The sequence below is a fragment of the Ooceraea biroi genome, chromosome 10 (assembly GCF_003672135.1).
Source record: "Ooceraea biroi isolate clonal line C1 chromosome 10, Obir_v5.4, whole genome shotgun sequence".
Lineage (NCBI taxonomy): Eukaryota > Metazoa > Arthropoda > Insecta > Hymenoptera > Formicidae > Ooceraea > Ooceraea biroi.
In genome coordinates, this window is record NC_039515.1 from 11,924,405 (window position 1) to 11,991,499 (window position 67,095).

General features: G+C 37.5%; 1 protein-coding gene across 2 annotated transcripts; it reads left to right on the plus strand.

The window, feature by feature from the left end:
* The first annotated feature begins 364 nt into the window (after window positions 1-364).
* LOC105282174 (homeobox protein abdominal-A homolog) lies at window positions 365-27,995 on the plus strand. Of its 2 annotated transcripts, XM_011343945.3 has the most exons (4): window positions 436-1,727; window positions 5,523-5,555; window positions 23,293-23,630; window positions 23,729-27,995. In XM_011343945.3, the coding sequence occupies exons 1-4, from the start codon at window positions 986-988 to the stop codon at window positions 23,777-23,779; spliced, it is 1,164 nt and encodes a 387-aa protein (XP_011342247.1). In that variant the 5' UTR covers window positions 436-985; the 3' UTR covers window positions 23,780-27,995. The 2 variants fall into 2 exon arrangements, with proteins under 2 accessions (XP_011342246.1, XP_011342247.1); XM_011343944.3 differs by having other exon boundaries at window positions 365-1,727; window positions 23,293-27,995.
* Window positions 27,996-67,095: the final 39,100 nt, after the last annotated feature.

The window sequence follows — 67,095 nt, forward strand, 5'->3', positions numbered from 1 at the left end:
CGACGGAGAAAGAGACCCATTCATCTTGGCGCGCCTAGCGCGCTCGTGATTGGTCCATCTTGGGTAAGGCTGCGCCACGATTGGACAGCTCTGTTTACCAGCTGGTACCCCGGCGCGCTCCAGACTCGTAGAAGAGAGGGGGGAACAGAACGGAGAGACAAGCGGCGCCATTATTGTAAGGGGTTACATTTAGCTGGCCGTGGGTTGTAGTACGCGGCGTTCGGGATAGGGGGCTATAGTACCTTCATGCATGGCCCATAAAGGATTCGTCGACTATCCGAGAAGTACGCAAGAAACGGCTTCTAACACCTGACAGGGGCCACGCTCTTCTCTTCTCTCTCCTCGTGCCGTCGCCGGGTTCGCCGTCGCAGCCCAATTTCCAAGCTGGGACCACAGCTGGGTCTTCCGGGGTGGGCCTGATCGAAGAAGGACCCACTGCTTTATCGCCGATTCTTATCCTGATTTGGATGGATTTGTAATCAGAAAGCACGATTACTTCGAGTTGCGGACCAAAATTCGAACGTAAAGATCTGCGTCTCGTGGCTTCTAGTATCGAGTTCAAGAGGAGGGACATGTCATTTGCCATCGCGGCCCACAGTCGGTGATCCGTGGTCAATCGTCCTCAGCGGCCGCATCCCGCCGCGTACTATATTGTTGTTGTGATAATGTGCTGAGTTGCGTAAGTGGCAATAAAAGTGGACGCTGATTGCTGATAGGGAAGAAGATAGTGAACGGGGAGCGATAGAGCACGTAGAAAAGATTCTCCAGCAAGCTGCAAGAAAAGTGTGCGTGTTTCCCAAGCAAGAAACGTTCTCCCGTCGATCGGAAAAACGTCAGTGTTATTGTAATCCGTGCTGTACGGATTACGCGATGAGGCAGCAGCCGGTGGACGTCTCGCCACGGTGTCGGTGTTGAGACACTCGTCCCGGTCATTTGGTCCGGGCGTGTCTTCGGCATCAAGTCCACATCGGCACCGACAGGCGATATGAGTACGAAATTCATAATTGATAGTATGCTACCTGCTAAGTACCAACAATTCCACCCTCAACAGTTGTTCTCAAGCGCGAATCCAGGTACTATTCAGGCGTGCACGACGAGTCCGGCCACCGCAAGCCTAGAATCGAGTTTATCCGCGGCTGCAGTGGCGGCCGCGGCAGTCAATTACGCACAACAGCACAATTCACCGAGTCCGACGGGTTCGAGTCCTCAGCACTCAGGAAGCTCCGCGTCGACATCACCGGCGGCACGTACATCCACCATGTATCCCTACGTGTCCGCCGCGGCGGCGCATCATCATCATCAGCAACAGCAAGCAGTTGCGGCCGCCGCGTTCGGCGCCACGTCCAGCATGGTCCCCGGTTTTGGGTCCACATCCAGCGCAGCCTTGGCTGCTGCCGCCGCCGTGGACGCCGCAACCGGCGACAAGTCCTGTCGTTATACGGCCAGCCTGACTGGCAATGTGGCACCTACATCGGCTGATCCTATGGTTAATTATACCCTCGGTCACCATCATCAGAATGGTGCTACACCCGGTAGTCTCGTCTCATCTGCATCAGCATCCTCGGCCGTGTCGGCTGCTTCGGCGTCCATGGCAGCGGCGGCACAATTCTACCATCAAGCGGCTGCTGCATCGGCCGTCGTTGATCCCTTGACGTCCTGCCAACAACCTACTACGGGTCAACCTGGGATCTCGGACATACCTCGGTATCCATGGATGTCTATTACTGGTAAGTCTTTCTTCGATGTTGTTGGACATATCAACTTTTCTTCTTTTTATCATTAATAATTGTTATTGATTAACAATGCGTGTATATGAGAAGCAACGTGTCATCATGAGAATCACGGCCGCAATTGTTCGATTATTATGGGTAATACAAATAACTTTTGAAGCAATAGCTTATACAGAAATAAAATTATGACGTGAAATATTTCACATTTTTGTGGCGAGTGTTTTGTGAGAAGCTTATTTTGCATTGTATCAGTTTTTTTTAAATATCTTATTATCATATTCGTCGAATGGAAATAACGACAGATGATGTAAATATAGAAGTCGAGAAATATCGGAATTGACTGTTTTCGCGCATTGATTTATTTACAGTATACAAAGCTATTTATTATACATGTTATTGATTTTGACGGTTCAGCGACGATTCTTTTTGCTGTCAGGATAATCGCTTCTTAGAGAATAACATACATATACGCATGTATACACAGATGTATTTGTTTCAAGTCTCGAAAGAACTTACAAAAGTCGCCTTATTAGAACTGCAACCGCAATATTTTTATAAATTAAGTATAATTGTTATATTTAATTTATATTGAATCAAATATTTTATCACATAATTAATTATTCAAATGTAGTTATTTGATTAGCTACAATACAAGACTATTTTTGCGCATTAATAATATGTAGATTATAAATACTGTTATACTCAATCTACATATTGTTCTTCTATACTGCATGATTAATGAATATATGTTAATGACCATGACTTGCATGAAATTTTCAGTATAATGATAACAGAAAAACTAAACTGATCTCTATCAATTTAATTAATTACATAATTAATATTAGAATCAAAAAAGATATGAAATGTAAGTAAGGGGTAGTTATATATACAATAAATATAATAATTTAGTAATAAAAAATATATTATTAAATTATTATTTATTAGTCATATACTAATATGAGAGATTAACAAATGATCTTTTGATTTTATATATTAATGACTAACATATAATTTACCTAATGTAAATTTTCATAAGCATATCATTATGACGATGTTACAAAACCAAAAAGAAGAGAGAATATTTATATATATAATTAGCAAATTATATATATTTATACATATAATTGATTATTTTTATAATAAACCTATTTATGAAATAGTAAATTCGTCAAGTATTACATATGTTACAAAATGCTCTATTTTTAGTACACACACATACACACATTTAGTATATTTACGAGATGCTTTCTGCTACATAATTTTCTTTGAACAATTTAAAGCTGTTTTCAACGAAAATGTCAAGATTACAGTATAACGAACAATGTATAACTGAAGATAAAAGAAGTATATAGATATAAAAGATATATCAGTTACACCCACATGCGCGCGCGCGCGCACATACACTCGTATACATGCAGCGTACACATACACACACACGCACACACGTACACAATAAGTATGCATATATAAAACATAGAGACACGTTTTCATAAATTATTTCAGAATATCGCTTCCAGTTCCATGAGGATGAAGTTATTTATATTATTTGCACCATTTTTAAACATACACATCAGCATACTAGATTTTTGTTACCTACGTCGTTACCGCTGCAGATGTAACAATATATCCAACAATTCCGAACAGCTAAATTAGGCGGAAAAGAACGAGTAGTTTTCGAAAAAGTACACGGACATCGCAGGCGGCCATTAAAGAAAATACACGTCGCATGGCGGATTAGATTTCCAGACGCTGTTGTGTTGCACGAAACTCGAAGTTACTCCGATGTCGCGTGTAATACATTGTATTATTCGTACGTCTACATACGTGCGTCTTGTCCAACTCTTTGTCTGCCGACGTGTTAGCTAGGACAAAGCGCCGACGGTATTTATCGCGTGTATTTGCGGCGAACGGCGCAACGGCCGCAAAAGCCGGGCTCGTTGTTGTTGCGTTCTTGACGGTGACGCGCGCGAAAACTGCATATTTTCGCGGCACCGCGAAACGACACGTTTTGCCGCGTTTCTCGCGTTTGATATTGTTGTGACACCGTACCAATGGCGCGCGAAATAACTCTGAGAAGTTCGCGAGAAAAGAGTGAAAAAGGGAGGAGAAGGGAAGAGGGAGTCTCGTTAACTTCGCTGAAAGCGCGGAAGAAATCAGCTAACTTGGCACTCCACGATTCTCCTTGTCTCGCGAATAGCATGACAATTCTGCCGGCCGCGAATTTGATTTATTTCTTGAGCCGTTCCGTTGAAACCTCAGGCATAAGGCGCGATTGCAACAATCGCTGTTTAGTCACATTCGGACGCGATTCACCGGCTACGCTCAACTCACGCGATGAACGAATTAACGCGCATGCTGCCTCTCAACCGGCTTTAAGTTATTTATCGTGGTACCACATTTTACAAGAAAATTCCTCGGCAGCTGGCCGTGCGATCTCTCGTTTCTGCCAATGCACTCGTGTTAACACACGTAGTAATATAACGTACACTCAGGCGCACTTACAAGGCGGGGAATCACGGAATATATCGCGATTAAGTTGTAATCTTCGAATATGCAAATTATTTTTCGAAGCCCGTTTTGCTATCAACACGTTATAATAATACTTGGCATTGACTTGTTAACTTTCCACTCCACCAACTCGTGCGGTCCTGCATTATGCCCGTCGCGAATCATAAACGCGCTCATGTAATTCCTAATGCGCGTGACGATACTGCTGATTAGCGATATATAATTCAGTTGTATATTTTCTGCTTATTTTATAATCGCTTACTAAGCAATTTCTGCAAAGAATACACGATCAACAAAACGGCTAATCGTGCATCAATCTTCGTTACGTTAAGTGGCGCGTTTGCGCCGGTATTATCTAGAAAGCTAAATCGTTTTCATAAATTATACGGCAATTATCTTCTTGGCGTAATTGATTTTCTTGATCATGACTCACAGGATAATTTAATCTTATATTCTGATTATTCGGTCGCATCACTCCATTCAATCTTGTCGGCTCGGTTATCAATTTACACGTAATGCTCGCATTTTATTTTATGTCGGAACGCCTTCCTATTATTTATAACACTATCCTTTATTTTTATATTGCTTTGGCAGGTTCTAAATAACACGAAACAATCTCATATTATTGTTATTCTTGTCGTGATAATCTTGATTTTATTTATTTTTGCTTTTACATTTGCTTTTACGTGTTTCTCTGAAGAATTTACGATTTTTTTGAGCACTTTTATTGTCCTATGTCTATTCATGCGTCAATAAGTTTCTTATCTATTTTATAGGTGCATAAGAATAATTTTATGGTTTAGCGGTGAAGCTAGTGATTCAACTGACAACACAGCTTATCAATTCTATTTTGCGAGGTTGTGTCAATGCAAAAGCTGTGACCAAAATCACGTTGACGATCTATAAATCTCTTTTAAATTAATCGATATAATGCTTTGAATAAAGATCAATGAAAAAGAATGGAAAACTTATCGTAACTTGATTGTAACTTTTCTTCGCGCTTTCTGTCTTCGCAGCTGTATCTTAATGCACATGCTATGCATTTGAAATATTATGATTCTGTGATTTGTCATAATATGCGTGAGAGATCTTGCGACGTGTCGTGTTATAAGCTTCTCTTAAATGCATGCGTAGTTTTCATAGCTTTAAACTGCGCATGATGCTGATTTTCGTTGTGCATTATCTCATTCGATATTGTAAGAAAAAAGACAGAGGATGACTTCATTCATTGAATGTGTTTCATTGAATCGTTCAGATGTCTTAACGGATCCTTTTATTTTCCAGATTGGATGAGTCCATTTGACAGAGTGGTGTGCGGTGAGTACGAATCACTGTTGATAATTCAAATATTTTTATCAATTACTGTCATTATTAGCATTCTCTTTCACACCTACCTGTTGTATTATATATATATATATATATATATATATATATTCCATATTTCTGCGAATAGACGAAATATTTAAATTTTAAGTATTTTCTCGTATATAAATAAAAACACATTTTCTTATAAATGAAATACTCATTACAAAATATATTAAAAACTTGTAGTATTTCAAATTGAGTACATATATGTTCTATGTCTGTTAGTTACACTTTTGCTACTTACAAACATAACGTTGGCCAGCGAGTTTGAACGTGTGCCATTGTACATCACGCTTTTAGAATTGGAAGTATGAGATGAATACATTTCCAAAAATGTGTTTTCTGTCTGATTGAGCAATTACGATGCTGTCAACCATTCGCAGGCCTACACACGGGCTGTTAGTTCAATCGATCAACGATAAAAATTATGCAATTTCAAGCGTCCAAGAGGAAAGTCAAGGTCATCGTTTTCGGTCATTTATGTGAATCGTGCTACCAGGCTGCACGCTCTAAGTTCTTAACCTATTCATTTATGTTAGTTGCGCATGCAAGAAGGACATGTATATGGGCAACTACACCTGTCGTCACCGTGATAATGTTAGTCGCGAATAATCTCCGTGACTATCTTTTATACGGCCACTTACGGACTCACAATAGCGCAGTAAATACCGATTAGATAAAATTAAAACTTCAGTCGCTGGCTTTTATCGCGATGGTTTGTTTACACCGAACGGATCATAATTTCAAATAGGCATCAGCGTGATCGCTATACGAAATTTGTAACTGCGAAAGGAATGCTTAGTCGACTAGACAACTACATGCCTACAGAATAATATGTTTCCATATACAATCGTTTGACGAATAAGAATACTCGTCCGTCACTATTCGAACTTGCTGTTTTTTTATTTAGAGTTTCCACTCCATTCATATTTTACTCATACTTTAGTTCATATTTTATTTTTATAACGTCATTTATCGTGGACAACATATAATTATTTCTTGAATTGAATGAATAATTTCTATGATAAATATTAGGTTGTTCGAAAAGTTTGTGCGGTTGTTTAGAAGTAAAATTCAAAGACAAATTTGAAAGATGTTGTGTAATAGTCGAATTAAATGTGTGGAGTATCTCCGCGATGTCTCGCGTCGTGTAGCCTCATAGACACATATGTCTATGGGTAGCATGGATTACTTTCAATTAATGCTGCAATTTGATCATCATTTACCGCTGAAGGCCTACCTGAGCATTTTTAGTTTTTGACGTTAAAATCACCACGTTTAAAGCGAGCAAACCACTTCTTAACAGTTCTTTCAGTTACTGCACTACTTTCGTAAACGGCACAAATCGTTTTTGTTATCTGAACGGCATTCTTGCCTTTTTTGAAATACAATAGCATAATGTGTCGAAAATGCATCTTATTTTCTTCCATTTTTCCATTGATGTAAAATTAACAAACCTCAATCGATCCAATTGTTCTTATTCGTAAATGACGCGTTGAAATGTCCTCTTTCAGAATATGTATGTATGTTATAGATTAAAGTCACTCACGACATAGATTAGAGACCCTCTAACATAGATAATGTTTTAACGCCATCTCTTAAAAAAACCGCACGAACTTTCCGACCAACCCAATATATAAACTAAAGTTATTTCATCGATAATGAAATACTAACTTTAAACAAATTATATAAATAATGATGTAAAATGCGAAATCTTAAAGATTATAAATTAAAGTGATATTAGATATATTAGAAGTTATATATCAGTAAAAGAATTGTATAATTTATTTTAATTAGTCGATTAGAATAAAGGGCAAAGACATTTTAAGACACGTAAAACGGCGTGTTTTTTCACTGTACTGGCTATAGATGATTTCTCATGAAAAGAAATAATTAAGGAATCAGACGCTTTTACTGTGCTATTTCCTAGAGAAAAGTATTATAAAAAAATAGTTTCATTCAGTCATATATTGTATGCGGTTATTAGTGGGACACTTGTTGAGCATGACTTTAAAATTCGCGTACATAATACACTATATATTTATTATTATATGATACTAGATATACTTGATCTCGACATATCACAGTTTTCATCTTCTCTCATTTCAAAAATAGCTTCGCCAAGACACGTAAAGATTTTTACGTGTTCAGCCGAAGATAAAATCATACATTGCTTAACGCGGTCCAGAATGTGATGACTAAGCGAAATTGTCAGCTACAGGACGATGTACGAATTTCTAATCTATCTTTGGTACGCTATATATTCTGACATTGGAGTTCCGACATTGGGGTTCAGAGGCCAGCGAACGCCTAGCTAGATTACGGTGTGTACACGGGGACTAGCAGGAGATAATGTATAATTTATAATCAGGCCGATCCGCCGGCAACAGCGCACCACTCTACGGACAGAGTCCACTGCCCCAAAAGCCGCCAACCCCTCATTAGCATTCGATGATGGCTGCCGCGTCCTGCAGCGTCGGTATTATCCCATTTCATCGCCCCTGCCTCCCCTACCTGGATCTCTCTCCGTATTCCCCCGCCTCCGATCTCATTGGTTCTCCTCGTCTCTCACACGTAAATGCTTCCTCCCTCGCCTCAGTTCGCATCAGCATCCAGCAGGTATTCGGCATTGGCTAGAAAAAGGCACAGCCGTCTCGTCGAAGCTTCACCCGGGAAATTTTATTCAAAACTGTGCTTTATGCCGTAAACAGATGCTTTTTATTTCTGTATTTTTCTCTATTATGATCTTGATTGATTGATTGATCATTAATCCAAACCCAGCTTTCTTCGATAAACGCCAAATTCGACACGAGACATTGTTGCGAGGAAGACCTAGTCCTCGTGCGATGATAAAACGCGACATTTGTATCTCGACGTACGGAAGGTATCGAGGGTTGATTATAAAGCGGGCCATAAAAGCTAGACTTTGGGGGACGCGGCCGATCGAAAAATTTGAGAGAGGGGAGAGGGAGACAACGATCGAAAGTTTTACAGTCATCGGTGCAGCATGACCACTTTTGACGTCTCCCGAGGGAAGCCACACTTCCGGAGACAGGTCAGAATCGTGTTGTCACAGAGATTATTGAAACTGCAGTTTTATGGGCCTTAAAAGCAGTTTAATTGCCGTTATATAAGTGTTTATACGCTGCCAGGTTTGGCCTCCGCCTGCGCCACCCCAAACATTTATTTTATGGTCATACGGCGGCGGCGCGTACCCCGTTATGTCGCGTGCCGAAGCCATCACACCAGTCAAATCCTCAGACCGGCCGGTCGATTTCGAATATCGGCGCACATTTACGCGATGACCACTCCGAAGCGATATCCTGCGATGTAACGCATTTCAAACGATCAACCTAGCGATTTGACTGGTGTAATAGTCAAAACCCTTAGAAAGGGAGGGGGAGAAACTTAAAATATTATACAGCTTCACAAATTTCGATAGATCTCTTTCACAATTGCTTAATTTTTAACACATTCTTGCCTTCTTGTAACATTAGTTGTAACGCGCGTCTTGAAAGATTTATTCTTAAAAAGATTTAATTTAGAAGATTCTTTACTTTTATCATAAATATTCAGGATTGCAGGCACGACGATTGCATTTAGCATATCTTGCGTTGTTATTTTGGATAATTATGTGGCACAATGCAGTTCTTGTTAATAACATCAACCCTTCTCCAGAAGTCCCTTCTTTCCACGCGTAAACTTTCACCGCACCCTTTGTCGCGCGTTACGCGTTCTTTCTCGCCATCGTAAAAAGCAGCAAACTTTACCTGATTCACGAAAAGAGAAAAGCAGAGCTAGCGCAAGAGTCGAAGAGTTTTTTCAAACGCGTGTAAATCATGGTGCCGTTTTGTGCTGAGCCAAGTGAAAGTAAAGGCTTTGACGATCGTATCTTACACGAAAATCAACCTCGTCACGTTCACAGTAAAGGGTGTCACGTGCATCCATATTCTTTTTTTCTTGCTGATTTCATTCTCCTTCTATCCTTGAAAACCAACCTTGATTTTACATGTCCCGAAATACAAATGTTATGTATAAAGGTAAACAGGATTTCGTTATTCTTCAATTTCTAGATAATAAAGTATTAGATATATAAACATTATTCTAAATAATTGTCACACAGATACAGTCTAAAAACTTATGTTATGCGTTTTATGTTTAAGATTGACGCAAATGCTAATATGAAGTCAATAGGATTATAATTCTATCTAGAATTTAAAGACTGAGAAAAGACACAGTTACTATTTCGTATTATGTGTATTAATGCCTATATTAGTTTGTGCACTCAAGACTTTTGACATCTAAGTTGCATCATCACTTAATCTACTTGTCTATAACAAGTAGTCATTTATATCGTGCAAACTTTATCACATATAGATGTTGCACATCTCTAATATCTAAATTCAAGCTTCTAAGGATTAAATTTTGTTTTTTGGGATAACTATATAAAGTAACAAGAAGCAGTTGTACTTAAAGATGTACGCTTATGCTACTCCTCAAATTCCAATAAAGTTTATATAAATATATATAGTATATAAATAGTATAAAAATATTAATATATGTTGTATATGCTTTTGTTCTTTAATAACTAAAAGCGATAGATAAAATCAAGTTTTTATTTGGAATTCACAATTACAACAAAATAGAGTATAAGTAAAATGAAATGAGTGTAATTTTTATTTTATTGAAACTTTTCAAAAAATGTGCAATCATTAAAATAATTTCCTGCATCGTGTTTTAACGTGTACTATTAATCGGATTACAATAACTCTACAAAGACTGCTTTATAGTATGGGCAAACTGCTAATAATTGCAAATTTATTCGAATCGATGAATATATCTGAGATCGTTGTGCCAGAATCGTATTGCTTAACAAGTGACTAATTTGCCTAATTATAAGTACTTGTCTGTGACGATAAAACAGAGGATTACAATCGCACAATAAAAGTCTGCATTTCTGTAAAACAAATTACATGAACAAGATACTTCCAAAATATTTCTTAATATTTAGGATAATTGATAATTCAATTAGAGCACACAATGTTATATTCGTAAAGTTTCATAAAGATAAAGAAGAAATGCCTGAAGATGAACAATGTACGGAAATTGTCCAAATGCAAAAATATGAGGTTCCGATAAAGCTTTATTTTTTTGTTTATGTATTTGTCCATTTAATACATAGCTTAAAAACGCACGTGTAGGTAGTAGTAAGTAAAGATTCTCATTAACGATCTTCAGACAGTTACATTTCTGTGTCATTGATGAAAGAAGAATGAACTATCGTTTTAATGGAGTGTTATGGCGTCAAATGAAACTCTAAATAATGATATCATTATCTTGACACGACTGCCGTTGTAATCTCATTAAATTATTTCAAACAAACAGTCTACAGTGTACGCTTATCGCTCAGCGATGCCAAATGAAACATTTTCCATATATATATGTGCATATGATTAATTAATATACAATAAAAATGTTTTAATAAATTAAAGAAATATTAACCAAGTCGTGGTTAACAAAAATATCTTATATTTTTTAATCTTCTCGCAATGATGGCAATGCAGAATTAGATTAACATTTAGATGAATACATTTTTTATTATATTCTTATTCAATTCAGAGCACTACATAAATTATTTGTGTATTTGTCACATTACATAAATTAATACATTAATAAACTAATACATTTATCTATACAAATTGATAAGGAAGAAGAATTTACGACATGAAAAATTTTATTACCTGACAAATTATCAACAAATCACTATAATAGCTTTTCAAATATAATAAATATTGAAGTCGACTACAGCCATTCTTAATAGCGACAACATTATTAAGTCAACAAGGACAACATTTTTTAATTTTCGTAATATGCAATGATGCATAATAAATTGTTATTATTGCAATAAAACGTTAAATATACTTGATACCATCACCGAGTGAATTTTCTCAAATATTTCATTCATCCCCGTAATGTTGCGACGTGTGGGAATCAAGATGACGTTGTTTCGACGCCATTATTTGCATCACTATTCACTGACTGTTCCATTATACGAGCGGAGAAGCGGCGGATAAAGGAGTCGACGGGTCTTAAGGTGTTTCATATTTTCGCGGGAGTGCCCGTGCTCGACGCTGGGGGAAACGTCGTCCGCGTAGTTACGGAAATGTACAGCGCTGACACACGGAACGATGTTGTCCAGGCGAGAAAACGTGCTCGACGATCCCCGGGCGCGGCGTAAGCCGTACAGCCATATAGCGACAGGGCAAACCGTGCACCTCTTCGCCAAGAGCGTGCTCTTCAGCGTCTCTACGCTGCGTCGAAGCATAACACGGTAGTGGAGAACGACCCCCGGCAGGCACTATCGTAACAAATGTGACCATTTGCATAACACGACGACGAGCAATTCGGGCAGGTTTGACGGTGCGCGATATAGACCTTTAGCCATGGATATTCAGGGGGAAGGATCGGCAAGTTCGTCCGGGCAAAGGAGACCGGGGAAACCGGAAGTAGCGAGAGGAGGTTAGGGTGAGTCGCGAAACGCGGAGTTTTGATGGTAGGACGACGTGGTGTCTCGAAGTGCCTTCTGGGAAATTGATGTCGCGAGATGGTCGATACTGGAGACCCTGAACCAGAGATCGGCCAATGGATGATCGATTTTTGATTGGCTCGCGTGCGTGGGGTACAACCAGAAGAAAGGGAAGACCAGGAAAAAAAAATATATATCTAACAAAGAAATCCTAACCGACCTAACCATACTGTTCATCGAAACTAGTTAACGTTAAAACGCAGAATAAGATATGTATTTTACTTCATAATATCAATAATTTAATGTAACTTATTAGTCAAATAATAAGTTAGTATCGCCAGGATGAATCAATAAAAGTATTCCTTTTTTTCCTTCCGACCGAACTGGCAAATTTATTACTATATCACAAAACGTTTCGACCAAGCTTCTGGTCCTTTTCAAGTGTACATGTCAATTTAACAAATTATTTTTTACTAGAAACGACTGTCAAACAAATCGATACAATATTCGATAATCGATAAAATATCGTGGCAAGAACAATCCCGAGTGGAAAGCACGTCAGCACTCAACGGCGTCCAGCAAGCAAAATACTTCGTAACTTATTAGCTAATGTAAAATCTCAAAAGTAAGTCCAATAATTGTTTTGTTTCAAATCAAATAGATACAAAATGCCCAACAAAAACATCATATCCGGTTTTACCCCATGGCGGAATATTGGCCGATCTCTGGTTCAGGATCTCTAGTCAACACCAAATAATAAACCGATAGCAAACGGTACCAAATATCTTTTCTCTGGCGTTGCGATCATATATAACGTTATAATTATTGGAAAGCAATACTTTGTGCGTCCCAAGTAGCAGAATAATGTCAGAAGACGACATGATGGAGTCATTATGTTTTCTGACGTTACTTTGCTACTTGGATGGCTAAACGTATATAATACGAGTGGTTTATAATAATCTCGATCATTGATTGCACGTGTGTATACATGTGTGACGTGACGTATGACGTGTAGATTAAACGCTTGACTGCCGAATGTATTTATGCAACATGTAATAGGCAACTCTTTGAAGAGTTCGTGCATCTCAACGAGATAGAGTTACTGTTTCGAGACGCCAGACTTCAATCGTCTGTAAGACGACCCGTTCCCCAAACGACTTCAATATCATCTGTGTAATCTACTCATTGAATGTGGGAACGCACTAAGTTGCTATGCAATAAAATATGTCTTATTGCCGTTATTATGTAATTGTGCAAAAAGATATCTCTAAAGGAATAAGTATGTACGCGGATCTTTTCCATTCATTAGTCTTATTTCAACGTAAATCAATTGCATTCGTAAATTATATGCATTGTTGAATGCATATTTCCACTCCCGTTGTATAGTTATACTTTGAAAACTGTTGCGTTTTCAACTGATGATCTAATAAGTATGTAGACATTTCATGAGAATATTTTTCGGAGACCCATAGGAGTTGCATAGAAGACAGATTCGGTTTAGTTATCGCACAAAGTATGTCAGCATACTGTTTTACAGTGCATCCTTGATATAACTTATCACGACCGTTGTCCTCTGATAAAAACTAAAGGTACCATTCCCAATTTTTGTACCTCGCGTTAGCGTTGGGTAATAATTTGGTTCAATTTTCCTTTTTCTTGTCCTTCATATCTTGCAGTATTTGTATAAGCGTTATGTATTTGATTATTATCGATATAAATTCGTACATGTTGTGTATCTACATCTTCGTCAGTAGTCAGTTCATACGTGCTTGAACGTGCGCGCATACACATTAGATTTCTTTGTGCAATATGCACCTCCGTACGCACATACTATGCACATTCTGATATGACTCTCAAACACCGAGATATGCACGTTCTGCCTCCGGTGTTCGGCGCTCGTGTACACGTTCACACATTCGCGCACTGTTTTTCTGCTGTGTATGGAAGCTGCTCCCGTAGCCTGTGCCGAGTTAGTGGATGGCGAAAGAGAAGAGAAAGAGAGAGGGAGAACTGGAGGGTGTGCTAGGATATAACAGGAGCTAGAATCGTTACCACTGCTAGAAATCGAGTGCGCATGTGCGCGGAATCCCCTTTGTTCGCGTGATGTGTCCAAGTTGAGGCGGAGAGCCCAAGAGAGGCAGCAAGGAAGCATGTATGAAAGTGTGCGCCGGATGGGAGGAGGACTGCCTGATGCTCTCCGAGTTCTTTTATCTTACAGCTGTTATTGTACGTATGTTTACCTAGCGAGAGTTTTCTAAGTTATAGATTAGTCGTGGACACACAACTAAGCACACTGTGATTTCGCGTGAACTAAGAATTAAGTCCCTTACGAAAGTACGTGATGTCTTATAGGCAATCTAAGCGCAGTGTGAAATTTTTGTCTGAATTGACGGTAATTCGCCAATGGGTACGTTCTTACACGAGGATCTTGGCGCACTGCATAAATATAAATTTAATATTTATTGTTTTGGGGAGATGAACACCTATAAGAATTGTAAAGTTTGAACTGATTAGGGATTTGGAAGATACCGCGATGCGATGGATTCATCAGACGTTTTATTAGGTTTTACCAAGCATTTCGGATATTTAGGTCGAATGACGTCAATGAAGAAAGGAGAAAAAGGATGAAGGAGGGTGCGTAACACCGGCTAATATCGTAAAACCGCAACGTGCTTTGATTAAATATTATGTGAATTCTAATATCTCTCAGCGCATAATGGTAATCATACATATACGTAAATATTCTTAATATTATAATTTTTCAGTCAGTAACATGTATTAATGTCTAATTTGGTAATTAACAATACATGCATTCAGTTTTATTGCTAACATAAATGTTTTTCTACCGATGAATAAGTAGACATATTTTGAGATTAACGAAAGTTATGAACAGATCTAAAATAGTTCCGCAATTTTTAATTACTTTTATTGTATTTGACAAAATAATATATACTGTGTGTATATATAATTTAAAAAAGACATTTAATTTGTTCATCAGATTTGTACAAAGACTATTTTTAACTGTGCTAATAAGTAATAATCTCCTCGACGTTGGTGTCTCTCCGGACTTATTCTGCATCTCGTTTCGTATCTTTCGGAAGCCATAGTGACGCGACGTCGGATGTTCTAAATTGCACAGGCACGACTTTTATTAGCGGAAAGAGACAACCGTGGCATTTGCATGTAATAGCATAGGGGGTGGGTTGTAGTGGAGTGTGGTGGCATGGGGAGTGTCGGAAAATATGACAATGGTCGGAAAGGGTGCTGCAGGGCGTGAGAGAGGCAGAGAAAGACAGAAAGAGATGGTGGGGGATGTAAGGCCGTAATTAGAGTCTTAGGGATTTCTATGGGGGTAGCTGTTCGCGCTGTTGCCTCGTCAGAGATGGGGGTGGGTACCGTTAGTCAGAATATAGAGGATAGCAAGACTCAGCTACGAGCCTTAAGAGGGGAAGAAATGTTTGCCAACGGCATTCTAATACTTCATTCTTTATTGTAAAATTAAAATTTAATCTTGTATCACAGAGCCCTCCCGCTTTCTCCGGATAAGATTATACATATTTCGAGTCTGGCGCTTTGCCGACTGGTTTATTTTTGAGAGATACCGCCACTAACACTTTCGAAGATTTTTTGTTGAACCAACTTAAATAAATATATATAAACTGTGTAACATAATCAAAGCGTCACAAAAAAAACGGACATAGTCACATTTTGCATTCTCATTTGAGACGGTACAAATTGCGCGATCAGTCACGCTATATAAATTAGTAAAATGTAAGTTATATACTGTATTTGATAAGGTACAAAACTGTGATTTTACATTTACTTCCGTCAACTATGTGACATTACGTGTGCACGAGAAATGGACAGTTGCCGGAATTCCTTCGGTCTACGGATGAATTATTGATTTTATAGAAGTTGCTGTGACGTTTACACCTCGTTCACGAGCACTCAATTATATTTACGCGCTATCTGCGTGTTCATGTTGCTCACGCGACAGTAGATGTCATATGAAATTTAGTACTTTCAATAGTCTCTCAACAAGAACAGCGATTTGCAATGCATTCTAATACAGGCTTAAGTATCAATTTAATAGAGTAAGGAAATCTCAATACATTTCTCTGAGAGAAGATTAATAAAAAAGATTTGCTCAAATTATGTATATTATTATTTTTTTCTTTCCTTGTTTCTTTAATTAAACAGCAATTAAACGGATATTAGTCACAAACGTTTTGCATTCTTCAGAGATTCTTTTGTCACCTATATTTCACCTTATCTGTTTACCTGTATCTTTTCCGAAACTCCGAAATATGCAGAGAACGGTTTGCATGGCTCTCCTCCCAAGACGCTTTCTATCAGTGCATGGCATGGTCGTTTTTGATCCCTCTTATAAATTTTCCTCTCGACATTACAATTTCGAGATTAGAGTTCTTATACGTTGTGGCGGCACAGTTGGCCGCCATACAAACACGGCTACACACCATGAAAAGGTACCGCCGCGCCACGCATCTGGGTACCCTCGATCTTTGGGGGCGGGTGAGCCTAGGTATCCTCCGTGTACAAGCGCGAGCGCGGTAAGGCGTGTGCGTGTGGTAGATACATGCCGGATAATGGGAGGCACCCTTATGGATGGCGTTTGGGTTCCACCGGGAACAATGGAACGAACTTCCCCCTCTTACCATCCATCCTTGTCGGAATCCTTTATTGCCGCTCGGTATATGTATGGACGCTGTACCCCTCAACGTGCGTCCGTGTGCGTTTGCTCCCGCCCTTACAAACGTCTCCCTCGGCATACCTGTATACTTTGCACACGAGTCTCCAACTAGCTGTCCAACCAATCAGGATTTAAGTCTATTGCTGGTCGTGATGAACGCTACGCGTGCGCGCACACCTGTGTGTCCAACTTGAAAACGGTCTGTTGATATCATTTTCGCAACTCTCGCATCATCTTGTGCGTACTCGTGGACCTCCAGATGAGGTAGACTTGCACTTCTCCTCGATTATGAATTTCTGGACAAGCTTGGAATTAATTTCTTTTGGTCTGAGTAACAGTCAAATGTCTAGCTTTTTCTATCAAACATCTTTAGCAGTTACAAGTGAAAATTTGTCACAATAAAATAAAATCCATTTGACTCAGATTATTCCGATCGGTTATTCATAAACAGATAAAAATCTGTTCACGAAAGTAGTTGATGAAACTAGAAATTTTTATCCTTGGAATTAATGACTTATTTTGCAAGTTTAGATTGCTAAATACTGCACAATGTGTGTATTGAGAAAGTTGGCTATGTGACTCTTTCGCGAACTACTCCTGGTGCTCGTGCCGCCCTCCTGTATGTGATAACTGGGGAAGCGATAAATCGTTTTCGCGGTGGTTAATGTCAGTGTCAGGTTTGCCGCCATAGCCACCGCCATGTCCCTCAAAGCATGAAGATGCTCCAGTTCCTAAATCAGTGGAAACTCTTGAGCTTGTTCTCGTGATATTAACATAAAGTTTTTGTTAGATAAATAACGATATGTGTTTTGATATGAGTACGGAAGTGAATATTCCCGCGTAAGTTACTGTGGGAGTGGCTCTTTATTTTAATATTCTGTTCTTCATTAGAAACTTCTGAAACTCTAATGAGCTTCTAATATCAGTAAATGTTTTATGTTTACGAGTCTATATGTATACATAATTATTGCAGACATTAGTTTTGTATATAATTAGCCTAAATTCTACACTAAATTCGCTATAATCAGCCACATATTATACATGTGGCTTATTGGCAGTGTATTATTAGAAAAACGGGTACTGTTCTCTGATAAGACTGCGTGAAGATTTCAGAAATGGGCTACGAGAAGCGGCAGTCATTTCAAATGGACTGGACAGTCATTTATTCCGACTGGGACAAAATAGCTGGTAGACTGCTGTGTCATAATAGCGGCAATAGGGCCAGATCGTCGTAAATCTAAAGAGACGATTAAATGTCAACCACGCGCCTCGTGAGTGCCTCCATGTGGGTTTGGTTCACGCCAAGTAGCGATACGCGGTCAAAAACAATAATTGTCCCAAATCTGCTAAAATTATTCATATTTTTCTTTACATTCCGGAGAGATTGTTCCAACAGTTTTTATAAATTTAAAAAAGAATTTCAGGTTGATTATGTTTTTGTCTATTTTTTAAGACTGATACTTTCTTCACACACATACTATATATTTGGAATTTTGCTTTAAAAGTGAGAGATTTATATATTTCAAAAATATAAATATTTTATTAGTTATTGATAGTTAAAATAATTAGATTTGTCTAATATTCTGATATAATCATACATACAAACGTGCACACCTTTCCATTTTGGTTCCAAGATTAATCCTTTAAATCTTTTCATGTATTCCATAACAATGCATTGGTAATTATCATATCGAGAAGGAATATGTATTATTGTGATATGCTCGATTATATCGCTCGAGCATTTTAGCAAAATTCGCACAGACTTTCCGGTGAACCCAATAACATGCTAATTTACAGAATATGTGTATTTGGATTATAAAATTATCTAATTATAAGTATTATAGCTCCTTGGCATAATTGCACATCTTATTTGAATTAGCTTTAAATTAAAGTAGATTTAATCAGAGCCCCTTTCGTGTAACGCTTTACAATAATTACCTGCGAACAGCAGCCCGCATAAAATTTACATAATGCATTTCCCGCGGTGGTATCGGATACGTACTGGCTGCTGGCAATAAACATTGGGAATATAAGCTTTTCCTGGGGCCGCGGCAGAAAAGCTGTACGTTATCGATTACGGAACGCGAATTATAACATAGCCCGCGAATTCCCGCGCGCAACATTTTTGCAAACATTCACGCGAGCTCTCTGCAACCTCGATCTCGGTCCAGATTCCAGCCGTCGAATTTTTTCATGCGACTTATGTTCCTGATAACTGCAGCTGCAGCAACACAGGGGCAACAAACAGGGTGCGCAAACTGGGTGTGCCTGAGAAGGATCCAGAATCCAGAATGTCGCAGAAAGATGCCCCAAATTTAAGGAACGCTAGATAGAACAACGGCGTTTCCTGCATCCAGCTAAGCTTCGAGAATTGGCGAGTGGCCTTGAATTAACAGCTAAACCGGATATCTGACGACGGGGCAAGATGTGGGCAAGAAAAGTGCGCGGATTAGCCGCATAAATCGCGCTCGGAGTTGGAATCGAGACGGAACCGACGGCGGAGTTATCGTGGGCATTTTTCCTCCTTGGCACTCTCCATCCTTCGCATTTCTTTACATATCTCTTTCACTTTCTCTCTCCCTCCCTCCCCCCCCCTCTCTCTCTCTCTCTCTCTGTTTCTCTCCTTTGCTTGCTGTTTCTTTCAGAGTCGCATTCCACCTCTATTCCCTTCTCTTCCCTTAGCATGCCTCCTATCCGGTCCTCCAACTCTATCGTTCTGGCAGAGGCTGCAGTGACCCGAGACGGCGATCAAGCGAGTCGTGGGTCGTGGCTACGCCGTATCTCTCCTCTCATCCCCTTCGCCTCTCGTCCACTATTCCCCTCCATCTGGCAAACTGTCTACATTTTTCACCGGCTCGAGATTTTATTTGCCCGCAGCGTCGCGAAATTAAGCCGTTTTGAGATATTTATGAATGGATCGCTGAGGGGCTCATGCGTGGTCCCTCCATCGGCCGAACAAAGAGGAGTTGCATCGTAACGCGACGCATCTAAATGCGAGAGCTGCGATTTGCGGGTGCTGTCAAAGCTGGACGTCGCACTGGCGATGTTGTCGCGATGCTGCCATCATGAACTCTATCTAATACCACGTGTCGACTCGCGTATGTACAGCGTTCTCGGATGATGAGCTGTTGCGTGTTACTATGCTGTAATCTCTGAAATTGTCCATAGTGTTATCCACGAGAAGTACCTGAGAAGTTAATTGAAGATATCGTGTACCACGTGGTGCTACACATGCTTTAAAATTTCTGAAGCGCGATTTTTAATTGGATTATCAGTGTGAAGCATTTTCAAAGCTTGTTGTTTCATTTGGTAGAAGTGAAGAGTCATTTTTTCGGTAGCCAGGTAGAAAAATGGGTGGAACAGTTAGAATTGTTCGAAAGATCAAGTTCGGGTACGTAGTGATAAATTGTGAACGCATGTATTGGCAGACGCAGGCTGTGACAAACTTCCGCAATATCCACAATTGTTCCCCAAGTCCCGAGCTGCGTGCTAAAGCGGATATTAAACTTAGTATATGACCCTAATTAGACACAGGCCTGTGCCGTCTATAATGGCGTATTTCTGAGTGCACATCCTATCGTGTCACCCTTGTGGGGTGGCAATGGACCACCAGTAGTTAACTATAATTTATTTGTTTCATTGAAGCATTTATATGACAAAATGCTAATTAACACTGCAAGATTTTGGATAAACGACGTCTATTATTTCATATCTTACATGTATAAGTCTTCATCCTTTAACGATATGCTCGATTATATGAAGAATCTTTAAATTTTGATAATAAAAAGTAAAATCTAATTAATTACGTCTCTCTTTCTCAACAATTGCTTAAAATTATATAATTCTTCGAAATATTTCGTAAAATTTCAGAAAAGTTGACTATCAATCTTATTAGACGAATATCGGCATCATGGTGCGGACAAGCCTCCGCATCGGTGGTTTTATTCTGGCTAAATAAATTCTGGCACACTGGTATTACTTCTCTTCGTCAAAATTATTGATAATGCTCGCGCCAGCACTTCGCCGATGGGGCATATTTATGGCGAATGGAGTGGGCGCAATCAAGTTCACCCGTCCTTCCAAGACCGACGTGGCGGGCTCTCCTAGGGTCGGTAGAGAGGATGCAACCGAGAGTTTTCTGGCTGCTAGGCTTGCTCTCGCGTGATATGCCGCCAGGAGGATGGAATGGTCTCCCCTCTGGTTGCCAAGGTAACCTATGTCCCACCCTTCGGGTGGCTTCGGTAACCACCCCGTGGCTGCAGCGGGCGTAGTGTGCCAAACTGACGCGCACACACGGCCACGCTAAAAACCGTGTTGATTCGCACTAATACAGACTAGCGGGCTAGCTTCTACACATACGCAAAAAGCGGAATTTGTGAATGTGGTCGCTGATTCAGGTACACGCGTACACTGACGCAAAAGCCTGGACCGCACTGGCGAGAACGGCCATGCTGAATTCAATATCAGCATTCTCTGCATTCTCCAAGAGTTTTCTGCTCGGTTCCGAGCGATACGTATTTGATGGGTCATCCTGCATTGGGAATTGCGCACGTGCGCGTATCATTCGACCGCTCGATCACAACAGCATGACTGTGTTGTGACAGCAGATAGGAAATATGGCACTGCTACCTTCAATCTGTCAAAGGGCTAATACTCATCTTGCTGTTTACTAATTTTATTTCTCGACATTATTATTCCGCGAAGTATAAGCGACTTGGATGTACATTCTCCATAATTTCAGTCTACGTTATTACGTTATCAACTAACTAAGTATCCGGATCACGTTTAGACGGTGATACAAATATTGTAGCGATGTTTTGAAAATTTTGTTTCTTGTTTCTTGCCTGTTTTGTTACTAATATAAAAGTAATATATGATAAGTTGTGTTGTCATAAGTATGTATTTAGTTTGATTAATCGGCATTTAAACGTGGTCTGGATTAATTAATGACCTATACGATTACTTGCTGATTGCTCTCGATGAGCAGCAACTAGAGATTCGTATCATTATTTTCTCATGATTTTTTAGCTTCTTAATGCAGAGAAAGATCTGTCTCACACCAAGCAAAGCATAAAATATTATTACGACATACGTTCTTTTTAATGTATTCAAAATTAATTGTCATAAATGCATTCTTTCTCAGTTTCGCCTAACATAATAATTAATTTTCTCACTTTTTAGCGTGCCGATATAATCCTCGTATTCTCATAAAATAACGTGGAACGGAAAGTCTTGCTATCTTTTATTGGTCAGTAGCACGCATTTGCTTCATCACGAGGCAATAATATGGCCACTCAGCGTCGCTTCGGGAATGATGGTATTATGGCTATCCACTCTTTGCACTAAGGAACCGGTTTCTTAGCAATCCTCGGAAGAGACGCGCCATGCCCGTGGCGACAACTGAAAGTGAAGTTACCTTCGAATTGATTGCGAAAATACGTTGTTCGAAATTCAGCAATGCTATTATTGTAGCATAAAGAAGTTATTTCAAATGCACGTAGTTGTTAAACGTAAGCACATCTCTTTTTCTCGAGAGAGCGTTAATAAATTATTATCTGGCAATTATAAACTCCGCTGTTAAGTACATGATATTTTGTATGGAAGTGTCACATTTGATATACGACAGTTCAGTGCAGTCGATCAGTTTGATTGACATTTGATGACAGTACGTTGTTGCAGCCATAATTTATAATATTCTCTTCCTGATTCCGCCTCACAGATGCACACATCTTCCCTCGCGCACTTTTTTACCTGTGCACACGTACATCGCATCGACGTTTCGATTCTTATCTAAACGCCATAAAAAAATTCAAAGTCACTCGAAGTCTTCGGTTATGACATTAACTCTCGGAGAAAGCTGGGCGGGTGTATCAGCACTACAAGAAAGGGTTTGTTGTAACCTTGGTAAGAACTTCCTGGGAACTTTCTATTTTTGCTCATCCTTTTTTACCTTTTTAACCCTCTACAATAAAGTGGTCGGTTGAAAGTACGGCTTTTTTTTAAGAGAGAAAGTGAGGAGAGAGTTGTGATGGGTTACGGGGAGCACCTGAGGTTATTCATCAAACGTGAGGAACCATTTCCGCTTTGCGGCCAAAAGTTATCAGAGACATAGGCGAAACAATTAATCTCTTCTTACAGAAATATGGAATATATATATAAATACTAATTTTTATAATTGTATATTTTAATATATATTTACATAATACCTACTAGAATACATTTTAACGAATGTGTGAAATATTAATAAATATTAAAATTTTTAAGAATATTCAGCATTTCAGAGAATTTATTGTATAATATCTTAATTTCATCAAAATTGATTTATAAACCTGTCCGCGAATTTTGTTTGCCGTTAAAGATGAAGAATGCACTTAATGACAGATTAAATGATTTCTCGAAATGTTCAGAGACTATCGAGGTATCTCAAAAATTAGATTTCTTAACATTTCCAGGTCCGAATGGCTGTCCGAGACGCAGAGGCCGGCAAACGTACACGCGGTTCCAAACATTGGAATTAGAAAAAGAATTTCACTTCAATCACTACCTAACGCGACGACGACGAATAGAAATCGCGCACGCGCTCTGCCTAACGGAACGACAGATCAAGATCTGGTTCCAGAATCGGCGAATGAAGCTGAAGAAGGAGTTGAGGGCGGTCAAAGAGATCAACGAGCAAGCCAGACGCGAGCGCGAGGAGCAAGATATGATGAAGAAACAGCAGGCGGAGAAACAGGCCAAGATGCAGCAGGAGCAGCAGAGCGCCGCCCTTCAGCACCAGCAACAGCATCACGTAAGCGGCCTGGAAAAAACGCAAAGCGATCTTCTGAAGGCAGTCAGTAAGGTACCCACATAGGATACCTTACTGAGCCGACTCTCTTTCTTTTAAAGGAAGACACAAGAGACTGGAGCGGCCTGGACGAAGACTCCGAAGCGAAGTAGTTGGTAAGGTCGACCACATAGATGATCCTCAGTTCTCTTCCTCTCATCTTCGCATACAAGAAACAGGTACGAAACATCTGACAAAAAGATTTTTCCGATCTTCGAATCGGTGAACTGGTTCTCGCGAGTGGAAGATTTTGCGGATACGGTCATCGGGATATCGTATCGAGGGGGAAGATAGTGAGAATTTAGGAGGTCTGGCAGATGCACAGAGCGGTCTTCTCCAGATGAATAAGAAAGGTACGATGAATGCCTTGCTGAGTCGGTTCTCCCTTTTGTTCTTCTTAAGCAAGAAAAAGAAAAAATAAGTAGATGTTACGGTAGTAGAAGCGTAGAAAGAACGCACCCCACTCCCCCAACTACGTACTTATTTGGCTAGCCCCTGAAGAGCGACATGCGGAACGCTTCGCACGGGGTTCAGCCTGTGACTGATTCCTAGAACGTATAATGTATATTGTTAATCGGGTGCTACATGAATCATCGCGATTATCAAGCGATGAACGCACGAATTGGCGCGATACTGCCATGGAGAGCCAATAATTACGTCGAGCCGGTGAGTAGACTAGTTAAACGAGCCGAAGCTGAAGAATTAACGGTCATATGACTCGAATTATCTCGAACTATCAGCAGTGACATTATTATGATTAATTCATTGAACGGAACTCTGCGAGAAGGAAGTTATTCAGTCGAATAATGCACGAGCGAACCGGCATTGCAGAATGACAAAGAGATGAGCGAGCGAACGAAAGATTTAGCTAATCTTCGATCTGTCGCTAAACTTACCTCGCATGTGCGAGTTTTCATTGAAGATTAGCTAGATCCCTCTTGTTATAGAATGTATCGTCGTTCCGGAGGAGGAAGTATAAGGTGACGCGGTTTCGGAAAAAACAGCCTCGTCAGTTTCGACGCTGAAGCGTTCTGTTTCCAACGCCGCATGAGCGTTTCGTTTCCTTCATACAACTGTTAAAGGAAATTAAAAGAGGCGTGAAATTTACGACGCCCCCAGCGACACAACAAATGTATCTTTCGCGTTCGTGGACTTCGGGTACTTTTAAATATCCTCTTTCTATACCGAGGTACAATTAGAAGTAACTCTAACATACACAACAATTCTTCTCTACGTCGATTTTCTTAAAGAAGAAGAAACACTCTGGAAAACGAATCTGAGTCTTGTTAAAATCCGGAAGTTTTTATCGTGCGAATAGGATAATTTCGTTACGTATTCGATTTAGCAAGTTTCATTCAGACATGGAATTTCTTATAAAGACAACTAGCATGATTCTGCCTTGCTTGGGAAATCTTTATAAATAAAACAATAATGCACATGGTGCGCTGCAAACTAATTTCTTCTTGCAAAACAGTCCTTTCGATACGTATTTTATATAAAAAATGAATATTCATGAGCAAGAGAAACATGTACCGTTTGTGTTTTTTCAGACATTTCGATACGTCAATTCAGGCAAATGGCAAGAAATAAAACTTTTTGTCAATGAAGTATAGTAAATTATTTTTATTTATATATATAGGTCCGTCACATAAAAATTTAGGGTATTTATTTTTTTACTAAGGTGAGTAAAAGTAGTATCCTATCATGAGCAATAAAATATCGCTGAATTCGTGAACACTATCGAGAACAATTTAACGAACGTAAATGTAACATGTAATACGAAGGCATGAAGAATACTCACGCACTGAAAAATGAAGTAACGTGTCGCGAGTGTAAAACCGCTGAGTTTCAAGAACGCATCTTCCCAAATATTGCTGAATGAATGATGATAATTATACAATATATACATACATACATTTATATATATATATATATATATATATATATATGTATGTATGTATGTATGTATGTATGTACTTGGCGAGATCGAACTTTACCAAGATTTTGACGAAAAGTAATTATTTCATTATCCTGCCGTGTTGATAAACGAAGGTACACACATACACGAGTACACATAGATAGAAAAACATTTTAATCGATTTGTCGATGCGAGGAATCGCGTTAATCATTGACGTAAAATGTATGTAAAGTACTTCATGTGTTAAAATCCATAACGTAATTTACATAACATTCACTCCCTTGATTGTTTCAAGTAAACCTAGGCGCATTTCTAAGTTGTTGGTGTTTTATTAGAAATTATGCAGGCACGTGTATAGATTTGCGAGGACACTGATATTCATGAAAGAGAGCACAGGAACCCGAAGAAAAGTAAGAAACACACGGTTGTACACGCTCGTACATGCATATGTACGAGAAACACGAGCCACATTACCGGACGAGTATCTCACTCTTAGTACATTAAATACGTAATTTGGTGTCAGGGTAGACCTTTCCATAGATATAGAACCCGTTGTTGGTATTACTTACTTAGAGTTCGTAAAAAAAAGGAAAAGATAAACATGAAAGAAATAACCGAGATATATAAATTATTACCTGATTATTTTTTTTCTCCTCCATAATAGTGCGATCGATGCATAGGTCTTGATCCGTTATCGAAAAGTCTTAAATGTTATCCGAAGCATGTCCACCGATGTTAATAAGGATTAATAAAGCATATGATTGAGCAGAAGCTAAACATTTTTTTGTTTGTTTTTTTTTAAATACAATTCCTATTGACTCTACTATTATTTTACGAAGTGCAATAAACGAATATGTTGTATATTTATTACGAGATTAAAGAGATGAGGTTTTAATCTGTACAGAGATAACGAAGGGATGAAGATATATATACGTAACGCAGCAGAATGAAAATCGCATCTTTTTAGATTAAATCAGTCAGGATCTATCGCATGGATCGCCCAATGACTATTATGACGTAAAATCATATTGTACACAATACTATATTATATATTATTAAAAGTAATAAGTATATATTATATAAATATATATATGAACAAAAGAAAAGAATCTTTGTTGTATTGTGCACCAAGGCAAAATTTTTGCTGGCGCGGTAAAATTGTAGAATACAGTTTGAAACAAGTACGTAAATCGAGGAGAAAAAATGATACCTTGTTAATTTAACTGAACGAAGGCAGCATTATAATAAACGGCGAGCAGTTTCAAATAGACGTCCGTAATCAAAAAACGAAAAAGAACGCATCTAAAACGATATGGAAGGAGAAAAAAAGGAAAATGTATTCGTATTAGTATTTTACCGCTAATTACCTAAACTAAAAATAATATTATAAATAATATTCCCATACGTAACGTAATGATTAAGCTGCGCATGTGAGTTCACACACACACGATGTTACTCACGTAAATATCTCCTCACATAGCGAAGTACCTACCTACATACCGTACTCGTAATAATGTTTTAACATGTAATGTGCAAAACGAAAAAAGAATGAAGTAGAAGATAATATACGCGTGTGTAAGGGAGAGAGAGAAACTAAACTGTTTTACAGAAATTAGGTTTGAATAAGGGAGTGAAAGAGCACTCGCAGAAATATGGTTGCATTTATGGAAGTTACAAGCGCGCTCTGCATGGATGATTAAAATATTTGTGGAATATCTTTTGAACTACGTTATCTTTAGCTAGAATGTTAATATAAATTCCCGGAGCACTATATGTATTCTCGTAACGTATTATTAGCATCTTGTACTGATACTGATCGCACGTTATTACGTTATTAAGATTATTTATGATGATTATACAAATTTATGCAGAACATTCACCGTGATACGGTATATTTCAGAAATAAATTTAATCGAAATAGCATAATAACGATTCAGACTATTTTTAATTATTATTATTATATTCCTCCGCTAATAATATTTCAACGTCTTTAAATGTCTGAAACGTTTCTCCATTAAGCCATTAAGTTGCCGCGTGTGCAACATCTTTTCAATTTCAAAATTATAGAAAGTAAGCATTGTCTATTGCTCTTATATATGATATGAGAAATTCTTTATCGCTTGTCAGCGTAATCGCTATATCTTGGACCATATTTCATGCTTGTGCTCGTTTTACGCATATGGATGTGCAAAAACATTATGAAACGACACACCATATAAGTCATAATATCGGTTCCACTTCACGTAATCTGTTATCACGTTAAATACACGCAACGTAATTATTGTATGTTTCGTGGCCGTAACACAAGGGTATCTTTCACTTCTTCCGTCATGCCGAGATGTTAAAGGAAAATATGATCGCGCACCTAAACTTACTCCGGTTCATTGTATACGGAACAAAAAAAAAAGAAACGATATCGTGAAAATCGAAAAGTAAGTGGGATGCATGTGACATGGTTAGCCCCGAAAAATCGGTGTATCTATTTGTAGAAAAGCTTTATAGACACATGACTCTATTTACGAACTATTATTATTAATATTATTATCATTATCATCATCATTATTATTATTATTTTGTTTTAGAAATTTGCCCATCATACACAGGCCCGCCTTGTAGTTTTCGAATCTACGGGACGGGCGTGCGGGCATTACCTTTATTATTATTATTATTATATTATTATTATATTATTACATTATTATTATTAAATAATTATGATATATCATTATTATTATTTAGTTATGTTTTGATATTATAATTATGGACACCGTTAACTATTAAGTGACGCGGTAGCAGCAAGTACTGCGACGATGGCGGCGCCGATACGTCCGACAAATTAGAGATATACGTAATGCGTAATAATAATTAATTATTATTAAACTTAGTCCGGGAAGTTTGTACAGTGCGGTGCGGTGAGATTTATGGCGGCCGTGTTAGTTTCTACTTACGATACATTAAGTCTTAACTAGCGAGGCGGTGTGTGGCGAATAAGGCGGATGGCATTGACGCGTAAGGTCGCGTCGGTTTTTGCACGCATATGTCAGATGTCGGCCACGGTGTTGGACTTGAGAAACGGATCGAGGATCAGTATTTCTTTCTTCTGATCAATTTTCTTCTTTTTCGATGTTGTTGCGCGATTTTTCCAAGAAAAGAATAAGTATCGGAAATTATTGTTTTAATTGTTAATTAGTCACTACGTGATTATGCTACTTTGTGTTTGAGTTTGAAAAATTTCAAGAAATTCCTTTAAGCTATTATTAATCGACTATATTTAGACCGCGTCAGGCTGAGAAATTTTTAAGAGCGTTGCACGCTTACTGCGTACATCCTACACTCTTACTATGCGTATACGAATAAGTAAAAAAGAAAGACGATTAAGACTTGTTTGAAAATTGGCGTAATCAGTGAGAGAGACGCGCTCCGAGGGCGTAATACTTTTGCCGATTTGATTCGCAATTTCCTAACTCGCGCGAGCTGAGTCTGTATCACGATGTGTTCTGATCACCTGAGACGGTCCCTTCTCGAATCTTTCGCACGGGTCGGAAGAACGTAGTGGTATAAGGCAGGAACTTTAGAGTAAAAATTGTGCGGGCGCCGTCCACATATGAAGCTTTCTCTCGGCTTATCTCTAAGCTAGCTGCAGCAACTCTATATGGTTATAGAATATTATTCCAAATAACTGACGCGTAATCATATCATATAACGTTCATAACGCTTCCTCATATCCTCTTCCTCCTCGCTCCCTCGACCTGCCCTCCTCCACTTGCCCTTTTCCCCTCCCGCTTTTACCTCTGCCATTTACTTGCTCTAATCTTACCATTATCATAGGATGTACTATATCAAATCGATAGTACCATTTAGGTGTAGCTATTGGAAGCTTAAAAATCGAAGCACACACAACATACACGTACACGTACACATACATACACATAACATACGTTAATAGTACAATATTGCCCGACTTGCCAAAACTCGCGTACACGTCCCTCTTGAATTTCCGTGACAACAGCCGACATCCTCTCTTTCGACGTTAAAGCAAAACAATATTTATTGAAGCAACCTCCTCCGACTTCCAGCACTCAACCCCCGCGCGAGGACTTCTCTTATCCGAATTAAGAATATAAAACAAACACTAGAGTGTGGCTCAAGCATGTTTAAACGATGTAGTAACATTTAATGTGCGTGTATGGGTAATGAGAGCTACTCAGCTTGTGGAGATAAAAAAGGCTTGCGTATGCATGTACGCAAGAATAATATGAGAACAGTAAAGGAATGCAAGAATGAGAGTGTGTACGTGCGTGCATCTGCGTGTGTGAGAGAGTGAGGATAGACATATGAGAAAGGGGGAAAGGAAAAGAGATAGAGGAAAGGGGGGGGGGAGAGTGAATGAAAGAATGAAAATGTATGCGGGTGCATGCATGCGTGTATGTACATGTGCGTATGTGCGTGGGATTGTCCAAGTGTGCGTGTGAAATTAATATAAATCGCATCATATTATTTGTAAGCGAATGCGGATCTATTGGCAAAATTGAAATTTTTTATGCTTATTCCTCGCGATAAGCGTTTGTCGGTTGGATGAGAGAAGAAGAAAAGATGATACTTATAAAAACGAATAGCCGAATCCGTCTGGCGGAACGCAGGACCGAGGTGAGAAAAAAATTGTTTGTTATATTTTCTTTACCTATAGATGTCATTGTTTATTTATAAACTGTTTATTTTACGTATTTTTTTTTCGTATATTTGTTTTTTGTTAATGTGAAAAGAGAGGTATTGACGAATTTTTTTTACGATAGCGTAAGTGTGAATATCGCTTATTGTCCCTATTATTTCGACGCGCGTATTTTTTATATAGATATATTATATAGATTTTTAATGTTCTGTATTCTCGAAGAGATAATGATGCTGTTGCGTACCACAAGTAGTTGCAGTTTGACAGGCATAAACGGTTTCGTTTGATCAATAACTCGCGGATGCCGAAAAAGAAGAAAGTCTCTAGTCTTTTTGTTTGCTTGCAAAAAGACGCTCTGATGATCGGTACGGAACAATTTCGTTGTCTTTTGCACAACTGGTTGTATTATACTTATTGCATTTGTCCGTTCGACCTGAGCACTAGTGGATAATCTGCGTGAATCTGGTTAGCGTGAACACAAATATGGGTTTTTTAATTAAGCTTAACATTGGAGTCGACTGTGAGCATCAAGTATGCAAAAATTAGCTGTAGAATTCAAATTTAAGACCCAAATGATTTCAAAGAATGTTGAAAAATGTTCGTACTTCGAGTATTCTAGCTTATTCGCCAGAACACGCGTTAATTGTCGTTATTGTTGTTTTCGCTGATTGTTTGCCGTGACATCGCTCACAACTGATTCCATAAAGTGATCCACAAAACTAATCAGTCTTGTGTACACTTTTAAGTGTTACTTTGTTGGCAGCTGTTCTATTTTACGTGTGCATATCGAATCTCATTTTTTTATGACCTTTCTATGACAGCGCTTTGCGCGCGCTTCTCTTGTTCGATATAATAGATATAATAGTTTCCTTTGTTCTTCGTGCTCGTGTGAGCTGGCAACACTTCGAAAAGTCCGATGCAAAATGCTCTTCGTTGCTTCGTTGCCTCGACGGCAAAGGATTCACTTTTCGTCGGAAATCGTGCGTGGAAAACTCATACGAAAATATAAGTCACGGCGACGTTTCATCGCTCCCACGTGCCACCGAATACTTTAATTAATTAAACAATTTCCGGACCATTGTTGATAGGTTCGAGAGTTATGTCCAACGGACACTTGTTCTGTCCCGATTGTTTAGTTGAACGTGTTATTTATTGTCTGAAAATTAAGATAGTCGTTGTAGCTTGTAGGCACAACGGAAATTACAAGACCGGGCCTGTGCACATTTGTCTGTCGACAACAATCGCATTACAAAAGCATTCTCCAAGATATTGTCCAATAATTTCTTGAATTGCTCAAGGCTAAAGTCTGTTGAATACAGTTTCTTTTTGCTTGTTTTGGTGACGTTACGCAATAGTAGCCGAGAAACTGTACGTGAGAGAATCTATTATAATTCTCGATTCTAGTTTAACTTAATTCTCTTTTGCTTAAATCCTCGCATACATACATGATATGCTGATATGATCGCAAAGTGTGGAAACTTAACTATAATCTTTGATTTTTCTGTGTGTATCGAATGCATGGAAGAGACAGTACATTTACTTCAACAATTCTCGATGTAAATATTAAACGCCGCGCGTTAACATCGCTCAGTGAATGAAGAGCCGCAGGAGAAAATTAATTAAGACGAATGAATCCGCGGGTCTTAACGTATCGATGATATCCAATTAACGTAATACTGTAAGGATAAGGGAGCGTAGCTGTCCTTCAATACCTACCTACCACGCTAAGTAATAAGAGTAACGGAATAATGAAGTCTCATGTCTACTGACTATTAATGATTAGTATTATACCATACGACGAGAGCTGCTGGCGAGTGTGACGACGATGATTACGATGATGATGGCGAGCGAGGTGGTAATTCACACATTGACAATGAATGTAAATGTATCCATTTTCAAAACTTGATGTAGAATTATATTCATAAGCTATATCTATGACATACAAACGAAATAAAAACGTATAGTAAATTATGAACTCTGGTTTTATTTCTGTAATCAACTCCTCACCAACTTTTTTATCACTTTTTGCTTCATACAGAATTAAAAGTATCTCTTTGAGGCATAGTGGTATGAAAAATGTCCCACTTTTTTAGTGCTTGAACGTGCATGGTGACGTTACTCATCCCATCTTTAAATCGTGAAATTACTAGAAGCATAAAGGTTTACATTCTGTCCCACTTATGTAACATAGTTAGAGACTATAATTAGAGACTTTCAACAGATGTTAGACGTCAGTTATTTTTGTTTTTATTATTTTGTGTAATTTTGTATTCCAAATAATTAAAATAAGACTATTTTGTCACATTTTATACAAATAAAATTCCTGTGCACCTAGGTATTTTTTTGTTGTAAAATCCTGTGCCTCAAAGAGGAATATCAATTTATCTGTAAACTATATTTCGAAGAAGCATAAGGACATTTCGAAGAAGCTACATATTCTCCTCATAACGTGGTACAATATAGTTTTGGGACCTCGAATAGTGCGGAGAATTAAACTTATCCAATTCATATCGCTTTTAATCCTATTATTTTTCCATGATGTCATCCTCTAGTATCATATATAGTGTTAGATCTATCAAGTTATTATCCTTGTTCATTGCCTGTTGTATCTTCAATTAGCTCCCCATTGCGAACGATCAATTTCGTAGCAACGTTATAGTTTCTTGCGCGAAACGTAGCATCAGAATTGTATTTTCCATTTAATTAATCTGTGTAATTATTTCGAAGGAGTGATAAAAGAGAAGGGAGGTTTGCCGCCCTCTTTCGGCGGAAATGGAGGTAAAAATAATGCAGAAATCACGTGAGCTAACTCCTTGCTTTATTTGCGAAAATTTGCGTTTTGATAGGTTCAGAGAGAGCGTTGTATTCTGCCGACAAGCTTTTGTTCCCATCTTCTCCTGGATTTCTACCCCTACGTTTCGTCGAATTTTCGCCACTTTTACGCTCGCAAGGGCGGAACATTGAAATGGAGGCATCGAGTGGTCGCGTATGGCTGCGGATATTCGGAAATAACCGTATCGGTTTATGCGTCACGGTCCCCCAGGCTCTCTTCCTATTTGCCGATCACCCATTTCTCTTGCAATCCGTTTGTACTTGGTGTATCGCACCATTTTGCTTTGTATCGTGCACTTTCCGTTTTGAAAATGGTCCCTTTTATGATTATTTCATAATTTATTTTATTTCGTAACGCTGTTCTCTCTAACGAGAGAGAAACTGGTTGCTAATGTTCCTAATCTACTTTATTTAAAAGTAAATGCTAACGAAAGTACCGATTTCTTGTTTCGATTTCTCAGTTTCGATATGAGACATAAAACATATATGTTTCAAGATAGATAATTTTCACGAAATTGCTTGAGCATTTGGTAATAATCCATTTATCGAATATTAATTTAATGGTCAATTGAGCGTATAGCACGACTACTGAAACATGTAATCATTTTTAAGAGCAAACTCTTATCTTGCGATCATTGACATTAAAAATTGAAACGGTATCTAACGCAGTGAAAATATATATAATCAGTGAATTTGCATAAAGAGTTAATTTAAAACGGGTTTAAAACGGGAGTAAAACAAGCTATTATAACTTATCTATCATCCAGCATGCACGTAATCAACAATATCAACGTATATCAGTCTTGGCCGATGAATAATATAATTATTCCTATCTTGTCAATTATATTATATGTTTTTTGCTTATTTGCTTGTATAAAACGAAATATAAACGAACGCTGATCTCTATCGCGTGACAATCTACTTTTTATAATATCAATATATCGAGATCTCATATAACAAGTTAACAAGATTTAAAACTTTCGCTCAAGAAATGTGTGTATATCTAACTATATCTAAAGCACGATCGGAACGTCAACTAAAGAATATTTGTCTTTGATGGAGTAAAGACGAATCAGCAAATTTGATAAAACCATCAACTAATTGATTTTCTTATGAAAACTAATGAGATAATTATTATGAGATTATTTATTTTTATAATATGTGATGATTTAATAATTTTGATGACTGATGATTGATGAGGGAGATGATGATTTTTATTAATTTTTAATTATTATATAAATGATGGCACCTTTAATTAACGATTTTATTTATATAAATTCATCGATGCATGTCTCATGAAACTTTTATTATTAATGAATACTTTTCATCTAAGTTTAATTGTCGAAATAACTTTTATGTTCTTACTGCAAGTTAACTCTTGCAAATCTCCATTAATGTATGAGTTCGCGCAGTTATTTGCGCAGCACAACGTTCCCCTAACGTCCTGTAGAACCACTAATCCGCTTTAGAATAGAATCTTATTCTCCATGGTAGGCGGAGAACGCTAGGATCCGGTATTGTCTGATTGACGAATGAAATAGATCCCGTAGCGAAACTCGTCTCGGCCTCTTTGTCCTTGCCCGGTGTTTCCGGAGGGTCCAGGACGTTCCCGCGTGGCGGCGCATCGGCAATCCGCGAAGCCTCGCACAGGCGGCGCGTATAGAATATTAATTCGCGAGGTTAAGGTTACCAACGACGTTGCTACGACGATTCGTATATATATGTATATATGTACATATATACGGACGGTCATATATATCCGCACGTAGCTCACATATATCCATGTCGCTTCGAATGTATGTCTCTCCGGCACACCGTCCTCCATCCCGTTTTTCTGCCCTTACTTATTGGTTTCGTTGCCCTCTGACGCTGGGGAGGTAGGAAAGTGGCAAGGACCCGCACGGGATCCAAAGGATCCTACTGCCTACGCGAGGAAGAAACGGGCAAAGGGCGACGTCCCTCGGGGACTTTAACTGAAACGTATAAATGGATGAAGGCGCGGAAGCGGTGACCCTCTCGTCTGTGAACACAACGGCGCCGTTGTTCTCTGTAGATCACAACTAAGTATACCGGAGACATGTGCGTTAATGCGCGCTCCACGTTTCTCGCATGCGATGCGGTTTCATGTAAAAATCAGGGGAAGCTTTCAACAAGCAAGTAACGCGAAAAGAAGTTTTCGAAAAAAATGTAATTTTTTTAACGATAAAATTGACAAGTGGAGACATTAAAAATGAGTTTTGATTGGTAAACTATTTTTTATCTACTTTTTTCAAGGCTGTTCACGAACACTTTTAATTTATTAAAGTCATTAACTAATAATCCAGATCATCTAGGCGATACAAATATTGTAGCTATGTCTTGACGAATTTTGTTTTTTATTTTTTGAAGGCTCTCTGCTATAAAATATTAATTTTATAATTTATACAACAAGCTATGTTATGTTGTCATAAGTACGTGTTTAGTTCGATTCATCGTCATCTAAACGCGACCCGGATTACTTAATTAATGACCTAATAAGTACCAAGTTAAACAGAGAGCATTAAAATACTGTCGAGGATGTTCGTAACTAACGAATGCGCCGTTTAAATATTGTGGATGACGAAAACAACGGGGGACATGTATCCTATTCTTCACATCCTGGTCGTTATACGCCACTAACTTTACTGTCGCGGTTTCAGAGACCACAGTCTCACGGTCTCTTATCTTCCCGTGCTTGTACCATTGCAGTCGCTATACTTTCCGAGTCTTACAGAGTGGCATCGGTGTGTGCCGTTGCAGGGGTCAGATCAGCCTCTTCTGTGTTACGTGCAAGCAGCAGTGCCATCGCGGAGTTGGTAACGGCGCAACGTTACAGGAAAATGTCTACCGCATGCATCAATGGCGCGTAATAATTTTTACATTTCTGTCGTGATACGACGTAATAATAAATTGCGGAATTACTCAAATGATCAGTGTAATAATTCACCCCGGAAGCTGCATATCGTAAATGGAACACGTCGTCGGGTTCTTATTGCCCGTTTCATTCCGTACCTGTACTTTCGGCCCAAGCTAATTGAGATCGTATCTCTTTGCTCTTTATGAGGCTCCGCTCCTTCCATGCGCAACAATGTAGATCGCTGGTGTCAGGAACTCCGTGACATCGAATCGCGAAATCGTCCGCGAACGTTTACTGATCCGACGACCGAAGAACTCCGATAGCCAAGCAGCATCAAGAATAGCCCATCATTTGTATGCAAACGATCCGGTGATACGTTACAACAACGTGCGGCAAGTTACGGTACTTACGCTACTGCTGTGAAATATTGGTGACTGCGTGTCTTCCTTAAATCGTCCACTTTCGTCGGCGAATAAAGCGGCTTCATCGTCGGCATCGTGTCACAACGCGTTAAGTTTCGACGGAAAGTTATAACTGCGATTATGCGAAGCGCCGTACATTTGCAATATTAGATTTGACCTACTGCGATAAACGGCCGCGAATATAGAGAGGGACTTTGGGAAAGTCCCGCCAACGAAATTCTCCTGACGGAGACCACCGCCGGTAGGACGGTCATAAAGATTTCATGTTTTTAAAGGTACACGGTTGAAGGAAAGCCTTCGGTTCGTGCTGCTAGACATTTTTTCTCGAAACAGACAAAGTTCCGCGAGGGCATCCTGCGACCAATAGCGAAACCCTTCGGCCAGTCTAGAAGGGATACATCAATGTACAAACTTTCTTCTGTCAGTTTGTTCTCGCTCGTCCGGTAGCATCTTTCTATTGCTCTTTCAAAGTTAGTCTCTGAGAACATAATTCGAGTTGCTGGAACTGTAAGCGTGTGTATCTTATTTAATTCTGTTATTGATGTTTATCAATGTTTTTATGTAACAATCTGCAGAGTGCACGTGTTGTAAATCATAATGTGCTGAAAAGTGAAGTTTATACTGATGAAGTTTTCGTGAACAAGGATACTTTTGTCGCAAATGCGTTAATTTAGAGGTAAGTAAAAACAATTATATATTTTATATGCGTAATAAATATTAACACAAATCTAAAACAAAGTTCATGTTAATTATATTGTAGCAAGATCAATTTATGATGCATATATCGTGCATGCACTTTAAAAATTGGATACCTTTAATTCTCACTGTTAAAGGCTTCAGTGCATGCGCGTACGCACTCAAGAGCTTTTATATTGTTTATATACAGTTATAAACATCGTGCAGCATATAATTAGTTGATAAAAGTAGATATAGAAAGAATGAATGCCAATGAAGAATTGATGCAGAGCAGCGACACAATATTATGACGTTAAACAATAAATAAAGCAAAAGCACGCTGTAATACTAGTTCGTCAACAAAAAAGACGTCCTGCGGCATCTTAATCAAGTGCGCTATCTTAATGTGATAGCAATAAGAAGATGAGGAGCGAAGGAGTTTATTGAGATAAATTAAAGTACATGCGTCCGCAAACGGTAGGAGAAGTATACGCGTTGAAGATATCAAATTTGTACCTCGACGCAATCGGTGAAACAGTAGATACTGAAATACAGATAACTTTCTGCGCGAAGGCATTGAGCAACATTCTGGGAATATCGACCGTAAGGTCGCCGTTATCGTAGTCGACAATTTAACCGACACGTGCTCATTATACCCCGGGCGTTTTTTTGTGCAATTTTCTTGCACTTCGTTTGGTTTTTGCGCCCGGGCCAATACTGGGAGATGGAAAGCTCAGATTGTCTCTAACGACTACCTTGCCGGGCGTATACGCGCGGCCGCATGTGCGTGCGTTGCATGTGCGGTACTCGCAAATTCTTCGCTGTTTTCCACATAATTGGTCGGCTCAGCGGAGTAAATTGCCAGCGTGCAGATTAGAGGGGACACGTTTCGAGAAGCAAATTCTGCCTACGCCGTGCTTATCCCCGAGTAAATCGTGTTAGTTTTTACAAAATATGGCTGAAACGTTGACTGATTCGGTGTTCGACGAAGCATGGATGCATACATTTATCCATATATTGGATCGTAACTTACATTTCTCTCGTTGGTTTAGTGTTTTTAACACTAGATTTACGGAACCCGTCAATTTGACGGATTGAGAATTCATGTCTAAAGATACAGAAATCAAAAGGATTATTTTTTATCAACGAGAAACCGAAAGCTAAAAACCGAAAACCGAAGTTTAATGTATCCGTTAATATGACAGATTTTAGTAAAACTACGTACACAAGCAATGTCCGTAAGTGTTAATAACGAATATATGTCATAATCCAAAATATTATTAGTTCATTAACTAATTAATCCGGGTTGCGTCTGGATGGTGATACAAATAATGTCGCGATGTTTGGAGATTCAATTTTTTGTTTTTTAAAGGCTGCCTATCCTGCTATAAAATTAATACATGATAAGCTATGTTGCACTGTCGTAAGTATATGTTTAGTTTGATTCATCACCATGCGACGCGACCCGGATTACTTAGTTAGTGACCTAATAATATATAATTTTTCTGTCATTTTGATAATATCACGAATGTGATATTACATAGTTCGGCGGTAGTTTGGCAAGTGTGTTAAAAATAATTCCGTACGTTTCACGATGTTTTATCGAAGGTTTATTTATGAGATTGCTTATTGGAAGATTACTTAGTGGCTATCTTAGTAATTAGCGAAAATGCGTAAGAACATTTAATTATCGTTAGTAAGAAATACATGTATGGCGGTTATCAGAAGAATTAGCCTTTTTTAAATTTGTATATGCAATACACAGAATAAAACGACACAGCGCATCAAGTAATACTGGAATTCTATTTACTTCTTCAACGTGTTAAAGACGTCTCATATTGAATACGCGGTAGGGATTATAAAAGGAATAAAATGCTTGAACAGTGAGCCCAATAGAATGTGATTCACGTTCCATAAACATTTATGGCCGGTATTAATCGATTGATTTGAGCTACATACGCTTATTTATGTGTGTGGCGTGTTATATGTTATATGTATTATCTGTAGCATACACAGACACATATACATGTATAATATATACAGGACATTCCTCCATTTGTGGTGCTTACATTAAGACATTCAATACGACAATTTATATATTCCGTGAAGTATCATCTCGCATTCATGAGATTTAAATTTGTAAGAAGCAGCGGGCACACAATTTTCACAAATGCCCATTCGATTATACAATAAACACTAACAGTAATCGTAGAAAGAAAGGCATGGGTATCTTGATGTACTCACGAATACATAATATGGTTTATGTCCATAATCAACGTTTCATAATGGCACTTAAGCATCCACTTGTTGATACCATTTACGGCCATTGTATGGTGTTACACGTGTAAAACGGTCACATCGACGCCGTACTAGCACGCACGAGTAACTATGTTAATGTTAATATCGTGTATGCACGCACGTGGATTTAAAACTGCAAACATGTTCCTGCACCTGCTGAAAATTACTTTGTCATTTTTTAGCTTGTATGCAAAAGTAATTAAAAGTGAAACACATTCCCTAATAATGTCATATCTTATCCGTCGATTAGATGTAACCCTCCGCATTCTTGATTGTATCATTATGTGTACTCAAAACTTCTGACATTTTTTTATATAACATAATAATACTTTAATGAAAGGAAGAGAATAAGTTTTATGATTCCGGAAAACAAATATTAAGCATTGTTATTAATATATTTTTATTTCATCACGTACATTATTTACGATTCACGTAAGCGCCGATATCGTTGCGTATAAATAATTTCAATGAAATATGTAAGCACAAATATTCGATTGACCGGAGAATCCGTAAGAATATTAATTTTTAATACAAAGTTTTGCGTTTGAATTTTGCTAAAAAAATTCGCACAGACATCAACTCAATATTTACTGTAAAAGTTTTGTGTGTAGTCATTTTTTGGTATAGGTATATACTATGCCTTTGTCTCTACATGAGTTTGTATAAGCAATCTCTATTTTTATATTATATTTTTTATAAGCTTTTGATATTAATATCAATATCAAGAAAATCATATTAAATTACACTGAGACTATAAAAGTATCTCTTTTTTACAAAAATAATACGAATTCCCAAAGAATACCATATGTAGTAAACACATAAATATCCCAAGCTATGAAAAAGTTGCGCGAATTTGATTATTCACTGCGCACGAATGCAAAAAATTGCATTAGAATACATTTTGTAACATTTAATTTATAAAGCAACACGTATTCTTTTTTTCGATGTTTTGGAAATAGCAAAATATAATATAAATATGGATGCTCATTATGAAATACTTATGAAACTTGCTGCCTATTTCTTCCCTTATGTATCTTAACAAAGAAACAACTGTTAACAATCATTGATAATTGACAATATTTAAATAATACGTATTGAAAGAAGCAGAATAAAGATGTTCAAATATATGACATATTTGGCATGCAAATAGATAGCTATGTACACTCGCACCATCTAGATTCTAGTGAACACCGAGCGGCGATGGCGTATTGATCTTTTTAGTGACATAGCGTCTCCACAGACACAATCCAACTCCCTCCTATTCCTCTCCTTGACGCAGACTAAAGGTCTATATTTCCTTTGGGACAAATATGTTTCACTATTCCTATAAACACAATTTGCCAGAAATATCGTGTTGCGAATATACGTATAAATGTACAATGTTGAAGGGGAGAAAAGTTAAAATGTCGATATGCTCGATTTTGTATTGTTAGAGATGAACGTAACAGCGCGCTGAGATAAAACATATTTTTAAATTAGGGGCGTATGTGCTTTACCATTTTAAAGATAAAAGAGAATTTTTCTTTTGTGTTAGGGTTTTGAAGAAGGTGTCTAAATCATAATGGACAGTTCGATATTTGTCTAATAAGATCAAATAATCGACTTAGATTGGAAATTAATAACCCATCAGCATATTTCACAAAAATGCTACAGCTGAAGGTTGTGTAAATCGACATTGACAGTTTAGATCGGTTGCCAGCTTTGCAAACGCAAAGCTTATGGGAGATGAAGACAATTCGCGAACGACCAGCGTCGGAAGTTAGAGGGTGCCAAGAAAGAGGGAAAAAATAAACGGCGCAAAAAGAAAGCGATCATAAGATTGCATATGCTTTTCGGAGCATACAAACGCGCCCGTCGGACATCGCTGCCATTCGCTCGCCGAGCGCCACTCTGTCTAGCTCGACGTCTACTCTCTGTCAACTGTTTTATATTTAATCCGAGCCGCTTTAGTAAGCAATAAACAAACATTGTATCACATAAGCGCTGCTCAAATTAGCCTCAATACCATTTCAAACGGCCATCTCGCATTTATGAAGATGACCGGGGATGGTGGCCCACCCGAGAGTTCTTCGTACGGCGGTCGGTAGCGTGGCGGAGGAAAAAAGGAGAATCACCATAGAACGGCAGGAGTGGGGATGACTCTCTGCTGGACTTGGAGGGGACGTGCGATGACGTCACGAAATGCCGTGGCACCGCCTACCGGTATGCAATGGGCGGGAATCTTACTACGATTTACGATCAACCACGCCACTGACATCTAGTGTTAGTCCGGCGAAGTTACGTGGCTCCATGGTAGCCATTATACGCTCACGATTGGCCAGAATCGCAGCACAACGCGAATCAGACGATGCTTTAAATATGGATTTTTTCCCCCCGACCGCAAAATCGTGACGAAAGGTCTACATAAATCAAGATTGATTATTGAAGTGTGTCAGGACCGACCAGGTCGTGGTATTAATGGCTGTTTTGGATGCGCACTTGTTTCTGGCGGTAAATCTATATTTGCCTAATCGAAGAGAAATGAATAGGATAGAACGATCGCATTCTCCTTTTATAAATTATTGACAAAATAAGTTTTCTTTTTTTATTGGGTATATTGTATTTTTAAGAGCCTAATTAAGAACCCCAGCTTTATTTAAAGATTTTGTAGTAGACAAATGAGATGATCATATTTTTTATTATAAACTAGGAGAATATGAACTACTAATTTATTCTTTGCAATCCTTGGTAGTGACGAAATGATTGTACAAGAAACACAATGGTCAAACAATACATCGTAAACAACAAATCACTCAATTAGTATACCAAATAAATCTCTTATTATCTATTTGTATAATTATGTATTATTGAAAAAGTTCTCAGAATGAGACATTTATGAAGTTAGGAATATCAACATTTCATAACTGTCACAATTTTATACTTATACATTCTTCAAATTTTATTAATAAATATTAAATTAACTTTCTGTTTTGTCAAAATTATATTAAATATGTTAACTCTTATGTATATATATATATTTTTTTAAAATTATTTATCAATGAAACGTTTTTGATACAACGTTGCAAGTATAAATAATAATATCAGAAAATACAAAATTTTATCTCTGTTTTATTTAACTCCTAATTTGAAGTTGTATTTTGTTAGAATAAAAAATATTTTATAACTTTAAAATAATACACTAGGAGAAATGGATCAAATTACCTCTCTTGAAAATTATGACATTTATTATTAAAAGAGAAAAAGCATATCATAATATCTTACTTTAAATAAAATTCTAAATATTTTCATGAATCTTGTTATGCTATATATCACTATTGATATATTACTATTAATTCTATGATTTATATTATATACATGTACTACTATTTAATATCATGAAATGCGCTATGAACTGCTTCCTACAATTTACAAGGAAACTGCAATAATGTCACTCTTACGGCAAAGTTTTAAACTATTACGATGTTGGAATACTTGAAGGATAATTCCTGCAATGCCTGCAGAGTTTTAGTGTTCCAGTTATCACCAGTAGGAAGTTAATAAACGACGAATTGTAAGAATAAGTAATATTCAAACAGTCTCTTCTACACCAACATATGATACGTTGTTACAAGCAGGTCAACAAGTATCTAAAATAATAATTTTACAAAATTGTATGCAAACTTTAATTTAAAAAAAATATGTAAGTGATAAGACATATTTATTCGATAATTAACTAAAGTACCAACGATTACGTATTATCCTCAAATACTGCCTTATGAGTGTGTGATTATAATTAAATAAAAATATGTACTGCAAATTATAAATTAATCAATCAACAATAAATTATAGAAATCCTACATATTTGAGGTGAACGTAAGACTGTCACGATCATGAAACATTGGTGTCTGCAAGATAAATTACACCGCGGGTGGTTACGTAGTTTATGACTGTTTTAACGAGCGCTGTTGCATGCCATTCAGCACTAAACCAGTCTTACAAAACATAGCCACATTTATATAGTTTAAAGTTTTATGGTGAAATTTATTATCTGTTACCACCTTATATAATGTTACGATAACAATAATTGTCAATTTTTATTCAATTGTAAATCAAAGGGAAAGAAAATTCTATTATTTTAAGTACAGTCATACGGTAGGTACGTCAAGGAAAATCAGGCCATCTGTCGTCATATCAATGAAATGCTTTCCGCTCATGAAACTTATTCCTTACTGCACCTGCTTTCACTTGTAGTTAACCTTGGATGGTTATAGATGGAGCCAGTAACGACCAGAAGTTTATAGGATCATATTCATCTTTTATAGTCATTCTACGTACATTGACCCTATCGATTATTATACCTTTTATTTCAACAACTTTTTTCACATTTACGTTTATAATAGATTTATTGTTTCAATAAATTTATTCAATCTGTATAATACTTATTAAAACTTATTGTAATTGAATAAAATAAAAAAGAAAGATTGATAAAATTTATATAATATTTTATTTATACCAATGGATAAGTTTAAACTTATCAAAGCATATATTTCCATTATTGGTATTTGTTTCAGATAATATAAACATGTATTTGTTTCTGAAATTATCATGTGTAGCAAATATCAAAATCTGTTTTAGAAGACTGCATACTTACTTACAATCGTTTGCTCCGACCGTAGACTGAATGTTTAAGATATCTGTTGTGGGATGGCGCCACTATATGGCCGTATATTATTGTATTTATATTTCTTTATATGTAATGAATTTAATACACAATAAAAAAAATTTAATTATATTACTTAATTTTGAGTCTACTACAAGTTATTGTATTAGAAAACTTTGATGTTTTTCTATGTTATAGTTATAAACAAGAAACTTATATGCGTACGGAATTGTCAAAAAATTATATATTATAACTTATGATATTACAGCGATTTTTATTAATAATATTTTTACACGATAGATTGGATTTAGCATTTAAATTACATCTGTTTTGCAAATAATGATATATAATAATATATAGACATTACTGTTATACTGTTTAATAATTTAATGTGAAATAAAAATAAAATAATATCTAATAAAATATATCTAATAAATTAGTAAATATACTGAAAACATAATTCGTATAAATAAAAAGAGTTTTAAGTTTTTACGACCACTACCATCAACAGAAGACCTTTCATGAAGCTTCTATCGATAAATCCACACTTGCTACTGGTGGCGGAACTTAAGAGACGAAATGCGAAGTCAAACGTATCTAGCAATGTCATCAGTTACATTTATGAGGCCGTGAAGGATAAAGTGAGCACCTTGAGGTTGCATCATCGCCACTTTAAATCCCGTTTGCCCGCTCGTAAAAGTCTTTGACGACTTTGCTGGAGTGCTGCCGGTACAGCACGAGCGAGTTGCCTGCCGTAAAGTCAAGAAAGAGATTCCCCTGCTCCTGTCTATGTGCCTTTAGCTTTGACATAAAGGAACTTAATTATTGATTTACTTGTCAATAATTCTTATTGTTATTCGTAACATACCGATAATATAGAAAATAAAACATATACTCCATTATATATTATATATAATATGCTACTTTAGATTTTACTCTTTTTTATAAAAACTAAAAAATAATTTGGATTTAGTTAATATTTATAATAATTATGCTCGATTCGTAATTTCTATAACATTAAATAATGGGGTTAAATTTTTTCAACATTTTTTTGCACTCAAAGAAAGATATTTTATACGTTATAAATAGTGAAAAAGATATCTGAAAATTATCTATTTTTTTATGAAGGAACGTATAAATATCGTGTACAATGTTGTATTTTAAAATTATTTCTGTGATTTATATTCCAGAGAGATTAGTCGTTATTTGAATATGTAAAACATTGTTTTCGATACTTGGTGCTTTATTCATGTTCTACAAAGTAAAGGACCGTAGATACTCGAAGTAAGCGAGTATTCGTTACGAGTTCAGCTGGGTCGTTCATGAATTGGAAATATCCTGCGGTGACGGCAAAACAACCTATATAACGAGCAAACCGCTCTATATCGATAAAGTATCAAATAACGATTATTGCATCTGTTGACATTATATATTATCTATATATGCACATAAAAAATATTCAGTAGGATAACAACATTTTTTAAATCTTTCTGTAATATCTATTTTTCTACTTTGGTAAAGATAATAATATCCAAATTATATGTACGTTGTTTAAAAAATTGTGATGAAATTAATAAATCTCTCTCTCTCTCTCTCTCTCTCTCTCTCTATTCCACTATTAATTTTATAATATATTAATTAAGAATAAACAATTTCTATAATAAATTGTTTTTTATGATGAATAATAATCTCAAAGTTAAAATAACTGAATGATATCCAATATTTGCTTTTTGTATTTTTTATAGCTTCTAAAGCCGTTATTATCTCAATTCCCTGTCAAAACATAAAGCAAAAGTGTGCAGAAGAATGAAGCTATTGCTACCTCGGAATCATATATGTCTAACAAACGTGACGAATTCGATCTTCCACAAGAGCTACCATTCACTTTTGACCTAAATACCATTCATGTCTATTACGATCTCCGGTGAAATGTATCCCGCGACTGTTCGAACTTTCCCACAGAAGAGAGTTCGAAAGTCTTTCTTCCGAACTATCTATCGTGATGAACCGCAACGAAGCTTTTGTATATAAATCTCGCAACTGACGTTCATATAGTACCTGTGCAACGCTCCTTTTTTTTATCGGAAGATCCTGCGGAACGTTTCTTGGCGCGTTATTAAGGTCAGCCACCTGCCGCTCGATGGAGCTCACTTCAGGGATGAACACTATTACACCCCTCCCATGCCTATATATAAGAAAAAACTTTAGGGGTGCAATGGGGGTTTGGTCTGACTGAACAAAGAAAATAAGAGATGCGAAACGGCGCGTCGTGGATGGCGGGGGACAAGAAAGATAGTAGGAGAGCAGTTTCCTTTCGGCGTAAAAGAGAAAAAAAAAGAAAAATGGAGAAAGAGGGAAAAAGAGAAAGAGTGAGTGAGAGCGGCTAGGGAGGAGAGGAAAGAGTCCCAGGACTTCTGGAGCCAGAGAAGAGAATAAAGGAAAAGCGAGAAAAATGTGTCTAACGTGGCAAAGGCAATTCTTCAGCCGGAGTTGCCGCCTTAATGCTCGTAGGAGAGAGGCGATTGGTTCTCGAGAAGAGCCCGCGGGAAAGATGGCCGCCATTTCCCTCCAACCACCCGTGGAAGTGTTTCCCCTCCTACCATTCATTCTCTCTCTTCCTCCGTGCCGCGATCTACGAAAGGAACCCCGTTCGAGGAATAAAGGGGGAGAGTCCGGCGAAGAGACTCTTATTCTTATTAACTGTTTAATCTTTTCACGTGACATACGAGACGCATTACCGTCCGCTGGGCTTGTTTATATTTCGTTGGATCACTACGAAGATGCGGTATCTTTGTTACGTTAGACTTGAGAGTATATTCATGATATTATCCTGATATTCATTGTTCTCCATTCTTTGGTATCCATATTACCTGAAAAATAGAATTATGTGTGAAAGTTGAATATTATGAAGTATTTAATTAAATTTGTAATTGCGCATATACATTTATTTAATTGTATATTAACACTTGTACATGAGTTGGGATATCGTCCTCTTTATAATAATCAACTACAGGCGAGAAATGTTGCACTCGCAAACTTACAATGTTAAATACACGTAAATGTGTTTGCGGCTGTATCTCACTGTTTTGAAAAATTAATGTAAATTGAGAGAGAAGTGTATTAATGCTGCAATGCATTACAATATAATGTAAACACTGTATAATCTTTGTTCATCATATTAGAACGTAAGATCGATGTGTTATTAACAAATAGATAATATCGTGAAATCGATGTAGTTTGGTCTAGCTGGCAAATAAAGGAGGAAGGAGAGATTGGAAGGAACGAGAAGAACAGGGAACAGCGAGATAGCGCTGAGTTACATCTCTCAATTATTTGATAATGCCGCCGACACCGCGCTGAGGGGATCTCGTTAAAACTTAAAACGAGCTCTCCCGTAATCTCCTCAATGCTTATACTTGATTCGTAAATCTGAGCGAATCTCGGTGGTGTTATCGCTGTACCAACCGAGAGAAGGACAATAGATAATATAAACTCCTGAGAGTTGCAACAATACTTGCTCTATCGGTTTTATATTTTTAAACTGATTACAATCATTAAGTTTCACTATAAATGGCGAAATTACTTTCAAAACTATAAACATATAGAAATCATAGAACTATAATGTAATTACACATTTGGATTTAATAATTTGTGTTTAATATTTAATTAATGGTAACAGTGTAATATCGATCTAATCGATCTAAGTGTAGACACATTTGAACAAATTAGATAGCCTCGATGCACAATCTTGATGACCAGTCAAAGCCGTTAAAAACGATCGATCGAGCAATTATATTAGCGATAGCTGGAAGATTACTTGGCTTGCCGTTCCGCTTTGTCCGCTTTGTTATCCATAAATAGAGCGGCAGGATAAAGAAAGAGAAAAAACCGGTTCACAACGGCGAAATAACGACTATGTCGTAGAAACCTGCTGGTCTTTGCGAGGACGTGAGAGGTGAGACAGAAGGAAAGGGGAAGTGTCAGTAGAAGGGTGAGAGAAGGTTCGAGCAAGATAGGATTAGTTGTTAGTTGGGATGGCATGACAGTCAGGGGCCGGGTACATCTAGATTAAGATGCATCGGAAAGAAAAAGAGCCGAGATTGGACAAAGAGACGAAAGGAGAGTCGGTCCCCTTTTAGGTTGAAGTGACGAACGACATCATGGGACTTTGAATGTCTTTGACTGTCCATAGGTATCGCTGACCTTCTCATGGGTCTTTCTGGCTCGAGGGAGGAGCCAAACGACTGGTAGAGAACTCTCCTTGTGTGATGTACGGGCACAGGGACCACCCTTGATGATCAAATTCCGAATCTTCCAGCCGGTTTCACACAAAAATCATATTTATCGCGTTAGCTATCTATGTCGGCCTTTTCTCACCTTTATGGCTGACAGGCAGATTCGTTTTCACTCTTTTGATCTTGTATTACTTGTAATGGGTCTGCACGAGTAATTGTCAAGTAGGGTTGAATTTATTATGATAGAGAAAATGGCGATCTCGAATTAGTATAATGCGGTGAGTATGAATATATAATGATCGGTTGTTTGAGCAAGTTTTTCTTTTCAGACATTATATAGTAACATAAATGCAATAATAGTTGGATATTTTACGAAATTGTATATCGCAGAAATCTACAATAGGCTTGGTTGCACTTCAAAGCATTGTCAAGAAAATAAAGAAAACATTTACATCGCATATTTTATGATTTTTATAGAGGTATGTATAATAAGAGCAATGTCAACAATTAAGCAATAGAAAAACGTTAAAAATGAATATTGATTATTGTTTTTATTTATTCTTGTATTTGTGTCCGATTTAAAGTGAGGATAATGGCTCGACAATCACGATCGATTATTATTGCTATCTTTTTCCTATTTATAAATTTGCCGTCCCTGTACCTCTTGTAATGGCAATAGATGTGTTGCGAGAAGGGTAAATAAATGTGAAATAAATGTACGAAAGCGGAGAAGGTCCTGTTAGACTAGGGCCGTTTTTCCCAGGGGATGAACGCCATTCAATAACTCAAATCCAACTCAATTTTGCGGGAAGCAAGTTTATTCAGAATGTCTTCTAGCAACCTTGATATCGAAAACTGCTGCTAGTGAATTGATTGATCGTTTGAATTCATTGCTCATTGCAATAAAATTTAATACTGTACAATACGATTGAGTAAAAATGTAATATAGAAATTTGTATTCCACATTCAAAGTGGAATGTTGATGAGAGCTACAATGCTGTGTTCATTAATTATTATTATTATTATACTGCACATATATAACACGCGGTCTGCAATTAAGACATATAATTTCAGATAATACCAGGCCTAAGCATTACCATCCTAAGGAATCGAGTCGTGAAAAATCTCAACCTAGCATTTCGAACTCACCGTATCGCGCGAGGGGGGGGGGATGAGAAATGCTAGCAATGCCCACGCGCATTAAGAGGGCTGTAGGAAACGGCGCCGTAATGAATTAAGGGAAATCAGAAATTGCTTTAAATAGCACCGTAAAAATAAAGTTCGTTTAAAGAAGGGGAACCTCAGGCGAAAAAGATGGCGAGTAGGTAGGAAGTAAGGTGGAAGAAAGAAAGCGAATACACACCTTCCTGGGTCCTGAAGCATGGAAGGGTGCTAAGTCGGCAGTGGAATGTGTAGCGCGGAAATTGCCGAGAAACGCGTATTAAAATCGCTGGATTTAGTGGGGAGATAAGCCGCAGCACCGAGACTGCGGGGGTTGGGGAAAAGAAAAACTCTCTTTTACTTGCACACTGGCATTGCCGTCGTCTTTCCGCAGTCGTTATCCAAAGCTCAAAGCCTAGACTACGTCACTACTCACCAACACTACTACCCAACGATATTACCCGACTCTCTCGCGTGGTCCTCAAGAATCCAACTCCTAACATTCGCATTATTTAAGTCGCTATGCACACTTCCGCTTGCTCATTCTTTCGTTCTTACTACGCGCGGTTTTGTGTATTTCCTGCGGAACGTTTATCGTCTTGAAATGATCCGATGAAAACGCAACACGTTACCGTTTAAATGAAATGCAATAAGTACTGATTTTCTTTTTAACCTCCGCACATAAACACCAATATTTTAACTTTACTAAATTAAATTATTTTAGTTTTATTAATAATATATGTAATACAGGAAGATGATGATGAGAAGATGACGAGAGTAATCGACGAAACGAGGCAGTAATAATATTACAATGACAGTAAAATAGTACAATAGTACATTTATTACTTTGAAGGTAAGTTTAATTGTTAATTTTAAAATGAACATATTGTAACTCATGGATATAACTTGATTATAGCCCATGAACAATTCAACCGTTATAGAATGAAAGGTTTCACAAATATGTATCTTTGCGTGAACCTTTTGTAGTAAGTATATTTATTACATTTTTCAGAGTTCAAATAAGTTTTTCAAGCATTAAAAAGTTTTCTTTATTTATTTCAGAAATTATTGTATGATACATCTATCATACGAAGTGAGATGTGTCAATGTCAACTTAAACCTATATTACAGATGTGCCAGAAGTTCCACAGAGCGACCATTGGCCCCTGAAGAGGATGCAGCACGACGTACTATATCGCAAGATCAGATGCTCGTTGTGGGATCACACGGGATTAGATGGCACATAAAGTTACAGATAAAATTCTGTTCCGAATTCTGTTACAAATTATCGTCTGTGTAAAGTGACATTAAAATTAATATTTTATACAAAAGAATATATCAGTGGACTTACTTCATCAGTTACTTGTACAGTTGTACATTATTTTTGTAAATTTTCACCTGGGCCTACCTTTGGACCGAGGAGCAGGAAGTGCGGCACGCGCGCGAGTATATGTGACTATATACACATCGTACAATCTCGTCGGAGGTAATAATCCATCGGAGGATTCCCCCTTACAGCACTGTGCCCACTCAAATGGTCGTAGCCCGCGCTTTTATGTCGTCGTAAAAGCGCAGTAACAATTAATAAGTATCTCGTAAAAGCTATTGCCGTTGACACCTTTTTGAATGACAGGGGCGGGCTAAGAGAGAACGCTGTCGTCGGCGCCCTTTAGCATCTCTGCTTTCTCTTTTCCGCTTGTGAACGTCAACTAAATAGCATAGTGATTGTCCATAAATTTTGTTTATGTGCGAATCGTTACTTTTAACCAGACAGTTATGGGAACTATTCTTTGAGCTACCTATCACCTCTTCTGACATTTTAGCACCATCTATCGCATGTTTACTATTCGACGCATAAGTATGTAAGTATAAGAGTCTAATAATAAAGAAAAGTAATATTTTATTCTTTCATACAAGGAATATATTACGAAAAAAAGGATTTATATTATTTTTATAATTTTATAAATATGAATTTCTAAGGGGAGCGTCCCGTTTGCCCACGTCCCGATTGACCACAGGCCAATCAAATTGCTTAGTTTGGTTGGGTTAGGTTAAATTTGGCTAATTTTATTGGCTGTGTCCAACTGCAACGTGGTCAATCGACTCCCACCCATTTCTAAGGAAAGCGCAATTTTACGAACAAATCTGGATAAGTGATATTCTCAGAAAACATTTCTTCAGGTTTCTTAAAATTTTGTTTCTGTTTTCTTTAATATTAACGCTGAATTATTTTTGACTGTTTCAAAAAGTTACTGTTACGGAATGTGTGGAATGGTTTAATTGCAAATATGAATGCTTTCTCTTTTTAGCTGAAACAGATCTAACAAGGGCACACAGAAAAAAAGTGAGTGTCATGTAAAAACTTATATACTTGTATATACGCAACAATTTATAATCTTCGTAAAAGAATTTAATAATCTTGAATTTCAACTAAAATGAAATAATGAAATTATATCACGTTAAACGAAGAAAACAATTTTTAAATAAAGCAATTTTGTATAGTTCAATCAAGAAAAATATATTTTTAAGATTATTAAATTCTTTTACGAAGATTGTAAATTGTTGCGTATATACAAGTATATAAGTTTTGATGTGACACTTACTTTTTTTCTGTGCATAGGAAACGTACGTGCAACGTAACAAATACAATTCCAAGTTGCCATTGCCGCGTTTCACTGGTTGCGAAGAGAGCAAGAGAACAGTCTAGATAATATTACGCGGACCGGATACAGAGAAACGGTAGCCGCAAACCCGCGGTTGGGTTTGCGTTGTTGCCTTAATTAAGTTACATGTTAGTCATATTGTTCTAAATATAAATGTCAGAACAAGAAGTCAGAAAGGAATATTAAATAATTTTAACAATAGTGATCCTTCGTATCACACCAATATATAATATAATATTAGATTTTTATATTTTATACAATCTATATTGAAAAATGGGTAGAATAAATAAATAGAATTGAGGGGCAAAATAAGGAATGTTAATAATTATTAGTGTCATAAATTATGTAATAGTTTAATTTACATATAATAACAGAAAATAATTAACATGTAAAAATAATAGAATTCGAATTTTTTATCAATAAATGTGAAATATTCTAAAGTGAAATATAATACTTTTCAAAACAGAGTTAGCTTTTACGCAGATATAACCAGAAGAAATTTTAATGTATGTTTATAATTATATAAATTTCCACGTCTCTTAAATATATAAAATCATAATGCATGCTACACACATACATAATTTATCACTATCCAGGATAGAAAAAATATAAGCTCTGTACAAAATAATACTTCTTTAGTCTATAGTATATTACTTAATCAGATTTACGGAAAATAATGCAGGAGTTTGACGGTAATTAATTATGTTCTGCTGAATGGGATTGAATCGAGTATGACGATATGTCTATGTCGACCGGGGGTATAAACGAGGTGCGTATAGAGGCATGAGGGTAGAGGCAGGCATTCGGGTGGCGCTAAGCCAGCTTCCTCAGCTGCGGAAGGCAGAAGGAAAGCGCGGGATAAGGGTGGAAGGAGGTATATGGAAGAAGGGATGGAGGGCAGAGCAATAGCCTTTACGACTCGGCCATAGTATCAAACGATCTATCCTGCCATTAAGATAGTCTCAGAACGATTCGGTAACCTTTGGGTCCGTGGAAAGCGATACGCTATCGACTTCGTAGCTCGGCCGCGGCATTTTGTGAACGGATAAGGAAGGCGCTCTTTCGCCCCTTGCCGTTCGTCCTTTCACCCATCCTCATTTCGTCTTCATCCTCGGATGAAGGTGCCAATAAGGTTGACTGCTGCCACCCCTGAAAAGAAGATGTCTTATCTAGTATCTTAACACTCTTCGATCATATTGCACAGTTTTTAGCTGATCTTCTTGCAATTCGTTATATAGCCCTTTCATGTGTTACTATTGTGACATTTTCTAATATCACAGTATTTAATTCACATATTTCGACATCTCTATGAAAAATCATTAGATATATTTGGATCAGCATTCTCGTTCCACAGAAGTATATAACTAGAATTATGACAATAATCGCACAAACAATTATAATAAAAGTGACATATATATAAAAAAGGACTTACTGAATATTTAATTTACAAAGATAATTCAGTATTATATAATTAGATAATAAAAAGGAGATTACGATGATTCTACCACGTAAAACAGGTGTCATATTTTATAGTATGCGAGATCACCTTTTATCGTTTACACCATAGACGGTAATGTTGAGACAGCAATTCCCCCTGCTCATCAAAATAATTCCATTCGATATGAAAATGCCTATATATTACACGAAATGCAATACAAATGTTCGCTGAGGTGAATCCGGTGAGGTGGTGTGTGTGGAAGGGAGGATACCATGCATATACATCCAAGGGAATGGAGCGTCATGCGCCAAGAAAGTGGGGACAGGACTTGCGCGGCAACCTAGCTTGGGAAGCGCCGTGTTTGACGGGGGTTTTCCCTGGCACGAGAAGGGGGGCACGGTACCGCGAGAGTTTCCAGGGTAGTCCAGGGGTGGAAAAGGGGTGGAATGGAATGGAATGGAGTCGAGCGTAGTGCCCGTAGGACGAGGCGGTGCCGAGGGGCCGAGGGGACCGAAGATTGATAATGCAATTCCAAGACTGCCATTATCCCCGTCCACCCAACTTGCTCCGGCGCTTCTATCTTTTTTGCTTCTGCGTTTCTCTTGCCCGCTTCTTCTTCTTCTCCGCCCTCTCTCCTTGCCATCGTATGAGGACCAGCGAGTTTTAGAAACGTTAACTCCATAAATGTCACGTTGTTCCTTTTTTTTCTTTGAAGAAAGGAGAGGGCAGGCAGGTGGTCTGATGTACAATCTCGCTTATGGCAAACGGAAAAATATCATTCGCAGGAATTAGCTACCTGGGATACATTCTGCGTTATTCGGATTCATCATATCAGATTTCTGCGATAGCTTCGTTCCGCGGTTTATTAGTATAAAGTTGGTACTACCTCTCAAAATTAATAATTAAATAGAGCTAACAGCTGCGATTAATTTTCTAAATGTAAAAGTAATGCAATTATAACCTGGATCATAATCTTGAACGTGAAAAGGGACAAGTTTAAGCTCGAGATCAAACGTTCCAAAGATTGATAATCCAATTTTAAAATTCCCATTATCCCCAACCATCCAGTTATCCCTCCAGGCTTTCTGGAGCGTGCTAGATTTTTCCTTGGGTTCTTTTACTTTAAAAAAAATCCCTTTCTAAGAGATACAATGAGTTCTATAATTTTTCTATTACCATCAAAATCTTTACGAAATGAGTTCTTCATTTTCTAGAAGCAATTACACAGTTTAACATTACGTGCAATGTCGGAAAATCTTTTTTGAATCATTCTAGTGAAATATTCCTCGCGCGAAATACCTCTTTCGCCTTTCGTCTGATATCCTCCGGGAGATGCCGACTGGCTGTCGTTGGCGTTGCCCTGGGAACCCCCTCAGAGCCGTATTTCCTTGGCAGGAAAGCTCGCGTTTTCGCCTCGCTTCCCAAATCCCGCCAGGAAAGTTTTCGCCGACTGTGTGTTTGAATGGATGTTGAAGTAGAAAGCGAGGGATAGTCCGAGGTATGTCCTGGTTTTGCAAGCCTTTCGAAAAATATGATTATAACGATAATTGCATCTGCTGACTGTAGCAGTTATCTTATTTATTTTCTTGTCGTGCACTTTACAATAATTGTAATGAAAACCTGATCAAATCGCAATATATATAGTCACAGAGTATATAGCGTATTCGATATAATAGCATTTGTGTAATATGTAATAAAAAAGTAAAAAAATATGAGTAAACTAACGTTACGAAATATTTAATGAATGAATTTGAATTTTCTTTCGATTATTTATAACGTTATTTCACTGCTAGCTAGTTGCAAGAAGGGAGAAATTACACAATTATACAACCGTAAATTATACAATTGTACAATTATACAATTTATTATATGCTCTTTGACAGTGTATTTTATTATCATAGAGTACATCATGAAAAATGCATCAAACGGTGTCTCTCTCAATTAGTAATGGTGAATTAAGATCTAACGTTCGTATAAATATAATACGTTTTATGTTGCAATTATATTGCAATAATGCAACACAGATTAATCCAAGACTCTACATGTATGATATTGACCTGCCGTTGCTTGAGCGTCCCATACCCATAATCCCGATCTTGGGGTCTCTTTCTTTCATATAAAGGACAAGGTTCAAAGTACGTACGTTTGCCAACGACGAGGAGCTTATTATCATTTGAAAAAGGCACATATTGAACCAAAGAAAAGAAACTTTCGATGACTGAGATTTCAAAGACATTTTGAAACTTTATATATATAAAATTAAGTTTTTGAATCCTTTTGAGTCTCTAGTTTTTGCATGTACTCACATTAATTTTTGAATTACGGAAACGTTATTGTAGCATCGATTTCTCACCAAGATATTATAGATAGTTATAGCTATGAACTGTTTGAGTAATAATGCTCTTTCTACAAAAATAGAACTGTACTTTCATGAGCAATTATAATATAATATATTAAAAATACCGGAAGGCCGTGAAAACAGAAGAGTTTACTGGGAATAACCGTGTATTGAGGAGGAGATAGGAAAGTGTTAATCCTACCAAGCAACTTTGCTGTAGGGAACTTGCACGCTCATGCCGAGAGGATTTCCATCCAATAAATTTGGAGCTTTGTATAAGCTTTCCACGCTTGAGTTTAAATCCCGGCGTTGGTGCGGGCTTAGGTGCAACCGTGTTGGGAATGTTATGTATCTGCAGTAGAGAGAACTCACTTTTCTACTGTTGTTTGTTACAGTATGTTTACAAGTCGTATGAACGTAATTTAATAAAAGAAATCCAACTAACATTGCATTGAAATAATAATATCAACGTTTTCGAAGATCGTAATTCCTTCGAAGCACCTTTCGAAGCGCCATAACAATTGAAACGATTTAACGTGGATCATAAATGTGAGAATCGTAGATTTCGCCGATATTTCGCGAATTCGAAAAATCTGCCGGCGAGCTATGATACTTTTTATCGCGCATAGCTATTTATAGGTATAGGCATACGTCTGGTCGTCACCCTCTCTTATGTGCAAATACCTGGAGCGAGACCAGGCGGAGGGAAAATTTTCGTGATCTCTTCGTGTACGGCTCCCTGGGCGCCCTTTCAGTCCGAGGTAGGTCTGGCCTGAAACGCGTAACACGCATTTTTATCAAACGTTACGAGCACCGGAACGAGCAGGATGAAAACCAATATCTTACCATCGCATGGGAATTCGCTCCAATGCTGGCGTACTATTTCCCGTCTGGGTTCGATCCCTTGTTTACATACCTTTCGTAATCATGTGGCTTTTCATCGGCTTTCCCAGCGTCCAGACGTGTAAAATGTGAGAATACAATCGCGCGGATAAATTTTCATATGAGAAATAGCGGAGCGTCGCATTAAGTCGAATACGTACGCGGAGACTGCGACGAACGAAATTGTGCAAAAAGAATCGACTATCCAAAACTTCGAGGAGTTTTTAAGGGAGCAATTTGTGTCGTTTATGATCCAATCCCCTTATTTTTTTTCCAGCGGGATTCGCTTCTCCCATTGCCGTGATGAGATTCAGGCCATAATAATCTAAACGGAAGACGGAAGTCATTTTGTCTGGTGTACCGATCATATAGCTGATCATTATCTTGTTCTTGATTGCAAACCCATCGAGGCACATCGTGGATTTCACGACGTGGATCCTCGTGCCGCCACGGCTTTTAGTTTTTACTACTTGTACGGCACTTCGTAATAATCGCGCATAATGTTTCTTTATAAATGTGATGGTCATAATTTACTTTTATGATACGTTTTATCTCCAAGAGTGTATAACTACAATATCTATTTTCCTCGCAAAACTTGTTCCATTAAAATAAAAGAATAACAGAGTAAAAGTCAATACTGGTTTTGTGACTTTATACATATAATTGATATCACAGTGCCAATACGTATGATGACAAATAAAGTTTTTAGGTTTTATATGTATAATATATATCTTTTTCTAAATTTAAGTGTCCCGTTCTTATTAAATTACAACAGGAGATATGACCGTTCTCGTGCTGACTAGCCTGGCTGAATTCCAGTAGGAATTTAATGAACTCAGTCGATCGGCATTCAAGGCGTTTCCTAATGAAGTCGATTTTATAGTCCCCATTCGAAAAAAACGGAGCCAATTAATTGTCCAAGTCGTTTAAAACGCCTTCGTTGCGGCGTCTTTTATCTGAATTTGAACAGATATCTGCTTCATGCTATAAACTAATTTTTAATTACTATAAATTATACAAATCTACTATTATAACAATCAATAATGTACTAAGCAATAAAAATATAATTGAAAAATTCATTCTGTATAAAACTGTGTAAAACGAAATTAATTTGATAATTAATTTAGAAAAGCAAATCGTTTGAGAAGTATTCTGAAAAATAACAAAGAATACTTGTCATCAATTAAAATGGAGAACGTTGCGAAACGAGTTCGATGATATGGCGTAGCTGTGGAAACGTAAGTGTTGTTTGTGTATGAAGGAAATAACTGTGATATATAATTGAACTCGCTCGGGAGATTACGAATAACCTCTAGATCTAAGCAAGCGAATCAGGTAGGGGGTGCGGTTAGGGATACGGTCCGATAAACACAGCACTACTCTACTGGAAAACGCTTCTCGCGCCAATATATAGAGTATCTATGCGTAAGCTCGGTCATCTATAAAAAAACTCCATTCGAATGAAGACATCAACTCATGAAAAATTTGATTTTGATTACTTGTTACTCTAAACAGCTTAGATTTATTAAGTCATTAGCAAATTAAGTAATCCGGATCGCGTCTAGACGGCAATGACTCAATCTAAACACATAACTTGTCATATTGTTCGGAAAGTTCGTGCGGTTTTTTAAGAGATGGCGTTAAAACATTTCTATCTATGTCGTGAGTGACTTTTAGCTATAATATACATATATACATATTCTGAAAGAGAACATTTCAACGCGTCATTTACGAATAAGAACATTTGGATTGAGTTTTTTGATCGATTGAGTTTTGTTAATTTCACATTACTTTAAAAATGGAAGAAAATAAGATGCATTTTCGACACATTATGTTATTTTATTTCAAAAAAGGCAAGGACTGCCGTTCAGATAACAAAAAAGATTTGTGCTGTTTGCGGAAGTGATGCAGTAGCTGAAAGAACTGTTCAAAATTTGCTCGCTTTAAACATGGTGATTTTAAGGTTGAAGACCGAAAACGCCTTCAGCGTTAGATGACGACCAAATTGCAGCATTAATTGAAAGTAATCCACGCTAAATAACGCGAGACATCGCGGAGATACTCCATATATCTAATTCGACCGTTGCACAGCATCTTGGAACACTTGGCTATGTGAATCGATATTTGGATGCCTCACAATTTGATCGAAAAAGATTTAATCAATCGCATTTCCATCTGCGATTCGCTCCTCAAACGCAACGAAAACGAACTATTTTTCAAACGGATGATTACGGGCGATGAAGAATGGATTGTACACAATAACGTAGAGCGTAAAAGATCATGGCGCAAACAAGATGAAGCACCGTTAATCACTCTAAAGACTGGTCCGCATCCTAAGCAAGTCATGCTGTGTATCTGGTGGGACTGGAAGGGCATCGTTTATTTTGAGCTTCTTCCACAAGAAGTTGGACAAATACTGTGCCCAATTAGACCATTTGAAGGCAGCGATCAACGAAAAGCGTCCCGAATTGGTCAATCGGAAAGGCGTCATCTTTCACCACGATAATGCCAGACTTCATGTCACTTTGCGGACTCAGCAAAAATTGCCGTAGCTTGGATCGGATGTTCTACCGCACCCGTCTTATTCACTCGACTTAGCACCCTCTGATTTACCACTTGTTTCAAAGCCAACAAAATTCCTTGAATGATAAAAACTCATCTTTGGAGGGCTGCAAAAATCACCTTCTGTAGTTCATCCCTCAGAAAAATGATGACTTTTGGAAATCCGGAATCATGAAACTTCCTCAAAGATGGCAAATGGTAGTGGAACAAAATGGCACATATGTGGTTGATTAAATATATATATGAATATGTAAAAAATGTCTTTGAATTTTACTTACAAAACTACACGAATTTTCCGAACAACCCAATCTATTAATTTTATAGCAGGACAAGCAATCTTTAAACAACAAAAAACAAAATTCCTCAAAACATCGTTACATTGAGTTGTATCGTCATTTAGACGCAACCCGGAGTATTTAGTTAATGATCTAATGTTTTAAAGTTCACAGATTTATTTCATAAAGCCATAGGAAATTTAGCTGATTTGTTCCATTGCCAGAATTCGTCTGTAATTTTCAATCATGTCTTTAATTTTGTTAAGCGTGTAGTGTATGTCGCATTAAATTTTTGTTAGTAATATATTTTCAAATATATTGTTTTATAATAAATAATAGATAAAGTAAACGCATTCTGTACATTCGCATCTAAATACGCATATTTTTGCGATATTTCACAGCACTATGTTACCTCGGGACAGATACATGAGGATCCCTCACGAGACAGATCAAATGACCCATTTGGTTTTAGTGGCGCGATATAATCGACATGTAACCGCCTTTGGTAGCAACATCGGCATGAGGCAATATCAAATGCGAAACGTAAAAAATCTTGCCGTAGGGCAGGCAGTCATCCGCGATGCATAGCAAGATTAAAGCACGTAATCGAAGTACCGTATCATCTCATGATTATTCGCACACATTAGGAGCTAATCCAACGCGTCGGCTTTTGTACTTTTATATCTTCGTATTTTTATTATATTTCATATTTTATTATATTTTTATTACATATATTTATTATATTTTGTATCTCTTTGTATTTTTATTAAATCAAGTAATACAGGTCGCGTCTAGATAGCGGCGAATCAAACTAAACGCATACTTATGACAGCATAATATAGCTTGTCGTTAATTTTATAGCAATTAATTAATTTTATAGCAGAATACACGACTTTTAAAAAACAAAAAAACAGAATTCTTTAAAATCATCACAATATTTGTATCACTAGACATGACCCGAATTACTTGCTTAATGATCTAATATTATATTTTAGGCATCTATTATGCTGATATTATAGAGGCAAATCAAAATAAAAATTGTTAAGTGATCGAATAAGTATAAATTAGTGTATAAAATTAGTAATTCTAGAATTAGCAATTATCAAAGATTATCGAGAAGACGATACCAATTCTTAGACATATCTCAGATCAATGAATGCATTGTTGAATGCTATACATGTGGATACGCATAATGCATGTACAGATTTTATTATGCAACTTTCACTTGCCTCCCCGTGCAGAAAGGTTCGTGCGTCTAACTTTGCGTCAGTGTCTAGAAGACAAGGCGAGATCGACCGACGGCAGTGTAAGAGCATCTGGGACCATATCCAACGTTTTCGGATAGTATGGTCGGGGTAGATTAGTGGAGGTGGAACACGTGTTCGATGCTCAGGGCGGACTCCACGTCGTTGGATTACTACTGGGTGGTAGAAAAATAACAAGCCGTGCACTGGATGGAGTACGTAAGACGTCGTTATGCACATCCGGCGCCACTACTGGATCCGAATCTGAACTCACGAGTTTCAACATCCCTCGCCAGGCACATTCCATCTTCCTTATATAAGTGACTGCGAGGACATCTTGTAAAAACGCCTAAATCACTTTTACTGGGATATTAAGGTGCCTTACGATGCAGATTCTCATTTATTCCGCGCCCAACTACCTTCCTGGCAACGCACCAAATTGAAAAGCGCAGATGCAAAGTTTCCCCAGCTCGAGCAGACCTGGCCCGTACTCGCAAGTTACGAAGGAATATGTATTACGGTGAAGTAATCCAATCCCGGTAAACGTTACCGCGGGTTTCCATTGATTCATCGAACAATCTGCGAGAGAGCACTTCCGCTCGGAACGATCGGCAGGATTAGATGATTTTGAGCCGTTTCAATTTGGAAAAGTGTAGAAAGCACGAACTAAATTAGTTTTTCGCTCTTTTATTTAACGCATATTGCGTCCGACCAGTCAGGATTTTCCTTTTACGTAATACATAAGTGGGAGTTTACAATTTTGTTCTCATCTTTCTCAATTTAATATAATAATATAGAAGATTTAGTGTGGGAAAATGGAAGGATATAAAATATTTTACTTACTTGATATAGAAAATTAAAAATTTATGATAATATTTAATTATAAAATTATTACAATTAAAAACTTTTTTATGTATGAATGTGGTCTATGTTCACATTAATAATAAGAATAATTTTAATTCGAATATATAGTAAATGATAAAATATGGGAAACCACAAAAAAGTTCGAATTTGTGCATAGTTTTTAGTTTGATGCTGTCACGAATAAAAAAATGCATTCGATATATTTTTCTTTGTCATTCCTCTTCATCTTTTTCATCATCGCAGGTTTAGTCATCTTGCAGCGGTGGTCTCTTAAGAACAGTGAGTGATATAGTGGACCACCATTAATACAAGTGGAAAGTTAGAGGGTCAAGGGGATCTTTACGGTAGTAGCAAAGAGCTAGCAGCGAGTAGAGGTGAATTTATAATGAAAACTGCGGAGCTAGACTTAGATTTGTGAAGGTCTTGCAGCCCACCTAATCTTGCCAGATAGTCGAGGAGGCAGTTCAAGTTCAAAGAACCGGCAATTCGCTAGGGTATTAACTGATCAGCGTGAAGCGGGCAGATGGGGCAACAACGAATCCCATTGCCACATGATATATAATAGTCGTGCTAAAATTTCTTATCTTTTTTAGCTTTTTCCTTTTTTTACACTCTATGTGATATAATTCAATTCATTAACTAAGTAATCCGGGTCGCGTCTGGCAATATAAATATTGTTTTAGAGAATTTTTGGAGAATTTTTTTTAAAGGTTTACCTATCCTGCTAAAATTAATATACGACAAGCTATCATAAATATCTGCTTAGTTTGATTCATCGCCATCTAGACGTGACCCGGATTACTTAGTTAATGATTTAATAATTCCATCAACGAAGTCGCAAATAACAAGCAATTACTCACACTCATTGCATTTTATTTTTTTTATTCTATAGATAACCCGATATATGTAGCTGCTGACATGTAACGAGCGAGTTTCAAAAACCATGTATGTTATCCGGATATAAATTTGTATCCGACAGATACATTTAGATCTGCAACTTTAATATGGATACATCTTAATTAGTCCGTAATGTAAGGCATAGAGGGATGGAAGGCAATTTAACGAGACGTTTCGTGGTCAATGACTGCTTGGCACGCACGCGAAATCTAAAACGGGAAATTGGTTAATAAAATCACTCTGTAACATGATATATGATTATAGTACGGGAAAGGAGAATTATAATTGCCGATCTACTAAATTAATAACGGAGAAATTTAGAGGATTTTCGTATATTGAGAATAATTTTGTATAAATTCAATAATAGGTAGACTCAACAATGTCAAATTAAACAAACAAAGACCCAGCTTTGCTCACCAGCCGTTTTTCTTTGTTTGTTTAATTTTATATAAATTCTATTAAAAAGACATTTAATAAAAGTAAGGCACCTTGAATGAAACAGGACAAATTAAAATATATCTGAGCTTAGATAATTTTATAATTAAATTGACTTATTCTTTTATAAACAATGAAAGAAATGATGCAAATATTTATCGTCCAAAATCATGTTTCCTCCATTTGTAAGTAACTTGTCCCTATCATAAAGAGCCGCTCATGATAGTATCGCAAAATGTTAGCAAAGCGGAAGGCGTTTGTCTTCATCTTTTCTCGAGAGTCGCACGAGCTGCATGTCGGGCAACATACATAAATCGTATTTCATTGCGGAACGTAAATGTGCACGCGCAGTGTGCACATTGCCCGTGAGAAGAGAAAGAGAGAGAGAAAGAGGAAGAGAATAAGCAAAAGAGACTGAGAGATGCGAATACGAGCACAGAGTCTCCGTAGCGCATCAGCATTCAAAGTGCTCGGTAGAAGGAGGATGGGACTCTTCAGGGCAGAAGAGGAACAAAAACCTCCCGAGAGAGTAGGATGTTGCATTAATATTTATACGCGAAAAGAGGGGCTGTTGTGCGGAAGGGCGAGAGAGGACGAGGTCGGGGATAGGAGAGGGAGGGCGAAATGAAATGCAAATGCCTTAACGAGCCACTGAGGGACTACTGGGGCACATCCTAGTCTCGGTCACGAATGTACCTGCCTCTCATCAACACTTGCGTTATAATATGCTACAACTGGTCCTTTTCGTTTTCCGCACACATACACGTCGATTCTTTATCTGTCTCTATATGCGTTTTTTTCGAAAATTCTTTTCGCGGTATCAGCTTAATTTCATATTATAATTTGCACACGTATAATGCATGGAAGAAGATTAATGACAAGAATGATGGTTTCCCGTATAATAGCGCTCTATGTCTGCCCGTTTCCCTGTCGGGAGTACAATGAGGGAGAACGGCCGAGAAGACGGTTATACAGGGTGTTTCCTAAGTAAGTAGACAAACTGAAGGAGGATATTCCTTGGCTTATTTTAAGAAGAAAAGGTCATATAAACATATGTCCTAAACTGCTTTGTTTTCCAAAAAAAGTACAGCACTGCAGTATCATGGCTGCAGGTGGACATTTTCAGCAGTTACTGTGATGTTATTATTTTTCTCTTTAGTTACTATTTTCTTTTTCGTTATAATTTTTCTTTTTGGTTACTATTGCTTTTCATTTGTTTCATTTGCAATAACACGAACTGTTCTATAATAAACGAAAAGTGAACGAAAACAGTGATGTACTTTTTTTTGGAAAACAAAGCAGTTTAGGACATATGTTTATATGACCTTTTCTTCTTAAAATAAGCCAAGGAATATCCTCCTTAAGTTTGTCTACTTACTTAGGAAACACCCTGTATATCATGATTACGACCGAGAAAGCTTTATTCGTATCTAAATACGGGACTAGATCTTCATTACGAGGGGAAACGAATCCTACAACCTCCAGCGCTCATTGACGATAAACAATGTATGTGTGTGTGGCTACGAGAGTTATATTCAATTGTAACTTGATATTCCACATATTTATTATAATTATCTACATGTACCAATCTATCTTTCTGGAAAATAGTTTTCACCAATGTCATAAGAGAAAATTCTATATTATTTTCTATTATTAAAAAATGATTAAATTATAATATTATTAATAATATTATTTGTATATTATTAAAAATTATTAAAAAATGATCAAGTTCTAATTCTCTTTTATAATAATTTCTATACGGCTTAATCGTAGAACCATCAATGCGGGTCTAAGTTTCAAAGATTGATGTCTTATCATCGGACAGCATTAATCCTGCCAGCACGTGTTCAACTCATCCAATTAAGGCATGATGTAGTAGCAGAACATTCGGTCCATTTAAATATGCAATGCTTGGCTGCATAGGTGCTGCCTGCATATCTAAGATCTTCCACCGGGCGAAAACCACGGAATAGAAGATGGTAGAGAAGAGAAAAAAAACCAGAAAGAAAGTAAGATGGAAGCGGATGTATGTCGGGCACGTAGCCGCGGGGATTGCCTCGATGTGCCATAGAGGCAATCATGCCGGCAATGCAGAGGCCCATCTCACCGCGTTACCGTCCTGCATATAGCTACCTCCGAGCTATTCCGTATATATTTACTGTCTCCGTGCTTCCACAAACCGTCTTTCCTCTACCGCTCTCTCGTTCTTACTCGCCATTACGCTCTCTACTTCTCTGTTTCTCTCAGCACGCTTTTACAAGAAAATTCCTGAGATACGGCACATATTGTTGGTCACAAATTTCATCAATGGCCGATGTCCGCAATTTATTGAGTTATTATTAGGGCTGTCATTTTTGTTTTAAAAGCAAGATTTTTGTGAGACTTTATACATCAGTATTAAAATATGTTGTATGAAGGAATATATTAATAACACCTTTGCAATATTATATCTAGCACATCGCATTAGATTTGATTAGTACCTTGCATTAATACTCAAATAGGAGAATAACAACAGAAGACACATAATGACATCTATGGGTTAAAAATGAACATTATTATGTCTTCTTCTAACATTAGTCTACTCGGATATTGTATACTGGCAGGCTAGTAATTTTTGCGATACATGTGTAAATCCTTTTTTTCGAATTGTACAAATATATGCGAGTAGATTCTAGAAGTTCCAATCTTTCTATGACGCATCTTTCTATGACGATAATTCTCAAAGAATTCAAGAGAGATTATAATTCATATATCATCGATACGGAGAGCCTGCTAAAGTTTCGTGAGTCAAATTGAAGGAGTTTCAATATAGCCCACCCTTTCGCAGAACCAGAGGATTTAGAAGACTGGTATTAGTAAGTCGCGAGGGTGATTCCAACCAGGCTCTATAGCAAAAGCTGGCGGCACGAGGCGGCGGTAGCTCACCAGCGTTTCATTAGCGGAAGATGCTTCCCGGAGATGGTGGGGCAGAGAGCGAGCTGCTTGCCTGCTTCGAACTGGAAGAAGAAGGCGGAACGTGGTGGATAGAAGCGGGAAAGCCAGATTAGAATCCTTGTGCATCGTTGGCAACGCATATATCGAACAATAACTCAGGACCGGCGCATATATCTTTCTTTATTGCTTTCTCTTGTCCATCTGATACTTCGAGTAGGACGAATAAGTCATTAGAACATTATAATGCGTACATTAAGGGATGCTTTTCCCTTTCCAATCAATTTAACATCTTTGTGTACTCAATCCGGCACAAAGAAGAATATTGGTGAATAAAAAGAGAAGTTCTTAGATACCTAACGATTTTTATTTATTTTTGAGCAAATATGTTATTCATTTCGATACAGATTTTTCTCGTTAAATTCAGTTTATTGTTAAGCGTACTTGACTCCTTGAAAGTGCATATATACAGGGTGTCCCGGGTTTTAACCGACAAACTGCGGAAGCATATTCTACTAGTGGAAATAAGAAAAAATTCTTATATCGAGTTTGCTTAGAAATGCTTTATTACAAAGTTATAAACCAATATTGAAAAGAAATATGAGATAAGTAACAACGGATTTTTTCACAAAAATAAAAATTATCTACGCAATGAGTTAGTGACGCATTTTAAAATGTTGTCCTTGCACATCGATACAAGCTAGACATCGACGTAGTACAGAATTTGTTACAGTACGACATTCCTGAAAATTTTGTTGCATCTCAGTAACTGAATTAGTAATTCGTTGCTTTAAATCTTCAAGCGAGATTACTTCTGTACTGTAAACTTTATTTTTTAAAGTTCCCCATAAATAAAAATCAAGAGGCGTTAAATCGGGCGATCTTGGAGGCCAGAAAACCGGTCCTCCTCGACCAATCCACCTATGAGCGTAATGTTCATCTAACCAGTTTCTAACTTGTCTAGCATAGTGCGATGGACAACCGTCTAACTGTATCCAGCTGTTTTGGCGAAACTGCAGTGGCACATTTTCCATCAAAATTGGTAAATCGTTTGATAGGAATCTTCGGAAAGATTCTCCGTTCAATCGGTCAGGTAAAAAGAACGGACCAATAAGCCGGTCATGAAGCATACCCATCCAAACATTACATCGAAATTCGTGTTGAAAGTTTCTTTGTCTG

Excerpts from the sequence above, each read along its gene's own strand:
- LOC105282174 (XM_011343944.3), top strand. The coding sequence starts at position 986 with ATGAGTACGAAATTCATAATTGATAGTATGCTACCTGCTAAGTACCAA. Across the intron at positions 1,728-5,522 it reads TCCATGGATGTCTATTACTG|ATTGGATGAGTCCATTTGAC; the intron begins GTAAGTCTTTCT and ends TTTATTTTCCAG. Across the intron at positions 5,556-23,292 it reads ATTTGACAGAGTGGTGTGCG|GTCCGAATGGCTGTCCGAGA; the intron begins GTGAGTACGAAT and ends TAACATTTCCAG.